General features: G+C 41.4%; 1 protein-coding gene and 6 non-coding genes across 7 annotated transcripts; all 7 read right to left on the reverse strand.

The window, feature by feature from the left end:
* Nucleotides 1-16,168: 16,168 nt before the first annotated feature.
* On the reverse strand, nt 16,169-35,183 carry LOC127492178 (small nuclear ribonucleoprotein-associated protein B). The gene is given in 5 exon segments (XM_051851023.2): nt 16,169-16,559; nt 16,561-17,171; nt 17,174-29,164; nt 32,882-32,951; nt 34,721-35,183. Coding segments are annotated over 3 exon segments (966 nt in total). The 5' UTR covers nt 17,373-29,164; nt 32,882-32,951; nt 34,721-35,183; the 3' UTR covers nt 16,169-16,403.
* Nucleotides 31,268-31,326, reverse strand: MIR92A-1 (microRNA mir-92a-1). Its single transcript, NR_162495.1, has one exon. It is a non-coding gene; the product is annotated as a microRNA mir-92a-1 (primary transcript).
* On the reverse strand, nt 31,383-31,443 carry MIR19B-1 (microRNA mir-19b-1). The gene has a single exon (NR_162465.1). It is a non-coding gene; the product is annotated as a microRNA mir-19b-1 (primary transcript).
* On the reverse strand, nt 31,518-31,576 carry MIR20A (microRNA mir-20a). Its single transcript, NR_162467.1, has one exon. It is a non-coding gene; the product is annotated as a microRNA mir-20a (primary transcript).
* MIR19A (microRNA mir-19a) lies at nt 31,707-31,764 on the reverse strand. Its single transcript, NR_162464.1, has one exon. It is a non-coding gene; the product is annotated as a microRNA mir-19a (primary transcript).
* Nucleotides 31,848-31,912, reverse strand: MIR18A (microRNA mir-18a). The gene has a single exon (NR_162462.1). It is a non-coding gene; the product is annotated as a microRNA mir-18a (primary transcript).
* Nucleotides 31,992-32,050, reverse strand: MIR17 (microRNA mir-17). Its single transcript, NR_162461.1, has one exon. It is a non-coding gene; the product is annotated as a microRNA mir-17 (primary transcript).
* Nucleotides 35,184-72,089: the final 36,906 nt, after the last annotated feature.

The raw sequence follows: 72,089 nt of genomic DNA on the forward strand, positions 1-72,089 counted from the left end.
GTTGGAAAAAGAAGTAGAAGATCTAAGACTTGAACAAAACGGTGATATAGGATATCCTCCCAAGTAGGGACTTAACTGTCTCATCAAATGTCGACTCCATCAAGCGTTCCTTTATGTCACACTTCAAACTTCTCTTTCTGGAAGCTTCTCCTGGCAAAGAGCCAGGTGGAGAGGGGCATAGTAGGGAGAAAATGGAACATCACCTTCTGTTCTCCACTCCTACCCTTTTCTCTTCAGAGATTTTTTAGCAGACCATCTCTCTCCCACAGAGCCCTGACTGAGGTGGGCAGATGAATCTCTGTTCCAGATGGTCTTCTGCCATTCTGTCCATAACTTGGGCCTACATGTGTTCATCTTCATTCTTTTTTTGGCTGAGGTTTCCTGGTCCTTATTGCACAAAATTTATGCTGTTCTATACATGTCCCACCTTTGGCCCGCTGTGTGTATTTGTTACTGTAACATCTCCTGGCCTCTCCAATAAAAACTGATAAGAAAACTCTTCTTTTAAAAATATTTTTATTAATTTGTTTGTGAAAGAGAGGAGAACTTCCATTGACTAGTTCACCCACAATATCCAGGGCGGGGGCAGGCTGGAAATTAGGAGCTGGTAACTCCATCCTGGTGTCCCACGTGAGTGGCAGGAGCCCAAGCACTCGGGACAACACCCACTACCTTCATAGATGCATTAGCAGGAATCATAAGTGTAGTAGGAGGACTAGCGCTGTGGCGCAGTGGGTTAACGCCCTGGGCTGAAGCACCAGCATCCCATATGGGCGCGGGTTCTAGGTCCGGCTGCTCCTCTTTCAATCCAGCTCTCTGCTATGGCCTGGGAAAGCAGTGGAAGATGGCTCAAGTCCTTGGGCCCCTGCACCCATGTGGGAGACCCAGAAGAAGCTCCTGGCTCCTGGCTTCAGATTGGCACAGCTCCGGCCATTGCAGCCAATTGGGGAGTGAACCATTGGATAGAGACCTCTCTCTCTCTCTCTCTCTTTCTGCCTCTCCTCTCTCTGTGTAACTCTGACTTTCAAATAAATAAATAAATAAATCTTAAAAAAAAAAAAAAAGCATAGTAGGCGGGACTCAAACCAGCACTCCAACACAGGACTTGAACATCCCAAGTAACATCTTAACTGCTATGCTAAACACCATTTTATATTCTTTAAGCAACAGGTCTTTAGGGCCATTTCCACTCTAGTTCTGCATATATAAGCTTCACAGATACAGAACATTTTAACTACTTTTTCTCTGCTCCATTCTCAGCACATGGAATCAAGTGGCATGGAATAGGCATTCCATATGGAATGAGTAAATGTGAAGATAGATTTTGCTGCCCTCTCATTTGGATATTCCTATATGAATTACTGGTAGCTCTGCTGAAACAGAGACAGGAGAGATCAAGTTATGACAATATTTTAGACATACACAAATAATTCCCACATGTGCTCTGCTTAATATAGTGAATACTGTTATACCACTTATAATGTAAAATGTCCTTTCACTTCTCCAAGGGAAAGGAACACAATATGTGTGGGGAGCAGGGCCTGGCCCCCATAACATGGCGCTGAGAGGGAGTAAACAAGTTCCACACAGCGGCTTCGGCTGCTTCATCAATTTGACTAATGAGTTGCAGGAGCTGGCCCAACCTCTGATTGGAAGAAAACAGCGTGCTCAGCACGTGGGCAGCGGAGCACGGATTGGTGGGAGAGGACTATAAAGGCGAGATAGAAGCCGCGCGGAGGAATTCGCTTATGTGCTGCGAGGCACCGCAGACATCTCACACCACGCACCAAAAGAATAACAAGAATGCGGACACACACCAAGTGGAATGTGGTTAGAATGCGGTTAGCACAGGAGCAAACTTGAGCACACAACGCAGAGTCATTTGCTTAAACAACAGCGTCCGGTCCGATGTCGTTTTCCCGTGAGCCCGCGGAGGAGCGACAATATGCAATCCAGCTGCTATGTGAAAATATGTCCAGGATCTCCTGATGTGTATGTGATTTTTCTGGCAAATGTTGACTGTAAGTTTCATCACCCTATATTTTGGTTGTCTACTGTTGAGTCATTCCAAAACTCAGTGGCTCTAACCAATGAGTTTGATTCCATTAATAGATCTGCAATTTGGGCAGGACTTGATGGAGATGTGTCATCACTGATCCTCTGGACCAGCTTGGAAGCTGATGGCTGGCATGATCTAAAGGCTTAAGTACTCATATTTGGCTGACTCTCAGTAGCACATCTGCTGGGGTGGTGACCAGAACACAGGCACATGGCTTCTTTATTTTAAAAATATATTTACTTATTTATGTATTTGTGAAATAGGAGAGAAAAGGGGTGGGGGAGAGCGAGAGAGAGAAACTCCCATCTGTTGATTCACCGCAAATGCTCGTTTTGGCTGGAACCAAAGCCAGGAGCCAGGAACTAAATCCAGGTCTCTCACTGTCGCTCCCCCTCTTCGTGGAGGAGCGACACTAAACCCTGCCTAGGCTTCATATCCGAGTCTCGGCACCATTATGTCGCTCCCCCTCTTCGTGGAGGAACGACACAGGACCCTGCGCTGTTCTTTCGTCTGCTCGGCCCTCCCCGGGTTTGCTGCTGGTTCTTCCCAGGTTGGCTACTATCCCTTCCACCTCCGTGGAAGGGCGGTTCCCCCTGGCCACATTCCCCACTTCCGCAGGGGAGCGGCACACCGCCGGCCGGCTCTCTGGGGGCTGCACAGGTGTTCCCCTTAGATATTCCCCTTAGATGTTCCTGGTGCATGCCGCCTCTCTCCTCCTTTATAGTCCTCCTCCGCCAATCCTAACTCGGCTGCCCACACTCCGAGTACGCTGCTCTCCTCCAATCAGGAGCGGCTCTTGCAGCTTGTCAAGTTGGTGAGAGGCAGCTGGGTAGAAGCTGTTTTCTTCTCTCCCAGCGCCATATTGTGGGAGAGCAGATGCATAGAATAAGTCTTAATTCCAGTAACTTAGTCTAGTCCGGATTGCTCCCCACACTCACATGGTTGGTAAGAGCACTAGTGCTTGACCCGTCACCACTGCATTTCAGGGTGCACATTAGCAGAGCAAGATATCAAACCCAGCTATTCTTATGTGGGACATGGGCATCTTAACTGGCTCACTAACCATTAGGCAAACTGCCCATCCCTGGCACAGGAACTATTAATATAGGTACTTAGTTTCCTAAGAGTGTGATAGCTTGGTTCCAAGGATAGGTGCCCCAGACAGAAGCTATGTCTATTTTATGATGACCTCAAAAGTCACACAGCATTATTTTTTTCCAAGGTTACTGGCTGCCCAGGTTCAAAGAGAGAAAGCATAGACCCCCACACCTACTGATGGACAAGTGTCAATGTAGCACCTTAAGAACATAAAGGAAGGCACATATGTCACTCTGATCACCACTAGGAAACACTCTTGGATGTACTGAAATGCTAAATATGCCCTGGCAGAGACAGCCAGAATTACTCTACAGCTGAAAAAAGTGAGTGTGAGACAGCAAACTGTGGTTGCAAGCCTACGCACCACATCCCTTGGCCAGGAACATCAGGGTTCACATTTCACATGGTTGTTCTTCAGGTTGCCCGTCTGACAGCTGTACTGCCCACAGTTTTGTGTGATAGGTGCTCAGAGAATAACTCTCCATCTTTGACAATTCTCTTTTTATTGGTGGTGGTTCCAAACTCTGGGAATTGAGTAATCATAATGAAGAGTTAACCATTAGAGTACTGCCAAAATCCAAGTTGCTGGTCAATTACCGTTCTCTTACTCCCATCATTTAGAATGCTGGTTGATGGCTTGTTTATCTCAGCAATGTTCATTGCCTTTGTCCTCTTCCTAAACTTTTTCTTAGGCTCCCGTGTCTCTTGCCTTTTATTGGAAGGAAGAAGCCGGGGTTCTGCTTCCTCTGCCATGGGTAACATCTCTGGCCAGCGGCTGCATTTCCTTCATGACTCCAACCCCTGAGTTTTGGGAACACTTCATCCTCCTTTTGTTTCCCAAGGGTAGGGAGATGGCAACCCCCTGCTGTTTACGAATCTCTGGTTTGACAGCCCATCCTATTTGACTTCTCCAATCCTGTCATCTGGGTCTGCTATTAGATGTTTTCTGTTGCAAATATTTGTGTGTGCATGAATTGTATTTAGGCCACTGCTTTTTCTGACACCTGTGCTGCAATTTTGTGTATTTGTAGCCAACTTTACAAATTTTTTAAATTCAAATTAAGTTTATGACATGTCCTCTCTCCGTCTAAAACGTGATTCCTCTCATGTTAAAGTAATATAATAATTTACTAAATTAGCTTATTTACTTTCAGAGAAGGCAGAGACTTATTGAACACTTATTCAGAATATGTACTTGATACATCATAAAATCACTCCAACTCAGTGAAGTTGGTCTATCACATAGCTTTTATTTTCTTTAATAAAATTATTTTTATTTACTTTTATTTGAAATAATAAAATTATTTTCTTTTTATTGTTTTCATTTTTATTCGAAATTCAGAGAGAAAAAGAGAGATCTCCCATCTACTTGTTCACTCCCAAATGTCCAGGACTGGACCAGGCTGAAGCCAGAAGACTTGAACTCCATCCAGGTCTCCCAAGTGAATGTCAGGGACCCAAGCACTTGAGCCATCATCTGATGTCTCTTAGGGTGCACATTAAAGGGAAGCTGGGATTGGGAATGGAGCAGGACTCAAAGCCAGGCTCTCCAATATGAGAGGCAGGCATCTTAAGCACAAGTTAACGACTGCCAAATGCCTACCTCGCATTGCTTTTATAGTAAAGAAAATGGAGACTCAAACTAATTAAGTCTTTTTTCCAGGGACTTTCTCTTTATTATTCTTTCTACTATACTACAAGGTACCATTGCCTATTTTTATTTTCACTAAATTGTCTTCATCCTAATGTGATATTTAGTTATAATTTTTTTTAATGAGGCCCTTCAAATTCCTTATTTGTGCTCTTGATAACTATCTTTCATTTATACTTTGATAAAACAAAGCTTTGGTTTGGAATTAGTTACATTTAGCAATCCAAATAATGTTCAGAAAAGAAGGAGGAGATAAGGCATTTCAGAATAGGTGGGCCTAAAGAAATCACAATAATTACATTTTTTTACTAACTGCATGCTAATACAAAAGAACCTAAGAAATAAATTTAATTCATGGAAAGAATACTACAAATCAAAAATCACTATTAGCTCTGAAAGGAGCCTGCCAATTGCTTAGAAGTAGCCTGACGTTGTTAGAAAACAGTCATGTTAAGCTCGTGTAATGTCCTCACTGTTACAACCATATAGTCAACTCCTCTAGTGTCAAGGTGCTTCACTATAAGGAGGTAGTTTAGTAAACCCACAGTTGCACTGGGAAACATAAATACCATTGACTCTTAGTTATTATCACCTTGAAACATTTTTAGATGTTTCAAATCACACATCTTTTATGTATATTTTATTACACATAAACTAATATTGTGATAATTTTTTTCTGAGTTTCTTTTGGGGAGGAAATACAGGGGGAAAAGGCTTCAGTGTGAAGATAGAAGCCAAGGAAATCTACACTTGAACTTAGCCAAAAGCAAGAAGCGAAAGAAGCCAAGGAAATCTGAAAAGATGAAAGTGAAACTGCCAAGTCTCTATTGTAGGGTCTAAAAAGTTCCTTAATGTTCCCTGATTCTGGTGTTCATACCCATCATAATCCTCAGGACTGTGAACTCGATGTGTTTTACATCTGTGCATAGGTTATGTTACATGACACCATTAACTTTTTTTTAAAGATTTATTTATTTATTTGAAAGTCAGAGTTACAGAGAGAGAGGAGAGGAGAGGGATGGAGGGAGGGAGGGAGGGAAGGAGAGAGAGAGATAGAAAGTCTTCCATCTGCAGGTTCACTCCTCAATTGAGCATAACGTTCAGAGTTGCACCGATCTGAAGCCAGGAGCCAGGAGCTTCTTCCGGGTCTCCCTAATGGGTGCAGGCGCCCAAGGACTTGAGCCATCTTCTACTGCTTTCTCAGGCCATAGCAGAGAACTGGATTAGAAGTGGAGCAGCCAGGACTAGAACCGGAGTCCATATGGGATGCTGGCGCTGCAGGCCGAGGCTTTAACCCGCTGTAGCACAGCGCTGGCCCCAGGGTACACAGTTCTGAGTCACACTTCTGCATGCAGGGTGTTCTGAGTTTTGTGTGTTTTGTGCTACAGCTTTGGAAGCTGGAAGTGATGGGAAAGAGATGTACCAATTATCACCATTCATGACAAATACACTTTTGCAACAATGAAATTGTAAGCATAGTAGATTTTAAATTTGTTTACACCCTGAATATTAGGTCTATATCAATCAATATTCAAAGTGCAGAATGTGGGCCATGTGAGATAATTTTATAGATAGCACAACTAAGAATATTTTTACTGAAGTAGGTGGTTATTTATTTGCGTGAGTATTAATGTATCTGTTTTTACTTAGGAAAAATAACATTATGTGTTGAGCATAACATTTATGGCAAATAAAATCATGATACTGGTTTTTTAAAAAAAATGAAACATATTTTTGTAAAAATTGAATAAAATATAATGATTAGGTAAAAACATTTTAGATTTTATGTAAATATGGCAAAAACTAAATGGGTTTTAAAGTGATTAAATTTTGGGAAACAATGCTTTATTTCTAAATTTTAAGGTCTGCTTAATTCCCAGTTCTAATATTAATGATATTCCTTTACTTTTCCAAAATATACTTCCAAAAGGCATTGTTAAGATCAGAAATTATATTCATTTAGTTAAGAATTAGAAGGTATTTGTGTTTAATTACTTGAATATCTTTAATTACTTGATTCACAAACTTCATCCTATTTACATCTATACTTCACTGAGTCTTCTGATAGATGTTTAAGAATCAACCATTAAAAAAATTTTTTTTAACTTTTATTTAATGAATATAAATTTCCAAAGTACAGCTTATGGATTACAATGGCTTCCCCCCCCCCATAACGTCCCTCCCACCCGCAACCCTTCCATTTCCCACTCCCTCTCCCCTTCCATTCACATCAAGATTCATTTTCAATTCTCTTTATATACAGAAGATCAGTTTAGCATACATTAAGTAAAGATTTCAACAGTTTGCTCCCACACAGAAACATAAAGTGAAAAATACTGTTTGAGTACTAGTTATAGCATTAAATCTCAATGTACAGCACACTAAGGACAAAGATCCTACATGAGGAGTAAGTGCACAGTGACTCCTGTTGTTGACTTAACAAATTGACACTCTTGTTTATGGCCTCAGTAATCACCCTAGGCTCTTGTCATGAGCTGCCAGGGCTATGGAAGCCCCCTGAGTTCACCGACTCTGATCATATTTAGACGAGGCCATGGTCAAAGTAGAAGTTCTCTCCTCCCTTCAGAGAAAGGTACCTCCTTCTTTGATGACCCATTCTTTCCACTGGGATCTCACTCGTGGAGATCTTTCATTTAGGTTTTTTTTTTCCCCCCCAGAGTGTCTTGGCTTTCCATGCCTGAAATACTGTCATGGGCATTTCAGCTGGATCCGCATGCCTTAAGGGCTGATCATGAGGCCAGAGTGCTGTTAGGACATTTGCCATTCTATGGGTCTGCTGTGTATCTCACTTCCCATGTTGGATCATTCTCTCCCTTTTTGATTCTATCAGTTAGCATTTGCAGACACTAGTGTTGTTTATGTGATCCCTTTGGCTCTTAGTTCTATCATTATGATCAATTGTGAACAGAAATTGATCACTTGGACTAGTGAGATGGCATTGGTACATGCCACCTCGATGGGATTGAATTTGAATCCCCTGGTATGTTTCTAACTCTACCGTTTGAGGTAAGTCAGCTTGAGCATGTCCAGAATGGCACATCTCTTCCCTCTCTTATTCCCATTCTTATATTTAACAGCAGTCACTTTTCAGTTAAGTTTCAGCACTTAAGAAGAATTGTGTATTGATTACAGTATTCAACCAAAAGAATTAAGTAGAACAAACAAAAAAAATACTAAGAGGGATAACATATTAAGCTGCTCATCAACAGTCAGGGTGAGGGCTGATCAAGTCACCGTTTCTCATAGTGTTCATTTCACTTTAACAGGTTTCCTTTTTGGTGCTCAGTTAGTTGTCACCTATCAAGGAGAACAAGTGGTATTTGTCCCTTTGGGATTGGCTTATTTCACTCAGCATAATGTTTTCCAAATTCCTAACAGGGATCACTTTTCAGTTAAAATTTAAACACCTAAGAATAATTGTGTGTTAATTACAGAGTTCAACCAATGGTACTAGGACAAAAAAATACTAAAATGGGCCGGCGCTGTGGCTCAATAGGCTAATCCTCCGCCTTGCGGCGCCGGCACACCAGGTTCTAGTCCCGGTCGGGGCTCCGGATTCTGTCCCGGTTGCCCCTCTTCCAGGCCAGCTCTCTGCTATGGCCAGGGAGTGCAGTGGAGGATGGCCCAGGTGCTTGGGCCCTGCACCCCATGGGAGACCAGGAAAAGCACCTGGCTCCTGCCATCGGATCAGCGCGGTGCGCCGGCCGCAGCGCGCCGGCCGCGGCGGCCATTGGAGGGTGAACCAACGGCAAAGGAAGACCTTTCTCTCTGTCTCTCTCACTGTCCACTCTGCCTGTCAAAAAAAAAAAAAATACTAAAATGGATAAAGTATTACATTGTACATCAACCGTCAGGACAAGAGCTGATCAAGTCACTGTTTCTCATAGTGTCCATTTCACTTCAACAAGTTTCCCCTTTGGTGCTCAGTTAGTTGTCGCCAATCAGGGAGAACATATGATATTTGTCCCTTTGGGACTGGCTTAATTCACTCAGCATGATGTTTTCCAAATTCCTCCATCTTGTTGCAAATGACTGGGTTTCATTGTTTTTGACTGCTGTATAGTATTCTATAGAGTACATGTCCCATAATTTCTTTATCCAGTCTACTGTTGATGGGCATTTGGGTTGGTTCCAGGTCTTAGCTATTGTGAATTGAGCTGCAGTAAACATTAATGTGCAGACTGCTTTTTTGTTTGCCAATTTAATTTCCTTTGGGTAAATTCCAAGGAGTGGGATGGCTGGGTTGAATGGTAGGGTTATATTCAGGTTTCTGAGGAATCTCCAGACTGACTTCCACAGTGGCTTAACCAACTTGCATTCCCACCAACAGTGGGTTAGTGTCCCTTTTTCCCCACATCCTCTCCAGCATCTGTTGTTGGTAGATTTCTGAATGTGAGCCATTCTAACTGGGGTGAGGTGGAACCTCATTGTGGTTTTGATTTGCATTTCCCTGATTGCTAGTGATCTCAACCATTAAAAAATTTATTGACAACCATTCCTTCAGGGTTTTTTGTTTGTTTTGTTTAAGATTTATTTATTTATTTGAAAGTTAGAGTTACACAGAGAGAGAGGAGAGGCAGAAAGAGAGAGAAAGAGAGAGAGAGAGCAAGCTTCCATCTGCTGGTTTACTCCCCAAATGGCCGCAATAGCTGGAGCTGTGCTGATCCGAAGCCAGGAGCCAGGAGCTTCTTCTGGGTCTCCCACGTGGGTGCAGAGGCCCAAGGAGTTGAGCCATCTTCTACTGCTTTCCCAGGCCATAGCAGAGAGCTGGATTGGAAGTGGAGCAGCCAGGTCTTGAACCAGCATTTCAGGCCAGGGCATTAACCCACTGTGTCACAGTGCTGGCCCCAAGACTTTCAGTTTTAAAACAAGTATATTTTGGGGTTGGTACTGTGGCATAGTAGGCAAAGCCACTGTCTGTGGCACTGGCATACCATATGGTGCCAGTTTGTGTCCAGCTGCTCCTCTTCCAATCCAGCTCTCTGCTATGGCCTGGAAAAGCAGTAGAAGATGGCCCAAGTCCTTGGGCACCTGCACACATGTGGGAGACCCAGAAGAAGCTCCTGGTCTCAGATCAGCCCAGCTCCGGTACTGCAGTTATTCAGGGATAAAACCAACAGATGGAAGAGATGGAAGTCCTCTCTCTCTCAAATAAATAAACAAAATCTTTTTTAAAAAGTATATTTTAATTTAGCCATAAAAATAATTAACAGTCACCTTTACAATGACAGCTTTTATGTGCGTGTCTTAAAGTTCTCCATATATACATTTTTATGTATAGAAAGTTTTAATGTTTATAAATATTAAAGAATTTTCATATGCCATGTTTAGTTGCTATATATTACATAATAACTAAACCAGTACCTGATACTTTGTTCAATATTTGTGATTTCATAACATAAAATACTAATGCTTTGTAAATCACCCTTTGTGATCAATATGCAACATTACCAAATCACTTACTACTTTTGAAGATGAGCAAAAAATGCACTTCATTATGAAATATTTTGCACACCTCCAAATTATATTAGAATTCCATTCTACCCTTAGGGCCTCGGTATTATCTGGATCCTCCCCAGATCAGCAGCAATGAAAACAGATAATATTTTTTAGTGTGCTCTGCCTCACTTAGTGTTAGTTACTACAACTATTGCCTCTATCTATATCTAACTGTGTGATTGACACCAAAAGCAATCTTAGGTAGGAGAAGCAGACTCTTCCTATTTAGGTGCACCCTGGACTGCATTATAATTACATATTCAAGGGAACTTATGCTGAACACAATTTTACATTTACATTATGGGCTCTGCCTGCAGGCAGTGGCAGTAAAGAGTAATGAGATAAATCCAAAGATTTCTGCAAACAGTTTTTTTCCGAAAAAAAAGGAGGGGAAGTAGACTCAAGAGAAAGAAATACTGTCAAAGTTGCATTTGGAATGAAAATAATTATTTAATTTGAAAGGAATGTAGGAAACAAGACTATTAGTTAGGAAACAGGTTAAGGAAATGTAACAAAAAGACCAAGAATACACCAGCTCAAAAAGAATAAAAAGAAATTTATTATTCTTTCACACATCCATCCAGAGGTGGGCAGGCAACCCAGGGCAAGTGAGACTGTTATGAGCACATTCAGGAACCCAGGCTTTCCAGGTGGGGCTCTTCAGGGCTCCTCGAGTTTCCTCTTGACAACATGTTCAAAACTGGCTCACCAGCACTGTGTCTTCATTCAAAACTAAGGAAAAGAGAGAAGGAAGGGGGTAACATACTCCTAATTGTGTGAGAAGCAAGCTTGGGATAGCACATGTATCACTTGCCTTTACATCCCATTGTCAAGAACTTATTTACAAAGGAAACTGAAAACAAAACAAAAACAAAAAGTAGTCTGTGGCTAGGCAGGCTGTCAGCAAAAACTCAAAAACTTTTATTACTGAAATGAAAATATGGAAAGAATATTGAGGAACAATTGGAAGTCTCTTCCTTTGGTCCTTAGCCCTCCAAATATCCATATGAACCAATACTTCTCTACAAAGAACACAGGCCCTCCCCCAGGCATTGAACTAAACTTAATCTAGTTACTGATCCCAGTTCAAAACCTGAGCTCTCTGAGAATTTCTTTCTCTCTGCCTAATCTAAAAGTGGCTTTTCAAGTACTAGATATTTATTATCTAATAGATAAGTTTCTTGTAGTCCTGTGCTTCTCAATGCAAAATGGTGGATTGGGATAAAGAACTACTGTAAAAACTAGCATTCTGAAAACAAGGAATAGGAAACGTATCAATCCTGTGACAGTCTGCTTGGCAGGAATTCAGCAGGCTTCTTTCTGAGGCATTGAAGTAAATTCCTTGGTTAGGCTCTGCTGCTGCTCTCTGGAAGAAACTTCTCTGTGGGGGCCACCGCTGTGGCGCAGTGGGTTAACGCCCTGGCCTGAAGCGCAAGCATCCCTTATGGGCGCCGCTTCGAGACCCGGCTCCTCCGCTTCCTATCCAGCTCTCTGCTGTGGTCTGGGAAAGCAGTGGCTTCTGCACCCATGTGGGAGTCCTGGAAGAAACGGATCGGTGCAGTTCTGGCCGTTGTGGCCAGTTGGGGTGTGAACCATCAGATGGAAGACCCCCCCCCCACCCTCTGTGTAACTCTTTCAAATAGATAAATAAATCTTAAAAAAAAAAAACAACCTTTGTCTACTGCTCTCTGATCCCCATAGATACATGCCTCCCTTGGGATAGTCACGATTTTTTTCCATCATCCATTGTCTAATACAGTGTCATCTCATATGAGTATGGGCCTAATCAGGAGAGGAATGCTACAGCAATCTGCACAAGGAAAGTTAAATATAAAAACATTACTAAATATAACATGGGTTTGTGATATCAAAGAGTTGGCTAATAAAAGTTAAAGAGAATCCTAAATATATAGACATAACAGATATAAGGAAAGCTATTGTCCCTGGGGCTACACTAGATACCCAAGGAAGAAGCCCCCATGGACTGAGATCGAGACTCATTGGTAAGAGTTGACATGATAAGTCACCTCAGGGTTGAGTCAGTGGAATTCACCAGAAGTACACTCTCAAGAGTGTGGGGCTAGTTGTTCATGGGGTAGTGTCTTGCTATAAGCACTCCACTATGAAACTGCCCAAGGAAGCTATTGCCTCTGGACGGCTGCTGACAGTTACACCCCATAGGAGCTGGGAAATGGAGAACCCATACATGCTACAGGAATCTGCCAGGTGAATACCCCAGAACCAGGAAAGAAAACTCCTTTTTTTTACTCTCTCTCTCTTTGGTACCTTCTATTGAGGAAGCTTAACATTGTGCCAGCTGATGGGAAAAATGTTGAAAGGTCAAGCTATTTCTGTAGTGCAGGCAATGGAGGATAAATTCAGAGTTGAGAAGCATAACTTGATAACTGGCACACCTCTGGAGTAAGTTGTAAGAGACTATAGACTTTTGCAATGTGTTTTCTGCCAGTATGGCTTCCAGCTGGGGATTGTTGGAGACAGGCACTATGTTTGTGATGTCTTTGGGTAACAATTTCCCCCCAAAATTAGTAGATCCTTTTCTACTTGTTTCCATTCACATCTCTACTGAAGCAGCCTAAATCAAAGAATATGTCTTGTTTAAGTCCTAAGGCTTTTATAATCTTACGATTGTTATGTTCGGTCCTTAATTTAGTAGTGGCTACCTTGAAACCAACTAAGGAAAACTAAATGGAAATGGAAGCTCTTAAAACAATTGTAGGACTGGCTCTCACTTTCTGCCTGAAAAAGTTGTGCCAAACCCATGATTTCCCAAATACTACCAAATTGATCAGTTTTTATCCTACAAAATGAGGAAGCACCCTTTAGAACTATATTCTCTTGCACTTCTCTAATGCGGCTCATTCTTATCTGACAACCACTGTCCAGCCTGTCATATCTGCTTTTTTGTCAGCCACTTCCCAGTTGATAAGCCATCACCACATATTTTATGTTTTACTGTAGCAGCACTCTATTTCCTGATAATAATGTCTTCATTAGTTTGGGTGCAGCTTAATCTACCCTAACAACTGTTATTCAAACAGTAGATCAAGTTTGGATGTCTCTCACGTAACAGTGTTGAGGCAGCTCAGGCTGTCTATGGCAGGTGTATTGGTCAGCTCTCACATTCCAAAAGACTAGCCAACCACATGAGAGACAAGAGGATTACACTGACTCAAACTTCAACTCTGAAGGACGTAACAGTTTGTTCTTCCTTACAATGACATCTCCTCCAGATTTGGTCTAATGTCTCTGCCTGTAACTTCTCTTCCACCAGCATTATCATCTGAAATCTAAAAGAATATCTGATTCAGTGTGGTTGAGACCCACCTTAAGGCAAAGAAGTTGTGTGTTTTCTCATGGTTTTAAAGAGAAACCTAATAATTCTAATGATAATAATATAATGATAAATGGAATAGCCTGCTTAAAGCCCAGAAAAGCACGAACTCAGGAAAGCTCCTTGCTGGTTTGGGGCAATTCAGCCTGAAGTATGTTCATAAATTAATGGCCAATATATATAAGATGCTGTGGCTTCCACAGCTAGAATAAATGTTGTTCAGAATATGAAGTGGGGGTCAGTGCTGTGGCATAGTGGTTAAAGCCACCGCCTGCAGTGCCAGCATTCCATATGGGTGCTGATTCAAGTCCTGGCTGCTCCACTTCTGATCCAGCTCTCTGCTATGGCTTGGGAAAGCAGTAGAAGATGGCCCAACTCCTTGGGCCCCTGCACCTGTGTGGGAGACCTGGAAGGCTCCTGGCTTCGAATCAGTTCAGCGCCAGCCATTTCAGCCATCTGGGGAGTGATCAGCAGATGAAAGACCTCTCTTTCTCTTTCAAATAAATAAATAAATCTTAAAAAAAATATGAAGTGAAAGTAGCGTTCACCTGTCAAATCACTACTCTCTGTGATCCATTTGCAGAATTTGTGCTTCTTGCCTTTGAAATTCTGCTACAGTCAAGGTCCTGGTCTGGAATAAAGTGGGATAGGGTGCTTTCATTGGCAAGACGCAGGGATCACACTGAACTTGACACTAAAATTACCATCTGGTAACTTTGCAGGGAACTTTGAGAAAAAAAATGTTTTCTAAGGGAGTTACTGTAATGGTTAGTGGGCGTAATTTATTCAAATCACCATGAGCTAGAGTAGCTATTATAAAGCTAGGTGAGTGTATATACTGAGCACAGGGGATTCACTAAGATGTCTCTTCGTGCCTCTATGCCCATTAATTGTGATGAATAAGCAATTATAGCAACTGTAGACCAAATAGGATGTGACAAGTAAGAGGTTTGTTTCCTAAAGGTTGAAAGCCTGGATGATCCCACCAAGCAAGTCCCTAGGATCATCTGAAATGCTGAGAGACTGGAAGATCCAAAATCTAGAAAAAGATGCTGGAGGAAATGTGAGTATCAATGACAGAGGCAGGATCACCCACAGCAACAGGACCTTAACGCATCTTAGTAACCCTCTTATGCATATATTAAGTGCTTGCTAAGATTGTGGCCAGTCACAACTTGGAAGGGGAATTCTGCGATGGATTAGGACGAATGCAGGACACAAGTGGATCTGAGTGGTGCCAAACGTGTGCTGCGTGTACTCTTTTAAATCTGGATCACACCCTTTACTCCAGCTACTTCTCAGACAATGAGTTCTGCACAACTGTCCAGCTTTCTAGAGGATGCAAACAATGCCTCATCTTGGGTCTATGCTGTCTCTGCCCCATGGAACCTAATAGATACTAATACATATGTGCTGTCTTAAGTGAAGGGTACTTAAAACTCAGCAGCCATTTTAGCTAGTAAGGACTGATGGAGGCCAGCGCCGCGGCTCACTAGGCTAATCCTCCGCCTTGCGGCGCCGGCACACCAGCACACAGGGTTCTAGTCCCGGTCGGGGTGCCGGATTCTGTCCCAGTTGCCCCTCTTCCAGGCCAGCTCTCTGCTGTGGCCAGGGAGTGCAGTGGAGGATGGCCCAAGTGCTTGGGCCCTGCACCCCATGGGAGACCAGGAGAAGTACCTGGCTCCTGCCATTGAATCAGCGCGGTGCGCTGGCCGCAGAGCGCCGTCCGTGGCAGCCATTGGAGGGTGAACCAACGGCAAAGGAAGACCTTTCTCTCTGTCTCTCTCTCACTGTCCACTCTGCCTGTCAAAAAAATAATTAAAAAAAAAAGACTGATGGAAAAAAATTTTTCCCTTTCCATCTGTAGGCAGATGAATTTTGAAATGAATTTCATTAGGGTCTTCAGAAGATTTCATGGGACTAAACACCAAGCAACTTCAGTAGTGGCCAACTGGGTAACTCCCTTCCTGTTTCCCTGCCCTCCCTCTCATTCCTGCATGTGGGATCACTTCTGAAACTACATCCTTGCTTGTAGGCCTTCATCTCATACTATTCTATCACCTGATATCAAGGTGACAGGCGGTTTCCTGAGGATGGGGAAAAAAGGAGTCTTTGCCAAATAATCATACAGGAAATGTAGCCAAAAAAAAAAAAAAAGGAAGATTTTTCTAATAATGTTTCCTCTACTACAAATAAAAATTCCTGGGTCATGGGAATATGCCCAAATATTGCCCCTACCTAATTCTGCCATTCCTCTCACTCAACATACACTATGTTGTTGTTGTTGTTTTCATTTTCTTTGAATTACCCACATCTATATTTTGCCTGTTCATGTCTTTGGGAAAAATTTGTTCATCTTAAGATCCAAAATACTATTTATTTCTCATATTTGGTTCACATTTTCTTTAGTGAAATATTATTTTGGTTCTAGAAATATTTTTTGGTACACCATAGGTACATTGGCTGTTTGAGGCCTATTATTTTGTCCTTTTTTTTTTAAATTGTATGAGTGTTTATTTCAACAAACTGGTTTTGATAGATGAAAATGTTTTATTGCAGTTCAATTTTATAATTCTATTATATGAGGCTGTATATCAGATCAAATGTGTGGTAAAATATTTTATAGGGAAGCAGCTAAGATTAGGGCAATTTTTCCAAGGCAACCCTCTTGGCTCTTAAGCACCCAATATATCAAAGATTTTTTCTAAAAACAAATAGATACATCAGGTGCATTTATGATATTCTCTTAAGAGTTTATTATAAACCAGTTTCATAGGCCACAAGGAAATAAAAGGACAATGTACAGCCTTACAGGACACAGGCAGGGAGCTGAGGAGGGCCAAGATGAGTCTAGGGCCTTGGTGGGCGCATTCCCGGGGGGAGGGGGCCCTGTAAGGGAAACCAGACAATCCGGTGAGACTCCGCGAACAACAGCATAACAAACAAACAGGTCTGTGGTAGCGTGGCCCTGGGGGATCGGGCCCACGCCTCTGTGGATCTACTTCCATAACTCTGTGGCAAGGGTCAAAGGAGGCCTCGCATCCCAGGGGGAGGGGGCATGCCCATTGGAGTTCCTCGTCCAGGGGGAATTCCCATTGGGGGACCCATAGGAGGCCTCATACCAGGAGGTGGGCCCATCATGTCTAGAGGAGGTGCACCTCGGCCCATGGGTGGGGGAGGACCCGCACGGCCAGGTGGGTACTGGGTGGGGGCCCCTGCAATACTAGCTGTGGCAGCTGCTGCAGTGGCTACAACAGTGCCTCTTCCTTGAGGGGTCATCACCTGTTGGGATGGCCCACGGACCGGGCCAGCAAGACCTGCGGGAGCCTGAGGCATGGGAACACCAGCTGGGATTCCTCTGCCAGCGGCCCTGCCAATCCCTGGGCCCCCAGCAGCTCCAGCAAGTGGTACGCGGGCAATGCCAGTATCTTTGGGGGGAGGACCCTCTACCGTCATGGAGACCAGGTTCTCCCCGCGCAGCAGCACCAGGCGAGGACTCGCTTCTCTTCCCTTTCTGCCTGTTTGGAGTTCTTCGGCTTGATCTTCCTGAACTCGTCACAGTCACAGAGGATCAAGTTCATGTGCTTGTCAAAAGCCTTAAAAGTGCCGATGAAGATGCGGCCGTGCTGCAGGCTGCACCTCATCCTGTAGTCGATGTGCTGCAGCATCTTGCTGCTCTTGCCCACCGTCATGCTGGCGGTTCTGACCCCCGCCGATTCCCTTCCACCGAGGCCGAGACGCCAGCCAGCGGCCCGATTCCCCGTCCCATTTAACTTTATTGATATGTTTTATTCATGTAACTTCATAAAACATTTAATGTCTAGCATGTTTCCAACAATATTTTACTCATCTTTTCACCTATTTGGTCTTCCAGGTGGGTAAAATGGTATTCCAAGTCCAACAGTAATTTCCACTGAGTTTTTATTGGAGTAGTGTTAAGGGAATAATGTACTTTGGGAAGACTGGCACAGCATTCTTTTCTCAAAACTCTATTCAGGACTCCATGCAGTATTTATGAATTTTAGAAAAAATTAAATTTTTCTTTCACCCAGTTCTCAAGATTGTTTTCTAGGGGTGATTGTGGAGTAGTGGGTCAAGCTGCAGCCTGCATCGCATTACGGGCAGTGGTTCAAGCTCCAACTGCTGTAACTCTGATCCAGCTCCCTGCTCATGCACTGGGAAAGCAGCAGAGAATGGCCCAATTACTGAGTTTCTACACCCACATGGAAAACCTGAATGAAGCTTCTGGCTCCTCTCTTCAGCTCAGCCCAGTCCTGGCTTTTGTAGCCATTTGGGGAGTGAATCAGTGGATGAAAGATCTCTATGTCTCTCCTGCTCTTTAACTCTGCCTTTCAAGTATATAAATCAATCTTTAAAAAAATTAAAACATTTCTCAGTATTGAATACTTTTGTTACTATTTTGTAGTCTTTTTTATAATTTACATTTGTTAAAATCTAGGAAAACCACTGTTCTTTATGTTTTAATTTTGTGCTAAATTACCTCATCGCAGTCCTTTTATTTTGGAAAAAAAAATTTTTGAGAGGCAGGTGACGAGAGAGAGTGGGGAGAGTCAAGAGATCTTCCATTCACTGGTTCACTCTCCAAATGGCTGAAAAGCCCTGGGCAGGGCCAGGCAGGAGCCAAGAGCCTAGAACTCCATCTGGGTCTCCAACATGGGTGGCAAAGGATGAGTACTTGTGCCATCTTCTATTGTTTTTCCAGGCACATTAACAGGGAGCTGGATTGGAAGAGCAGCCAGTACATGAACCCACACTCCAAAATAGGATACCAGTGTCACAAGCAGCTGCTTAACCCACTGTGCCACCACAAGTTAACAAAGTGATATTCTCAAGTCCTATATGATAGATGGAAGGCTGAATAAATTGCTTATAGGAAAATCAATCAGGCCATACAATATTGTTAAGTATCTGCACATGAAAATTGCCATAATGGTACCTGGTGCAGTTGTGCTAGCAGGGCATATTGCTTTGTCAATTCTTATTTTGCTTCTGCTAAGGAACAAATGTGGGACAGAGGTGGTTCTAATGGATATGCCCTTGCTCTGGGGCAAGGTTCAGAGGGAGAAAAGATATAGTAGTTTGTTTTGTTTAGTAGTATTCACTTTTTTCCTCCATGGGGATAGGCCATGGTCTCTTCTGACTTTATTGTGGGCTCAGAAATTAATGCTGATATTGGCCACAAAGACAGTTTCTTTTTAAATATACATATATGTATATATATATATTTATTTATTTGAAAGAGCTACAGAGAAAAAAGGAGACGAAGAGATACAGGGAGAGAGATTCCATCTGGCTTACTCCCCCAGATAATGGCATTGGTAAGGACTGGGCTAGGCCAAAGCCAGGAGCTAGGGGCTTCATCTGGGTCTCCCACATGGGCAGCAGGGCCCAAACACTTGGATCATCCTCTGATGCTTTTCTCAGGACACCAACAGGGAGCTGGATGGGAAGTGGAGCAATTGCCCATAAGGGATGCCAGCATGTACCACCCCTGCAAGGACTGTTTCTTGTCATCTCCTCCCTCCTATATTAAATGAATCTAGACCAAGCTCCCCACTTTGTCTCTAATGTCTTGTACACATGTAGCTAGAATGAATGTCAACACACAAATTCAGGGCAATAGAAAGGGGGCTTTTTCCCATGCTGGGTCTTTAGACATTAGGCCATCAATGTCACCACATTTCCCTTGTTCGTGAGTGAATTCCCTGTCAACAATGACTCTTTCAGGTGAACATGGATCCTTCTACAAACTTTTCCATTTATTCTCTTGCATATGTGTCTTTGCCTTATCCTGAGGAATAGTTGAAATCTAAAACCCAAGCCAAAAATTCCTGCTTCTCTTCCTTTAATGAGAATGAATAGGAGCTGACAAGGATGAAGGACATGAAGTAAAGGGAATTACCTGAAAAATCCTCACATATTTCAAAATACATTACTACATACATCTTCTGTTCCTTAGGCATGGGTTCATGAGATCAAAACATCTTCAAAACACCTTTCTGAAATTCTCAGATTAACTTGGCTTCAAGATGGAGTAAACCATGCAAATTCCAGGCAGTTTGCAGTTAAATGATTAGTAAATATGAGATACTGGTATGATGATTGTCTAGTAAGCAAGCAGTTGAGTCCAGGAGGTAGAAGGTTAATCAATCTGTTAAAAAATAATTTGCCTTTCATCATGTTTTAAAATCTACAATTATTTTAAATAATTACATTTACCTCTAGCTTTCCATATGAATGTACAATATCCAAATTAAGCCAAAAATGTGTTGATTCCCTTGTTAGATTCAAAAATACTTAAGGTTTTAATTACTAGATAAAACCCTTCATCATGTATGTATCATTGATGATGGATGGATGGATGGATGGATGGATGAAAGAAAGAAAGAGAGAGAGAGAGAAAAGAAAAGAAAAAAAAAGAAAGAGAGAGAGAGAAAAGGGAGGGAAAGAGGGCAAGGGACAGAGGCGAGAGAAGGAAAGCAAGCAAACCTGCAGGATTACTGTAACTTCAACAATTCCTCAAATAAACAAACATTCCTAAAGATCTAGGAAGAAAAAGTCTGCTATCATTAAGTAAATTTTCTGAAAATCACTTTATTCATTTTATTCTGCATGGTCAACTACAGTGATCAAATTTGCCAGACAATTGCCTAACTCCACTGCAGTTTACCTTTGTAAACAAAGTGCTTGGGTCAACATAAGAGTCAAGCAGTTTCAAAAGAGGAACATTTTGAAAGCATTTTGTTTGCTAATACAAATATACCTTATGGTTAACTATTTAGTAGAGATTGATTTCCTCAAAGTTGGCCCAATTATTTGATGAGTTTAAGACAGAACAGCGTCAGCAGCTCTTGGACTCTTACAACATGGTTAATGTGTAAAAACCAATCACTAATCTCAAAATTGTCTTCAGCATCTTAGCGGCATGTGCTCTGTGCTTGCTAGCATTGTATTTCAAAAATGGGTAAAGGTCATGGCTAAGCCAGTCTCGGTTGTTTAAAATAATGTCATTATATAACATGCTTATTTAATTGCAGCAATGTAACCTTACTGTATTATCAAACTATGACCTTAACATTTTCCTGGTAGATTTCTATAAAGGTTCATCAGTGCTTCCTTATTCTAGGTCCTATCATTATCCACAACTGGATATGTGTAAGAAACCTGTAATTTAAAGCTGAATTACATGACTGCTAAATGTATTGCTGTCCCTTAATTTTTTTATAAACCAAATGAATACAAAGTAATAACCCTATACAAAAAATGAAAATTACTTTTGAATGCATCCTTTTGGAGACAGAGCTATAATTAAAATATTACAGTAGGTTTCAACATCAGCAGGATTGAATAAGTCTTTAAAATGAATAAAATGTGTGTTCAGGTCATCTTTGATACTCCATCTATAGTACAGAGATGTCTCAAACACTATAAGAAAAAAACCAAGGGTTTCTTCTCCAACAGCAGTATCAATGAACAATGAGAAAAGGCTTCACTTTTTACTAAACTGCACATTCCATGTTTGGCTGGAAAAAAAAGTTAAATATTAGATTCCTCATATAAAGTAAGGATCACCATACCACAACCAAATTGTCAAAAAAAAAAAGCCACCTTAATTACTGTACTTATGTATGCTAAATTAGATGGAGTAACAAGTCTGCCCTTCTAATTACCTGTGTGTTATAATGTGGACCAAATGCACACAGTACTTATTGTATTAGTCATTTCCCCCCTCTGAACTCCAGTAGCACTTTATTCTCTGAGCCTTTCACTTAGTGTCAGTTACCACTTCATTTTACTAATTCTAATTTTACCCATGCGAGACTTATTTCAAAATCACCTGCAATCTGACGACACATAGCCTTCAGTCACTAAGCAGTTTTCTTCTGAAAGACTATGGTGATCTGCTGAAGACAGCAACAGCCAAGAAGTACAAAAAACAGACAGTGATCCTGAGGTCATGGGCCTGACTTCCAAAGTAGGAAACCTCATTGTTACTTAGGTTTGATATCTGTCCTGAACCCGTTTACCACACGATGACCACAGGAAAGACCCCTAGAACTGACCAGATTTCACAGCTTTTGAACCCCTCTCTGCATCTGACATTCCACATAACCCTTGCAACATCACACACAGACGTGCAGACAGCTTTTACTTTGTACCCACCATCCCCTAGCTCCTGCCATATACTTTTTCTATCCTCTCAAAATAAACATAATATTCAGTCTCTACCTCTGGACAAAATTTTAGCATCAGAAAATGAAATATTTATGAAGGAAAGAAGTATCTATTACAATAAATCAATCAATACACTGACTGGAAAATATGTTTAAGAAAAATCTCTAATTCATTTAACAAGTACTTATCATATACCTGTTTTGCAGCCATCTGGGGAAACACAAAGATCTGTTTTTTGTTCCCAAGGAACTGAGGTTTAATATAAGACTTTACTGAAGGAGCACAGAGCACGAATGTAAGGGCCAGGACCTACCTTTGACCATGGGCAAACCATCAGTTACCTACATTTCTAATGGCTAAAAATAACCAAGGTTTGCATGTTATGAAACTTAAATATAACTGGGTTAAAACATGAACTACTTAAAAATACTTTTTGTGTTCAATTTCAATCAAAAGGTTCTTCTGTTCTCTTCCTTTTGTTTTCTGCTTCGTGGGCTGTTAGTTTTCTTTAAAGATTTGAAAATTAAGTATACTGTTTTATTCTACTAGTGGCTGCTTTAAAATAGAAATAAAACATTCAAACCATTCCTACACTCTAATTAACAAAGAAAAAATTGCTTGTTGACTTTTTGTCTCCAAAGCATCATTTCCCACTTCGGATTAAGTTTGAAGATTTAAACACTGATGATTTCTTAATTCTGGTATCTTAATTTCTAAAAGCAATTATTTAATATTTACATGTTTCATTAACAAATATTTCCAAGATGGCTTCTCTATTCTGGAAGGGTTTTTTTTGTTGTTGTTGTTGTTCTTAAGATTTACTTTATTTATTTGAAAGAGTTAAGAGAGAGAGGTAGAGAGGTAGAGAGAGAAAGGTCAGTCTTCCATCCACGTTTACTCCCCCAGATGACCACAACAGCCAGAGCTGAGCTGATCTGAAGCCAGGAGCCTCTTTCAGGTCTCCCACACAGGCGTAGGGGCACAAAGAGTTGGGCCATCTTCCACTGCTTTCTCAGGCCACAGAAGAGAGCTGGATCTGAAGAGCAGCAGCCAGAACATGAATCGGCACTCATATGGGTGCCACAGGTGGAGACTTAGCCCACTGGTTTCTTTTCTTCACAAATTACCCAACCTCATGTGCTCTGTTAGAGCAATAGAAAACAGTCTAAGGGCCAGCACTGTCTCTGCCTATCACGCCAACATCTCAAATGGGTGCCATTTCGTGTCCTGGCTGCTCCTCTTCCAATCCAGCTCTCTGCTTATAGCCTGGGAAAGCAGTATAAGATGGCCCAAGTGCTTGGGCCCCTGCATCTGCGCAGGAGACCCAGATGAAGTTCCTGGCTCCAGATTGGCCCAGCTCCAGTACTGCAGTCATCTAGGGAGCAAACCAGCGAATAGAAGACAATTTTCTGTCTCTCCCTCTGTAACTTTACCTCTCAAATAAATAAATCTTTTAAAAAACAAAACAGTCCAAGATAAAATTCTAAATAGGCAGGCCTGTGACTACAACCATGTCTAAACCAACATAATTCCATGAAAAAGTCTAGGAGATATGTGGCAGAATAACTTCTAAAATATTGCAACTCCTAATCTCCAGAATCTGCAAATGTCATTTACATGACAAAGCGGAACAATGGTGCAGAAGGAATTGTTAATCAGATGACCTTAGATGGGCTCAAAATAATCATTACAAGGGTATTTAAAAGTGGAAGAGGAGACAGAGTAATGTCATATAAGAAACTGATGCCTGGCCAGCGCTGCGGCTCACTAGGCTAATCCTCCACCTTGCGGCGCCGGCACACCAGGTTCTAGTCCCGGTCGGGGCGCCGGATTCTGTCCCAGTTGCCCCTCTTCCAGGCCAGCTCTCTGTTGTGGCCAGGGAAGTGCAGTGGAGGATGGCCCAAGTACTTGGGCCCTGCACCCCATGGGAGACCAGAAGTACCTGGCTCCTGCCATTGGATCAGCGCGGTGCGCTGGCCGCAGCGCACTGGCCGTGACAGCCACTGGAGGGTGAACCAACGGCAAAGGAAGCCCATTGTTGATGCCCATTGTTGGATCTGTAGATGAAGGGAATGAGCCAAGGAATGCAGCCTTCATTAGCTGGACAAGAAACTTGTATCCCAGGGAACCTCCAGAAACACAGTCCTGACATCTTTAAGGAGAGAGACATACTCATTAAATTATACCAATTTGTCACAACAGATACCTAAAAAATTCAAACATGTAACAAAATCGTTAAACTGTAGTAAATGCTTTGAAAGAAACAAATGGCAGATCACAACTGAATAGAGCAGGGTAAGCAACGTTTAGGTCCAGACTTAGAAGCAGCAGCTGAAAACAGGTCTGCACATTTCGGGTAAAGAGTTCTGTAAGCCTGGTAAAGCATGCTTGTCTTCTGGCCTGGAAATTGTACCCTCCTACCTCCTACCTCCACCCTCATAGGACTCTACTTTTTCTGTTTAAAGCCAGCTGAGATGTGCACCTGCACACACAACCCTTCCTCCACCCCTCAGTTATCTTCCAGCAACCCACACTACCTAAGGGACCTCTGTGCTTTGTGGAGGGTGGGTTGGAGAGCCGACCCTGTCACTCTCACATGTGGCACATGAGATTCAGGGCTAAACATGATCTTGTCCCTTAAATTAGTTCAGGTGGGTCCAAAACCTAAGTCTGCTCAGAGTGAAGCTGAAACTTCATTTTAGAGGTTGCGGGAATGAAGGCTTATTTTGTAGCTGGATGTGAACAGTGATAGTTTATGACATCCGCCCTGTTGACCGAGATGTGGAAAGCTGAGTTCACAATTTTAAGAGGAAAGGCACTCAACTTGCCTAAACCACTGACAGAAGTCTGTTCTTACACCCAAACTCTCCTTTTTAAATATTATACTATGAAACTTCTTCCATATCCCCTTAAGCTTTTCAGTCAAGATCCAGAGTAACTCAGAAGAGTAATCTGCCTAGATTCATGGGTCCCGCAAAGTAGACCATGACATGAGTATCCTGTGGAAATCACCTGCCTTAGCAATCTCTGTGTATTTCCTAGAATTGGAGAAGGTATTTCGTTTCCCTTTCTTCAATCTTTACCATCATCCTCACATCACACACACTTCACTGCTGCTTTGTCGGGACACCAAAGCAGACAACTCAAAACTTAATAAAGCCACCATTATTAATGGAGAGTATCCTGTATTTCTGATAGCTTCTCCTGGAAGCAAAGTCTGAAGTTAGAAAGCTGAATAACATTTGGGTTAGCACTACTTTTCTAAATAACAACATACCAGAGAAGGGATGCTAAAACTTTGATAACCAAAAACCAGGGGCTTGAGAAGTAAACAAATAACGGATTAAAAAAAAAAAAAGTATGGGCAAAAGCATTACATCAGGCAACAAAACCATGTTGAGAGCTGTTAATCCGCCACTAAGCATGACCTCTCAGCACTTTTACCTCTTAGTAAGTATGGAGAGGGCTGTCACTTTTCTTCTCCATCAGCTGCTTCCTCCATGAAAATTAGCAGTTTAACACTTACTTCCTAAGGTTCACTATTAACATTTCCACACAAATAAATGGAAGATACATTACTTTTCCTGTGAGATTAAATGCAAAATCTTTTCGGTTTTACGCAAGTCTCCTGCTCACCAGCACAGTGCAGGCGTTTGCCAATAATGCCACCTACAGTAATTACTTCTAAGGTCCCCTACACATTCAGTCATTGCCTGTTTTTCCTTGCATTGACCCATTCTCATTCTAGCAGTAGTACTCACCTGTTGGCCCCTACACAGTTTGCTAGTACCTTCCACATACTAGGTAGTTTTAGGTGCTGAAACACCAACATCAATGTACCACACATCTTCAGATCCCTGACAGATGTTTTTTGGGGGTAAGGGAGACTTAAAAAATGAGAAAATGTGTCGGCCAGTTCAGCAGTTTGGAGAAGAAACTACTTTGACCTGCCATTTGTACAAAGACCAGAAGCAAGCTGGATTAAATAGTGGGCATTCGGAAGGGTTGGGGGTGGGGGGTGTCATGTCTTCCAAGGTTAGACAGCAGGTACAATTCTGTGCAGCAGCAGCTATCCTGGAAAGGCTAAAACCACTTTTCTAACTCCAAATTTAAAGAATTTGCTATTGAAGCCTTAAAGTACAGGTATATAATTCTTTTGCAGACAAAAAGACTTAAGGCTAAACACAGAACCATGAGACTTGATTCCAGGAATTCCTTAAGGTTGAAATTGTTCAGGGGATACAGGAATGTGGTAGTAACAAGCCTAATTCCCATTTATGCTGCTGTTACAGATCTGTACTTTTGAAGTGTTGTGAGGTTAAACCAGAAAGTCTCAGGTATTCAACTGCTGAAGCAGAGACCAATGACTGCACCCTTATTTATTCACAGGAACAAGGGCCAACCCTTGAGGAAATCCGTATGTAGCAGAAAGACATACACACCCCCTGCATTAGGTGAGGTTACCCAAAGTATCACTGGAGAAAAAGGTTAGTTACTGCCTCAATTTGGTGAGATGCTGTGGATTCTGAAGCACAGTTGTAAAGGCACAGCAGGTGTAAAACTGAAGAATCAATGTATATAAAATTATTTTCTCTTGTTTAGGGAGTCTCTTACCTCCATACTAACTATAAAGCATTGCTGTAAGGGTCTCCTGCACTTTTGTCTCAGTTAATATTCTGAAATATCACTCAGCCCAGACTCTAATACTCATGAAAATAGGGAGAAAATTATCTTTGGATAACTACAACTCCCAACTGTGGTTAAGAACCTTACCTTGGCAAATGCCTAGTCCCTAAGTAATTTTAGGAAGTCTTCATTGAACTTAATGCACTGCCTAAGGCCACTTTACAGTACTCCCACTTTCAGAAATTCTTGACCATCCAGAGGTCTTTGCTCATCCAACCTGTTGAATGGTGGTGTTCTATTCCTCATTGTCTCAGCTTAAATCCCTAAGTGGTGCCTTCAGTCCACCTCAATAGCTATTAAATGTGAAAAGTGGTACATACCCATCTTTTAAGCAAAAACGTCACTAAATGTAGGCCTCCTGCTTTCAGTAACTAATCATTAAGAATGTGCATTCTGGGGCCACCTTTGTACAGTGGGTAAAGCCACTGCCCGGAGTGCTAGAATGCCATCTCAGCACCAGTTCAAGTCCCGACTGCTCCACTTTCGATCAGCTCTCTGCTATGGCCTGGGAAAGCAGACTGCCCTTGTGCTTAGAGCCTTCCAACTTCACACCTCAAAGAGGCTCCTGACTGGCCCAGCTCTGGCTGTTGTGGCCATTTAGGGAGTGAAACAGCAGATGTCAGACCTCTATGCCTTTCAAATAAATCAATCTTTTTAAAAATTGTGCATTCAAGAACAGCTATTTAGGCAAGTGGCTAAGACATTTCCATCTCACACTGAAGTTCCTGGGTTCAATACCAGGACCAGGCTCCTGGCTATAGCTTCCCACCAACACATAACCTGAAGGTCATAGTGATGAACTTAAATTCATGCCACCTGTGTAGAAGACCTGGATTCAGTTCCTGGATCCTGCTGGCCCTCAGGGTTATGAGGGAGTGAACCAGCATATGGGAACACTCTCAAATGAATAAAAAAAATTACCAGTCATTAAGGGAAATATTACTTGCTACTCACTGTGGGTTTCTTCTGTACCACATTAAAACTTGCCCTGTTATGCTTGTATTCATCCTGGGATTTAGCAATTTCTTAAATTAGTAAATCTACTTAAAACTGCCAGCATCTGGGAAATTCTTGCTTGTCAAATACCTCATCTTTAAAATATTTACTATTTTTCAACATTTAGAAATTACTTAACTGAGGGTCCCTCAGAATATGCATTCAATGCTGCTAAGCACACACACACCTGTTAAGCAACATTCAACCCCTATCAGTCAATACACACTTGACCATCTACTAAAACCAAGAATTGAACACGTTTATCATACTTATCTCCTCTTAAACTTCAACGTGTTAAGAAAAATTAAAAACACGCATACAGTGCCCCATCAAAAACAAGAGATGCTTCACTGAATTGGTGAAATCTCAATGTTTGGAGTGCTTATGCTCTGTACCTTAAAAGAAGCTAATCTGTACTTGGATTCCCTCACATCAGATTTTAAGTTACTTTAGGGAAGTTGAGAGGTTCTCAAAGGGGAGTGTTCTTCAGTCAAGGATATGCAAGTAGCTGAAAAGGCAGCTCTGAAGGGACAAACATGGGGCAGTGAAGGGAATACCCACCTAACCAGCCAGATGAATTGCACATCAACAGACATTCAATGCGGTGACGTATGCCACAGCCAGACTGTCCTCATATTTAGCCTGAGTGACAGTATTCAGATCCCAAATTACCAAATAAAGGAACCACACTATGGATTTGAGAACTTGCCAGACCCAATACAACAGTGGGTAAAAGAAAATTTCTCACACACAGTATTAACAAAGGATGAATCCAGAATCCACTTATTTACTAGCTTTGCTGTATCCTTACAAATAAAGTTCTTATTTCCTCATCTGTAAAATCAGGATACAAACACATCCTACAGGTAATACAAATTCAACAATGTGGATGAGTAACTTTGGTACTTTACTCCAGTTCTCCACTTAATTAGCAAGAACTTGTAGGCCATTTACTCTAACAAAGCAAGTGAAAAACACCAGAAACACTGCTAAAGTAAAATCTTTAATTTTTTTATTTTAACATTCATTTTGGACAATTCCTTAACAAGCAGTTTTGAAATGCAGTATTTAACATTAACATAACATTCACTAACACAACTCAGTGTGTCCAAACTGTGTCGTCATGCTTTTAAATTTTCTTAAAGAGAAAACTAAGGTCATTGTCGTTTTTGCTGTGGTCTCAAGAGTCATGCAACACATAACATCTTTTCTTAATGATGCTTTAAAATTCAAGAATATGACACACTGAGAGAAAATCACATTAACTCAAGCTTTAAGCAGAATGGAAACTAAACAGAGGATAATCCGAAAAGGCTAGAGTGGGCATGACAATCTTCCAGATAAGACAAAAAAAAACTGAACTTGCATGGAGCTCTCCTCACCTCTTACTGTGCAGCTGAGAGGCTCTTAATTCTCTAACACCAGACATATATAACACAGGCTTGTCAATTACCAACAGAGTAACACTTCATGAAGTGAAACAAACTTTAACATAACACTGAACTGTTCTCCAGGAAGTTCGCAGGTTGCCCTTGTCTGGAATCATCATGCAGGACTCTCCAGACTATGGATAGGGAGAAACTCAAGTCAGCCTTGCTGCGTTTGCCTGTAAAATGAAGACCTCAAAAATTTTCAGTAAAATCAGATGCTGTGGCAAGGAGCTTTACAAAGTGCTTTTTCCTAAATGCAAGCTAAAAACAGAGAATGATACATGCGTAACATGCAAAAATAGCAACAGGTCCACTCACCCCCACCTTCCGCCCCCAGAAAAGGCTATCCATTAAACCAAAAGCAACACAACCCAAGTCTGAAACAACTTCTAGGTCAGAGCACTGTAAGAAAGCTGTTTTTTTTTTTTTTCCCCAAGTCTATTAGAAACGAGGCAATCATCAACTTGTTCACTTATCTGAGTCTCAAAGTTGTTAAATACTTAGGTTGGCCTTTATATTTTCATGGCTTTTGTTAGTTATTATGCCTGAGAAAACCTTAGAAGCAAAACCAAGTTTGCCACATTCTATAAAGCCAGAAATAAATAATAAAAAAAAAAATTCCTATGAAACTATACAACTTCACTAACCAACCCTATTAACAGAACATACACTTTCATTAGCTTATTAGATTTAAATCTCAGTTCAAGTCCCAATTAAGTTCTGAACACAGTGAGTACTACAGAAGTTAAGCACCCAGGAAAAGAAAATTGACCATTTAAGGCTTTGTGACTAAACTTCATTTGACTTACATTTTAGCACACTTTAGAAGTCATCTGGTGGGGTTCAAATCACTGTTTCACTTCTTAAAAATAATGCTAGTGCATTCAAAAGTTTTTAAATAAAATTACATGGCAAGGTAAACATAAACATCTTTTTTACTTTTTATTCACAAGTGCAGGATACTCATGAAGACCACTATAATCCATGGTAATGTTACAAAACTTTTAAAAGGTTCAAGAACCTGCCTAAATAGGTTAATCTTACAAATGATTATGTAATTTTTTTCTCACCCTGAAAATTTACCACTTAATCACTTCCAGAACTCTAAAACTCTTACCTTTCTATTCAGGAGTTAAGCTCTCAAGAAGCTGATATATAAGAGCTGAAAACTTTTCACATTAGACTTCTACTTTAAAAAGATGTTTATCTACAGGTGGTATAGTTGATGAGGTTATCAAAATTTGATTACCTGGCATTTCCCCCCAAAATACAATGAAATTAAGTTTCTCTACACCTCAGAGTGGGTCTGCAAACAACCTTTTCTTTTGAATATGACTAGTCTTAAGGTAATCCACATTTTTCTACATATATCAAGCACAGAGACAATAAACAAATGAAAGAAAAGGCAGAAATGTTGGATGAAAAATTTTAACTGCCACCTCTTAAGTTCTATTTCAGTGATATAAATCACACCAACCTAGAAGCAACTATCACCGTCACAAAAATTCAGTTTTTGAGGGAAGCAGGGAACAAATCCAACTATAGAGAAAAACCAAATTCAAATTTGTAGCCCACCATTACACTCTTGGCATTAAGGACATGTACAAATACAGATTTGTCAGTACAATCAGCAGTGTTTCTTAAAACAAAAAAAAAATTTTCTTTTAAATTCTAGTCTGAGGACCCTGGGTCATTGACAACTTACACCATTAATAACCAAAGAAACATTAACATAGCCAGCTAATGATCACATCCAGAACCCATATTAGAAAAATACTGTTTACTAAACATAGTCTCTTCATCCTAAATTCCATGCTTAAAAAAAAAAACCCTCTTTACACACTGATGTAAATGGAATGGCATTTAACTTAAATGCTTGAATAATGTATTAAGTAACATGATTCATTAACTTTCACATTAGCTAAATCATGAACTAGGTTCAAAGAAAGCAAAATAGCATATCCTAAGTGCACAGATGACCATGCATTTACACTAAGTTTAAGACACAATCATAATGAAATACTTGACAGCCTTAAATCAGCATAAAAGTCGAAATCTGTATTTGTACCTTTTAACATGCAGTCTCAGAAGTGTTCAAGCACAAAAATAAGACAAAATTCGATTTCAAGCAGAAAATAATATGTCTTACAGCAACAAAACTAAAGTTACAAACTTTTTTTTTTAAGTTCCATAGCTCTTGATTATTTAACAGCAGAAGTCGGAATCTTCAGTAATTTTTAGTTTTCAAAATCTTCTGGTCACAATCCCCACCAAACTCAACAGGCCGGGACAAGTGCAATACCATACAGAAACACAGCATTGCAACTGATCCCAACCTGTGTAGAAAGGGGTTTGATTTTCCCTTACTTTTCTACAGACTTTTCACCACCACAGTCAGTTTTGCATGGATTTGCACAGCAGAATATCACACAGCTGGATGCAAACCTGCAAAACTAACCATAGAACAGTGTTCATAACAGGACAGTTTGATTGCGCGACAGCCGAAGTTGGAGTTCTACAGCTAGCAGTACTTTAAGTGCTCATAATGCAGTAGATAACTAAACACTACCTGCACTATAAGCACTTTAGTGCTACAGAAGCTGTCACATCGTACACACCAGGCAGATTCTACATCGACACAACAAAAGTACACAAAATTAGTAAAAAAAAAAAAATTAATAAAATAAAAAATCACTTGAAGGAAATAGCAGGCCACCATCAGTTTTGCATAGATTTGCACAACTACATTCTTCTTGTAGTGCAACTATGCAAAACTAACAGAAGACTGCAAACAAAAACTATTAACACACCTATATACTTGCTTGACTTGAATTATTGGATGAAAACATAACTTCTTATGCCAGAAGGAGCACTTAGGGCAGTAGATGCTAATCTACTTCACTATCTGCACTAGATGCACCTTAGAACAAAAAGCACTCAACATCAGCAGGCCCTGCGCTTTAAAGCCCACCTTGGCTTCCCGAGGCAGCTGTCACCATAATGCTACAAGTGCCTTCACTGCAGTAGATGCACATATCACTACCTGCACTGTAAGCACTTTGACATTATTCTGACTGGTCACAATCTTCAGTTTTACAAGGTGATGTTGTTATTCCTGCTAAATCTGAAATAAATGATTAGAATAACACCTTAGTCTTAACAACTACAAAACACAAAATTTCACATCATCCCTGGCACAGAAGAGAAAATCAGTTTGTTTATCCCACTTAAGACACACTTTAAAGCTCCAAAAATAGACTCTTACAGAAAGCAAATCACAAGCAACCACCATTCTAGCACAGTAAGGTAACATGGTGGCTCTTCCTTTTATCTGGCCCTTTATAAATGCATACTTAAAAAAAATCGAAAGCAGGCTGCACATAAATGAGAACATTAACAGGGCAACTTCACTCATGTGTACCTTTTAGAGGAAGGCAATCTTCACATCCACGTGGCAAAACATTTTCCTTTTCTTCTGGCTTCCAATTAGCAAATACGTGATAAAACGATTAATAAAATGACTGTTTGGACTATGTTTCAAATTTATCACTTAGTTCTGGAACTTAAATACCCTGTTCAAATATTTTTAAATCTTAAAAAATTCATCACCCCAGATCAAATCTACTGAATCATCCAATTCATAGAGATTCTAAAAATCTATCCGTTTGTCTCTAAAGCTGCGTGTTAGATTTGCACTGTACTTTTATTAACTTAAAAGTCAGATGGCCAACACTCGAGTTAATTTTCTAGAAAAGGTAAATTGGACAAAGTACAAAAAGCCTGTATCACTCCATAGAAGCCCCATCATATCGCATTCATTCAGCTGGAGGATAAAAGTCCAGAGAAAACTTGTTTTTAAGAGAACTTAAAAAAGAAAATTAGAACACACTTACCCACTCAGGAAAACTTCTCAGCAAGTATCCTTAGAAAGCTTCGGATGCAGTGTTAGGTCCACGTGGATAACTGGGGTGGGGGCGGGGGGTGGGGGGGGACAAGGAAAAAAAAGATAAAACATTGGCTCAAAATTATCACCTATTTAAAATCACCCTTTCCTAACCCAATACCAAATAATTTCACGTGCAAAAAACTGTAGGAAACAGAGCGAGGCAACACAAGCAGGATTTAAAAGACCAACAACAATGTATGGGTGAAAAGGTGGATGAGAATAAAGTTAGAAAATCTCAAGATTATCAGATTCACGTCTCAAACTCCTGAAATACTTGACCTTGATCAGCAGCAATCATTAACTACCGCACAGCTCCGAGGAAAAACGCAGTCCAGGGACTATTCTTCCCCACCCCTCCCCCCATCAAGACCTCGTGGCTGCAAGCCGGGATAAAAGAGTTGTTTCCTCAACTGCTGTGGTCCTGACGGCACGCAGCTCAATTTTTTTCTTTTGGTGATATCACAGTCAACGAACCTGCCTTCTCCGGTTCCTCTCCCTACTGCCCTGGCTCGGGAACAGAAAACGGGGAAGCCAGCCCCGAGACTGCAAAGTGCCCGCCACGCTCATGGAGCCCGGGCCGGCAGCACATGTCGCACAAGGGGGCGCGCGGCCCTGCGCTTCCCCGCGCGGCCGCCAGGGGGTGATGCGTCCGAATCGGGCCCCGCCGGACGCGGCAACCCCCCCCCCCCCCCCACCCCGTTTCCCGGCGGCAGCCGCGCGGCGACCGGCGGCGCCGAGGCCCGAGTGCGGCGTGGACGCGGGCGCGCCGCCCCTCCTTTGTGTCCCCCGCCCCCCCCCAGCCCGGCCCAGAGGGGCGGGGGCTCCGCGGCTGCGGTGCCCGTCGCACGCGGCCCGAGGCCTAAGCCGGGAACAATCGGCGGCGGCGCGCAGTCGCCGCCATGTCCCCCGCCCTCACCCCCGCGCAGCCCGCCCCGTAGGAACATGGCGGCGGGGACGCCGCTCCCGCCGAGCCGGGCCGTCCCTCCCGCGCCGCACTCCCACGGAGCGGGCGGGCGCAGAAGGCTCCACGCCACAGCCGAGGCGAGCTCCGGCGGCCGCCGCCGGGGGGGTCCACGGCCCGGGAAGTTGGGAACCGCGCCTGGGGGCAGCCCACGCGGGGTAACAAAGCCCACGCGGAGCGGGGGTGGCACCCAGGCCGCGCGGCCCCGAGCTCCCGCGCCGCCGCCCCCCCCACTCCGCGCGCCCGCCCTCGCGCTCCTAAAGTTTGGGGGACCGCGGGCTCCCGCCCACGCCACGCCGCCCGCCGGCGCGCAGGTACCTCGTGGGCGCGCCCCCTCCCGGCCCGCGGCCTGCCCCATGTGCCCGCTGCCGCCGCTTTGTTCTAGAGGCGCTTTAACTCTCGCCCCCGGGAGAAACTTTCCCTGCCTGGGGACCCCGCGCCCCCGCGCCTGCACCCGGGCCCCGGGGCCGGGGGCGCGGGCCTCGCACGTTCTCTCCCCGAGGGGCCATTGTGTGCGCCGCGCGCCCACCCGCCCTCTGGGGCCGGCCCCGCCGGGGTCCGCGCGGGTCCCGGGCGCGGCCGCCGCCGCCGCGCGCACGCCGCCCCCTCCCGCTCTCCCCGGCCCGGCCCGGCCCCTCCACCGAGCCAGCGTGCGAGCGAGGGGCGGCGAGTGGCGGCCGCTCCCCGTGGGGCCGGCCAACGGCCCGAGACCCGCCTCGGCCCCCGGCCACGCCGCCGCCACGCCGCCCCGGCCGCCCCGCCCGCCGGCCCCGGGCCGCACACAACAGGTTTCTCTCAGTCGGCGGAGGGGTGGGCACGACTCACCGGGAGGAGTAGCCGCCACCATCTTCGCCCTGCCCGCCGCGGGCTCTCGCTCCCGCCTCCCCACCCGCCTCCGCTTTACTACGACCGGAGGCCACAGGGCCGGGGGTGCGGCCCGCCCCGCGGAGGGGGCTTCGCGGAGGGGCGCGAGCCGCGGCGGCGCGGCGGGGGTCGTCCCCACCCCCTCGGCCTCGCCCGAGGGCGCGAAGTGGCGCGAAGGCGCGGGCCGGGCGGCAGCGGCGGCACCTCGAAGGACCATGTGGGTGAATGAAGGGCGGCGGCTCCCGCCTCAACGTAAATACGGACAAGCCCCACTCCCTCATTAGCATAAAAAACAAAGTACTTCCGACCTCCCCGCCCGCCCGCCAATCACCGCAGGCCCCGCCCACGGCGGCTCGCTCTTGGCGGCCGGGAGAGCGGGAGCCGGGAGCCGCCGGCGGCGCCGCCGCGCAGCCTTCCCCGGGCCGCGCTCCGCCGCGTCCCGCCCACTGGCGCCCGCCTCGCGGAGCGGCCTCGCCGGGGCCGCTCGCGCCACGCCTCCGGCACGCCCTCCGCTCGCAGGCGGAGCGCGCGTGCAGACCCCCGCGCGCCGCACACCCTCCTGCGAGCGCACGCTGCCTGGGAGCGCGGGGCGCTGCCCCGGGACTCGACGTCCACGCCGCGTGGCTGGGGTGGGGTCTCGGCGCGGGGCCGGGGGGGGGCCCTCAGGGCGCCGCGACTTCCTCTCACCTCGAGTCGCGAGCACCCGGTGCCAAAGGTCGTCGTCGACCCGGGAAGAAAGGCATCACCCCCGAGCGCGCCAGGACCGCGCGGAGTTGGAGGGTGTGTGTGTGTGCGCGTGTGCGCGCCCGGACGCACGCTGGCCGCGGCGGGACCTGCTGCTCCCCGCCGGTACCGGGAACTCTCGGGCTCTCTGCCCTGCAGGAGAGTGGCGGTCGGAAAGAACCCGAGGAGCGGGAGCCCGCTCGCGAGCACGTCCTCTCCTCGCGTTGCGGTTCAGGAAATCCCAGGGTTCTCAGAAACACGGCGAGGATTCATAAAGGCGGACGACAGATAACAGTCATTTAAAATCGGTTTCAGATAATCCAGGAAGCGGCTGTTGGAAAGCACGCCCGCCGCCCGTTTCGTGATTTTACGAGTCAGCTGTAAAAGCCACGACTGGGAGACGTCCGTGATGTTAAGGCTTTTGCCTGGGACTTCCTGACACTCTTGCCGTTAGCCATCTCTCTGACCCGCTGCCAGCACGCTTTGTTTCAACGCACACGTCAAGCCGGGCATAGGGAGAGTCAGGGAGGAGAGTCTGGCTTCTGCTGCACTTTGCCACTCAGGACCTGGGTGTTGGACTCTTCTTGCCTCGCAGATCAAACTAAGATGGCCAGATTGGAGGGTTTACACCATTTCACCTTTCCCCAGTACAGTCATTCATGAGTCTCTCAAAGGGGGGAAGCTGACCGCTCACTGCAATAAAAGTGTAATTTGCATTACTTTTGGTCAGCATTGACCAATATGTCAATTCCTTTTTCTTCAAAACCGTATCATCTGCTTTAAATTAGAATGATTGAGTTGAGACAGTCTTCTGAGTAAGAGTGAGCTTCACACTGTCTGAATCATGGGAAATCCCACCTATATACAGGTTTCTTAGCAGGAGAGAGTTATCTATCTCATAGTTTCCTTCTAATTAAAATGAGCATGGAAATACCTCGGGTTTTATAAAAGCTATGTTTAGATCTCCAGCAACATCTCTGCCAGTCTGACACACAAGCAACTGTTTTCTATGCCTATGGTATAGGGGATTTAATTTTTAATGTGTATATTTATATACATTTGACCATAATCAGAATTTTGGAAGATGTAAATTCACTTAAACCTACTGACTTGGAAATCCCAGAAAAAGTTTCAGAATTAGTGGGTTGCATTTTATTTTTAAGGGGTTCACTCAGCCTTCCTTTCAGAGTTAATAAATTATCTTAAGTACAATTAGAATGTTTGAAAACGTTTCAGTCCCAGTGAATTTGAACCTTAGCCTTTAAATGTTTGTGTGTGTGTGTGTGCGTGTATATATATATATAAAATTGGAATTAGTAGTAATTAGGAACTCAAGTACAAGGGCCACAGTTAGGTGTACTTTATACCAGAGGAAAAGTTATCTTGCTATGACTTTGAAGCTCACAAAAATATCCGAAGTCTAACTAATGTCTTCTACAACCAAGGAATGCAAGAATAAAGCTATCTGAAATGCCTAAGTAGACACACAGCCTTCTGAAGTCAGCTACAGCAGTACCATTTTACACAATCCAGAACATTTCAGACGAAATGAAAGGCTCAGCACTACATCAAAACAGTTTCCTATAACTGTTAACGTGCTACATTGCAACAAATAGATAAACACCTGTACTTTTCCCTTTTCACCCTTAGGTTTGAGAGTCTTAGACACAAATGTTATGGATTGAGAACATCTAAAGGGTTCTTGACCTTATTACTAACATTTTCTGTTCTACCTTTTACTGTGTAAATATGACAGTATTAAATGTGTTGTATTTTTGCAGAAAATTTTCAAAAAAATCAGTTAAAATGTTCTTCTTTAGCAGAATTATTGGATTTTAAGAAATTAATAAGTTGATAATCACATTCACATTATAGATATGACACATTAGGAATGACACAAGAATCTAAATCAGTGTTATTTAAACTATAATAATTCAATGGTAGTCTATAATGTTTTTAACTTAGATGCCTATGTTTTGTCACAGCATTTGTGTTTTATGGGAAAAAAGAAACAAATTTAAAACCATTCTGAATTTATAAAGTTAAGCGACTATACACCAAAAACATCTTGGATTCTTTTTTCTTATAATGTAGAAAACCGTGACCAGTGATGCAATTTGGGGTATTTCTAGAATACATATTTGTGAATAACTGAAAATGCAGAGTCTACTCATACCGTATTATCTTTTCAAGATTTAAAAAAATATTCAGTACAATTTAACAATCATGCGTTAAAGTGCTGCTATTCTTGCTCTGATCAAAGTTAAAACAGAGTCCACACTTATGAAAAGTTCCAGAACTACAGAAGAAGAATGATTACCATGAATTTTTCACAAAGAAGCTCAAAGTTCTACGTCTTCAAGCTAATATTTGTTCCTTCCAGTTCTGATCAAATGATTTCTCTGATGGCAGATTATTTTGCTTCCTTGATTAAGAATTAATTAAGAATATTGTATATATTATTTGAAAATTGTATATAATGTGAATCTGAATTATTTGCTACAAATGGCATTCTGTGATGCTATTAATGACCATAAATGTATAGTGAAAACAAGGACCATGTTGATTTAATCTTATAGTTCTATGACTTTGGAATTAAGAAATTAGAAATAATAGAGGAAAGATGAATAATGTGTGGTTTGGAATAGAGAAGCAATTTGTAGAAAATTTTTTTCTGCATATTTAAAATTGTCATCTTGGAACTTTTAACTCAATGGGGGTAAATAGTGATTATTTAAATAGCAAAACCAGTCATCTCAAATCCAATTTATTGCAATGAACAGATGATTTCTACCCTTAAGTTCGGTATTCATTGATGTCTGTCAATAAAATTGTATGGCTTTTACAAAACAAATGCATTTTTAATTAAACATCTAAAGGCAATGTATTGTTATAGTACATTATTGAAAGTATTTCACTAGTTTTTCTGTTGTTTTTATTAGACAAATACAGCATCAAAATTAAAAGTAGTTAGCTTGACATTTCTTGTTCTTAATTCAGGGTTTCTCTATCTGGCTGTACTTTACAATCTCCTAGGGAGTCTTTAAAGCATGCAAATTTCTGGCACTTCCTTATAGATATTCTAATTTAGTTGATCAGAAGTGGGACCAAAATTGTTTTTTAAAAAATTCCCAGGCCATGTTTCTGTGAAATCAGTACTGCCAACCTCAGGTACTTAGTTCTTAACTGAATATATAAAAAATGTTTGACTGACCAACACCATTAACTGATTAATTGTGATAGGAACCTGTTCATATATTCATCCACATTGCCCAACACACAGAGAAAAACAACAAGAAACTGACCTAGGATAGTCCAAACCCTTTGTCAAGAAGTATAAACGTTAAAAAAAAAAAAAAAGGCAACTCTCAGAAGCAGTTTCAAAAAACTTGTCAACTGTAGCAATCTTGGTTTATAATCCGGATTGGAAACTTCAGAGTGTAGTTGTATCCTTTTGCAGTTCCTTAACTACAAAATTGATTTACATTTGGAAAGTCATTCCTTCCAGGGATTGTGTTGCTTTTGAAAAATATTCTCTGTAGTGCACATGCAGATAGAAATTTAATTTTGTTCTTAATAACTTAGCTATGAGAAAGGAATATGTAGCTACGAGCTGGGTCATTTTTGAAATGTTTCAAAGACAATAAGAAGATGCCAGAATAGGCAAAACTATAAAACACAACTTTTAATTAATTTCACTCAATTTCCTAAAAGCTTCTTAGGGTTTCTTTATATTCTTGCTTTCAAATACAGAATTTATCTTTAATTCATATCAGAGGAAACAACTTGATTAGCCTATCTACATTCCTTCTGGTAGCTAATAATTCTAGAAATAAGTTATTAATTATGTAATTTTATCTTTGGGATTGTTCATAATAACACAGATTTCACAGTTGTCATGTAATTTTACAAAACTGCATTTCAGTGTCAAGCCTAATACTTTCTATGTGTATCAAGGCGATGACAAATTATTTTATTTTATGTAAATTGTGATTGGTTATCATCTTAATTTGCCTTTCTGAAGTGGTATTTTAAAAGTTGGTTAACAGCGTGTTCACATGGTAGGTTTGTGATGGTTCCATTTCTAAAAGTGAATGAATGAATAAACTAATTGAATTTTTAAAACTCAAAATTATGGATTACAGGAGATTAGATTTCTAATAAAGGGAATATCTTTTTGATAAAGCTTGCAAACCAACACATTCTAGTTTTCTTAACTGCCAATTAATTAGACTTTTTCCCTATGCAGGCAGTAAACCTTCAGTGTGTTCAAAACAAGCAAATGTATTACAAATGTTTGACCAGGTAACACATAACTGAATTGGAACACATGATGCCATTTGTGTGTATGAAATGATCAAAGTGTAAGGGCCAATTCACAACACAGAGAGTGATTGCACTGCCATTGTTCAGAGGAAAGTCAGCACCTACCCCAGCCTCAGAAATCATCTTTGGGAATGTGGATGATTTTCTTTGTTTTCTGAGAGTGTATGCACGTTGGCATTGTCTTGGTAGGAAGATCAGCTATGTCTGACATATTTGTTTATAAGAATTTTCCAAAATTATGTGGGAATGAATTAAAAAGCAAATGATGTTATGCGTAGCCATCCATATTTCAGTATGCCCAGTGTTAACATTTGCTGGCAAAATATTTAGAGTAAATAGTTCTCTACTCTGGTCTGGAGTTCTTGATAGCTCATTTTGGAACTGCAAGTAAAATTAATACAAGGGCGTATTTAAAAGCAAGTCAAGTTAGGAAGGGATGAGGGAAACTAAGTTTGAGTCATAAATGCCCAAGCAGGATATTAAAACGAGGAGGATGCTGGATGAAAAATAGCCTAGGAAGATGGGTGCTGGAGATAGCCTATGTTTTGATCTAAGGAGTAGGGTCAGGGTATAAAAAATAAAAGTCTGCCTGACACATGTCTGATCAGTGTACCTAATGACTTTTGTTCTATGTAAATGATCAGTTTCAAAACAATTGAGCAGCATTAACAACAAGAAGAGGAAAAAATTGGTATAAAACCTCTGAACAGATAAATGAGATACATACATTATTCAAGTGTGGATAAATACCTGCTGGCTTTTGTGTGTTGTCTAAATGACTACACATGAATGGGTTCCCTGCAATTACAGAGTCAAGGACAGATAGACAAATCAGTTACAGGTAACATTTAAGGAAATGCTAATTCCCAACATCATTCTGGAGAGCTGGCTTTTATGATATCAAATATCAAGAAAAGACTAATCTCTCTCACATGAGCCAAGAGAATTCTCTATTTCAATATTAGATGTTTAAGAAATGACTAATATCTTCCATTATCCAGGTGACCTGTCTATTTAATATGCATTGTTTAGATCTTCACTGAACATTAGCTATGGCAACTGTTTATTTCACTATCTAGTATTCAAGAAAGGTTAAGTGCCCAATTTTCACAAAAAAACGCTATTTCAAAGTCTAAATGTATGTTCAGCTAAAATAATTGCCACAGAATATGTGCTCAAAAGTTATCTTCTTAATTGAGTAATGAACAGAATTCCATCTGCAGAATCCTGAGTGCAATCTCCGTTTTGTGAATCCGTCTGTAAAAGCATGTTTAATAAATGAGTCTTGTAATGCTCACTGAAAAAGGAAACAATTTTTTTTGTTTTGTTTTGTTTTGCTTGTACTTATGAAGTAGTACACAGAGATTCGGTAGAAACGACTGGGAGGCTGGAAATCAGAAGAGACCAGGATGAAGAGATGGTGGAAACACCTTTGTTAGAATCTGTTAAGATTAAGGATCTTTTGAGCGATGAAATTAGAAGTGAAGGAGAAACTGAGGGATGAAATTTGTTTAAAAAATTCATTTTATATATTTATGTATTTGAAAGGCAGGGTGAGAGAGAGAACAGAACAGAGAGAATCTCCTTTCCGTTGTTCAGCCCCCTAAATGGCCACAAAAGCCAGGGTGGGGCGAGGCTGAAGCCAGGAGCCAGGAATACCACACAAAGGTCATCATCCACTGCTTTCCCAGGCTCATTAGCAGGGAGCTGGATCAGACACAGAGTGGCCAGGGCCAGTGCTGAGGCGTAGTAGGTAAAGCTGCCTTCTGCAGCGCCGGCATCCCATATGGGTGCAGGTTAGGGTTCCAGCTGCTCCACTTCCAATCCAGCTATCTGCTGTGGCCTGGGAAAGTAGTAGAAGATGACTGAGTTCCTGGACTCCTGCACTCACGTGTGAGACCTGGAAGAAGCTCCTGGCTCCTGATCGGCCCAGTCCCTCTCAGGGAGTGTTGTAACCACCCGCACTCCTGAGTCCATGTGTAAAAGCAGGCAATTAAAGCTATGATTGAGAGACTGACTAGAGGCAGGGAGAGCAGACCTAAAAAAACCCATCAAGGGTCAGCTTCTTCGGAGCCCTCTTCCGCATTGTCTGATTCCAGTGGTAGGGTCCTCTCTAGCTTCTTTGACTCTTATTTTAGCACCTCTTTCATTTGATATATTTCAGCATGCATTAGAACAGTATCAGCAAACCTGGATGTACAGATTTGGAAATTTAAAACATCCCATATATTTTTCATTTTTGTTTTTACTTGCCAAGAATATCCTGTGCTTTTGTGACCTAAAAACTGTCAAGCAAGATAAATGAGAATGTCAAGTCTTCTATGGGATTACTAGTCATTAGAAATTAGTAAACAAGAGGGGCATTGTGGCAGGCAGGTTAAGCCACTACCTGTGATACCAGTATCCCATATGAGTGCTGGTTCAAGTCCCTGCTGCTCTACTTCCAAGTACTTGGGCTCCTACCACTCACGGATTTCTTGTCTCCTGACCCAGCCCTGGTAGTTCCCGAAATCTGGGGAATGAGACAACAGATAAAAGATCTGCCTCTCTCCTTCTCTTTTTGTTACTCTGCTTTTTAAATAAATAGTTTCTTTAAAAAAAAGAAAAGTTAGCAAGGATGTAGCCAAGAAAACAAATAATTTAAAGATTTATTTATTCACCTATTTATTTATTTGAAAGGCAAAGAGACAGAGAGGGAGAGACAAAAAGAGAAAGAGGGAGGGCGCTTCCATCTGTTAGTTTGCTCCCAGATGGCCAGCTAGATCTGGGCCAGACTGAAGACAGGAAACAGAAACTCCATCCTGGTCTCCCACCTAGGTGGAAGGGACCCACGTACTTGATCCATTTCCTGCTGTTTTCCCAGGCATATTAACAGGGAGCTAGATCAGAAGCATTGCAGCTGGGACTCGAACTTATATTCCAATATGGGACACAACACTGCAAGCAGCAGCTTAATGCTGTGTACTACAATGCCGGCCCCCAAAATGAAATCTTAACATTCGCAGTGCCAGCACTGCGGTGTAGCAGGAATAAGCCTTTGCCTGTGGCGCCAGCATTTCCATATGGGTGCTGGTTCACGTCCTGGCTGCTTCTCTTTTGACCAAGCTCTCTGCCTAGCCTGGGAAAGCAGTAAAAGACAGCCCAAGTGCTTGGGCCCCTGCACCCACAGGAAGAAGCTCCTGGCTCCTGCTTTGAATCAGCTCAGCTCCAACCATTGCGGCCATCTGGGGAGTCAACCAGGAGATGAAAGACCTTTCTCTCTGTCTCTCCCTCTCTCTGTCTTTAACTATACCACCCAAATAAATAAATAAATAAAATCTTTAAAAAAAAGCTTAACATTTGCAAAGCATTAAAGTCCCCTTCAGCAAAACTTTAAAATAAATAAAAATATACATGTTTAAAAAAAAACTCACTTTCTTCAGTTCTAACAGATGCAATAAAAAATAAAGTTGACATTATTCTGATTGTTAGAAGAAATAAAATACAAGAATTATTCTCATATTGCCATTTCTGGACAAGAGACACTTACACTCTTGTACAAGTATTGGTGAAGTAATAATTTTCAACCTCTGTTGAAGAGTCAAAAGCACATCAAAACTTTCCCAGGTGACCCACAAAATATCTGACATTTCCAAACCTACTTATTAAAGTAGGAACAACTTTTATGGGTGTTTAAAGAACGGAATTTTGAACCAATGAGGCCCGTGTGAGAGTCTTTTCTCTTTCTTACACTGGCCTGTAATTGTGGACAGTCTTCTATCTCTAATTTCCTCATCTTTAAAATGAGAACATTAATATACCTATCTCATCAGGTGATCTTAGAGTGAAATGAGATAGTATGTATAAATGATTGAGGGTTACATACAGTACATAGACAGTAAATATCAGAAATTATTATTTGTAATAATATAAAGTTAAAATTTATTATGACAAGATTATTTGTCAACTTCTAGGCTCTTTTTATTGTTGAAAAATACTAAATTATATCATTATATATTGAGCCAGAATCTCCAAATATTCCGTTTTTCTAAAAGTAACCTGTAAGTGAAGAAGCATAGAAATTTTGTCATCATGATAGTGTTCGTTTTACTAACAAAGTACTCAAATATTTCTTTTCATCATCTCATGAGTACAGGGTCACACACATGTATGCATACATGCAGCAGGTGCAGGTCTGAGCAGGTTGTGTGTTCATGAAGTAAAAGTAATAACACATTTGAACCAACTTATGCAGTTAGTACAAAGGGGAGGAGAAACTTATTTTCTTCCACAGTCCTTTCTCCTTGGCTTAAGATTTATGAGAATGAAGATTAAACTCTAAAAACCTTTAACTTGATGCATTTGTTCTAAATTTAATTTGATGTTGTCCTTCAGAGCGTGATGGAATAAGTGGTTTTGGTTTTGTTTTCCTTTGGCCAAATCCAATGGTTTAATAACAAATGAACAAAAATGAATGAATGAATTCATTCAGTCAGTCAACAAATAACCCTTGAGTACGAAGCAGAAATGTACAACACAGACAGCTTGTATCCAAGGAGAAATAACCATAGAATGGACATGTGTGCAAGTATTGTATGAGGAAACAGCCAACACAATGCCTTGCAGTGAGAAAGATGCTGCACACAGGGCTTCTTTGTATGTGTCTATACATTTTAAAAATAAATATACAGAACGTGGGTCTTTACTCCTCTGCCTGTATCATTTCAGTAGCAATTAAACAGAAGAAAATAGATTAAGAGAGTTGTCAGCATTTGCCCATGGATGAGTGAAGAGAAAGCAAGAAGAGTGTAGGGGATGCTGATTTATTTCCTTGTTGATTTAAGGTCACAATCTCATCTGCAAATCTCTTAAGGCTCTTTTACCAGGAATTCTCCTAACCCTCACCGTCACCCTCACAATTGCAGCCAAGAGCTACTTTCCCTTACTTTGTAGAATTCGTTTAAAACTGCAGTTCTCCTGAAACTTTTCATGGCTCTACTTTTTTAACGCTTATCTTAAAATATTCAACTTAATTTACTTTCTTATTATGTCTATTGTTTATTTTCTGCCTCTCTGCTTATGAAGTTTATAAGACCATTAGTCCTCAAGAAATCAGATAGTTTGCCTCTTTCCTTTAGATCTTTCACAACATAAACAGTCTGGTTCTTTGATACATCTTTTTCTCGTGGTCTCAACTTTGTCTCACGCAGTCAAGAATCACCCCAAACACCCTTTACACCAGCCCTGCACCCTCTTCCTTCTAAAGACACAAGGGAGGAAAAAAACAAAGAACAAAAAATTAACTATTATTTAAGTTAAATCTTTCCAAAGTTAATTCATTTTTTAGTGGTGTGTGTTTGTGCATGAGATAAAAAAAATTCTGCTGTAATTTCTAAAAGATTTTATTTTATTATTTGAAAGGCAGAGTTACAGAAAGAGAGAGAGAGAGAGAGGTCTTCCATCCTCTGGTTCACTCCCCACATGGCTGCAGGTTTCAGGAGCTTCTTCCGAGTCTCCCACGTGGGTGCAGGGCACTTTGGGCAGTCCGCCACTGCTTCCCAGGTGCATTAGCAGGGAGTTGGATTGGAAGTGGAGTAGCAGGGACTTGATCTGGTGCCCATATGGGAGCCAACACTGTAAGCAGTGGCTTAGCCTGCTGTACCAAACACTGGCCCTAATTTCTAAGATTCTTACAGCATCCTGGGGATATTGCTTTATTGCTACTCCTAGTAGATACAGAAAAATGGAATCACTCAGTTAACTGTTGTGGTTTTATATGGTGTTGTTCCCATTGTCTGTGAGTCTCTGATTTTCTAAGGATTGATTTCTTTATGTAATGTAACAATAAGAGACAAGAACAACCTTTATGGGATGGAAGGATTTGGATCAAGTGAGCTTTATATCTTCTTGTATTGGTAGAGGCCCTAATTATCTATTTTTAGAAATGCACCACTTTTACCAACTAGAGCCTTTAAATGTCTTCTAAAATTAGCTGTGTATAATCAACTATTTTTGCAAATCTCGCATACAAATGGTTAGTAAGTAGACCATCAACCACAGTGTCAATACACTTTAAAAGATGCCTTAGAAGATGTCCATTTTATAATTTCCCTTGGTGGTTTACACTGAAGGAAACATATAATCTTCAAGTCATCAAAACTGTAGAGAGTAAGACAGTTCAGAAGCAAACTTTAGTAGGTGCCAGCTATTAAGACTACCCTTAATTCCATGCATGGAAAACATTCCACAAAACTATTCTCTACCAAAGAAACTGGGAGAATTAATAACCTCATGATTTTATTTTTAAAAACATTTATTTATTTATTCCAGAGGCAGAGAGAGAGAGAAATAGAGAGCTCCTATTTTCTGTTTCATTCCCCAGATGCCTGCAATGATCATCACAGGGCTGAGACAGGGGCCAGAGACAGAATTGCTCCAGGTTTCCCATGTGGATAGCAGAAACCCAACTGTCTTAACTGTCAGCACCTGCCTTCTGCCTCCTTGGGTCTACACCGGCAGGAAGCTGGACTTGAGAACTGGACCTGGGAATCAAACTCAGGTACTCTGATATGGGACACAGGTGTCTCAAATAACAGGAAAAATGTCGCCGCCTCATTTTATTGTGATCTAGAAATTCTGTGTGTGTGTATACAGATATGTGCATATTTTTGGCATGCTTGTTAAATTATAAGGACAAGTGATGGATATTTTAAAATTAAACCATGTTTGCACAGGTAACTGAGGCAATTCTAAAAATAGTTTTTAAAATATTTTATTTATCACCTTTAATTTTCATTTTGTTTATTAAATAGTCAGAGAGAGGGGAAGAGAGAGAGACAAAATCTCTCATCTGTTGGTTCACTCCCTAAATGCCCACAACGGCCAGAATTGAGTCAGATTGAAGCCAGGAGCCAGGAACCCAATACAAGTCTCCCACGTAGATGGGAAGCACCCAACTGCTTGAGCCGTCACTTTTTGCTTCTCAGGTGCATATTAGTAAGCAGCTATAATCAGGGGCAGAGCCACCACTTGAATCCAGGCGTGCGAGCAGCCCAGGTAGCATCTTAACTGCTGTGACAGACACCTTCCCCCTAAAAATAATTGAACACTTGAAGAGAGATTTTGAAAATAATCCATTCTATAAAGACCGTGACAATATACTTGTAAAAGTAATATTGTCTCAGAATTTTTAGAGTTATGTTTCCCCATATTTTAAGAGTGTAGCTCATATAACTTGAAACCGAAGGAAGGAAAGAGATAGCTGCAGAAATGCTTGAGAATTGTTGAACCTAAAGGATGAGATCTTTCTACTCTCTATTCACCTAGACTGTATCTCCAACATTGCAAAGATTTTACTGTACCTGCTATGAACAGAACCTAGAACTGCAGGTTCCTCATGTCTGATATATGGAGTTTGGGTAAAGGGTGGAGAAAGCAAGGATTTTGAACAAACTTTTTGGGGGAAAAATGGTGTCAGTAGCTGTGGGTTACAGTTGTCTAGAAATCTGTTAATAAAGGAGTGATGCTAGATATTCTGGTAAGAATAACCTCTTTGGAGGGCCTAAAATGAGATCAGTACTCCTCTAGAAATTAAATATAGAATGCTCCTTTTCCATTGAAAATTATTAGGTAAGAAGTATGATAAAAATAAACATACACACAGGTGTAGGTACAAATAAAGGCGTGCACACACACACACAGGAGAGAATTTCAAAATGTTCATGCAAAATCCATATTCTGAAAAAAGTATGCATGGATTTAAAAATATTTGCATGAAAATAATCTTATGTTCTAATTGCATTTCCATGAACTTTTTGAAATATCATTGTCCACCGCCACCCGCACCCATGCATGCAGGCACACACAGATCAACTTTCTAGGTCAAAACAAAATAAAGGTATTTTTGCATTCTAGATGCAGCTTATGAATTCACCATGCTGCTTTGTTAAAGATAGTTTTATGTATGTCTTTGTGACAGGAATTAAGAATTAGTCTTAGTGATTGAATGATTAAGCAGCTTCCACAGTATCAAATTTTAAAGAGGGCTAAAATGTAGTCACTGGAAATTTTCTCTTAATTCATAAGTCTTCCATAACACCTGTTAAAATACTGATTATTAATCACAATGTTTTTGGTGATGGATTAAATCAATAAGATGCTAACTAAAATTAGTCGTGTAACATAGAAACTCATGAACATATATTATATATTCACATTAATAGCTACATTAAAATATTTATGCTAACTTACCTTTTAAACTATCTTAACCTAGAAAAAACAGAATCTGAAAGGCTGAAACAGGAAATGGGTAAGTTTTTGTATTGGAGAACTTTGAGTGAGAATGAAGATAAAGAATTGTGGGCATACAAGTTACAGCCAGTGCACATGATGCAAGCATCCTATATGGGCACTGTTCCACTTCTGATCCAACTCCCTGATAATGACCTGGGAAAAGCAACACAAGAAGGCCCAATTGTTTGGTCCATTCCACCCACATGGGAGACCCTGATCCAGCTCCTGGCTCCTGGCTTCAGTCTGGTCCACCCCTGGCTATTGAGGCCAACTGGGGAGTGGAATAGCAAATGGAACATCTCTCTGTCTCCTTCTCTCTCTGTGTAACCCTGACTTTCAAATAAATAAATAAATCTTAAAAAAAAAAAGAATTAAGGACATTTGACCACCTAGAAAGAGGTATAGAATATTTATGATAGGATCGAAAGAAGTAGTAAGACAAAAAGGTGATAAATGTATTGAGTTTCAGAAAGAGGATTTATGGAGGGAAAAACCAAGGCAATAAACTTTGTCTACAATTGGGGTAGAAGGAGAAGGCCATGCCAAGATGGCTGCTGGCAATGACAATGGAGCCTGCCTGGCAACAGGCTGTGATTGGATAGCTTTGGAAACCACATGACAATGGAGCCTGCCTGGCAACAGGCTGTGATTGGTTAGGGAATAAACCACCCCTTGACCGGATTGGCTGCTGCTATATAAGCTGCTGTAGCAACTGAAATAAATGAGTCTGCTGGTGGCTCGCCTTTGGCCCGCTTTCACCCGACTCCCGGGGTCTGTGTGCTGACTCTGCGCCTCTAGCCCCCACCGCACTCCTCCTCTCAGAACGAATCCACAGCAACATACGATCATGTTAAAAATTTCAGTAAAGAACAGGATAGATCTAATATTGCTGCTCCAGACCTGTCTTTTCTCAAGCCAAATATTTCAGATAAAACTGTTTTCCAAAATTTGATTTAAAAATATTTACTTATATTTTTCAGAAGGAGGGAGAGAGAGAGAGAAAGAGCACAAAAGAGCATTCCCAACCATTGGTTCACTCCACAAATGCGCAGAAAAGCCAGAGGTTGGAACCCAATCCAGGTCTCCCATGAGGTGCAGGAATGCACATACTTGAACCATAACTTGTTACTTACAATGGTGCATATTAGCAGGAAGCTGGAATTGACTTTCCCCAGATTTTATGGCTTGTAAAGAATATCATTAATACAACCTCTTCTGTGTCATAATAATGACAGTGGTAGGGGCTGGTGTTGTGGCATAGCAGGTTAAGGACTCAGAATACCAGCATCCTGTATTGGAAGGCCCATTTGAGTCCCAGATGTTCCACTTTCTATCCTGCTTCCTGCTAATATGCCTGGGAAAGCAGCAGAAGAAGGTCCAGGTGCTTTGGCCTCTGCCATCCACGTGGGGCACCAGGACAGAGTTCCTGGCTCTTTGCTTTGTCCTGGTGCAGACCTGGCTATTGCAGCCATTAGCCAGTGGATGGAAGATTTTCCCTCTCTCTCTCTCTCTCTCTCTCTCTCTCTTACTGTACTTTTAAAATAAATATTTAGGTGCTGTGGCTCAATTAGCTAATCCTCCGCCTGCGGTGCTGGCACACCGGGTTCTAGTCCTGGTCGGGGCTCTGGATTCTGTCCCGGGTGCTCCTCTTCCAGTCCAGCTCTCTGCTGTGGCCCGGGAGTGCAGTGGAGGATGGCCCAAGTCCTTGGGCCCTGCACCCACATGGGAGACCAGGAGAAGCACCTGGCTCCTGGCTTCAGATCAGCACAGTGGGCCAGCCGCAGTGCACCGGCTGCAGCAAGCCAATGGAGGGTGAACCAATGGCAAAGGAAGACCTTTCTCTCTCTCTCTCTCTCTCTCACTGTCCACTCTGCCTGTCAAAAAAATATTTAAAACTATTATTGATAATGCTAGAATGTCATTATTTTAGTTTTTGCTATTAAAAATGAAATGCTGGTGCCAGCGCTGTGGCATAGTGGGTAAAGCTGCCGCCTGCAGTGCTGGCATCCCATATGGGTGCCGGTTCCTGTCCCAGCTGCTCCACTTCTGATCCAGCTCTCTGCTATTGCCTGGGAAAGCAGTAGAAGAGGGCCCAAAGAAGAAAACAAACCTGTACCCACGTGGGAAGACCCAAAGGAGGCTCCTGGCACCTGGCTTCGGATCGACACACCTCTGGCTGTTGCGGCCAATTGAGGAGTGAACCAGAGGATGGAAAACTTTCTCTCTCTCTTTCTACCTCTCTTCTCTCTGTGTAACTCTGACTTTTAAATAAACAAATAAATCTTTAAAAAACAATGAAATTCCTAAGGTTGGTTATTTACGAGGAAAAGGTTCATTTTGTTCCCAAGTTTGGCCCAAGGTTGAGGGCTCACCTCTGATGATGGACTTCTTGTTAGCAAAGTCCCAGGGCAGTACAGGGCATCAGATATTAAGAAACAGGGAGTGTATGTATGTGTGTTTCTTCAGTCTCGGGTCTCTCTTGTTATGTAACCATATATATTCAACCATGGGGACTCCACCAGAATAATCTTATTTAATCCGGATCATCCCTTGAACATGCCACCTCTGAACTCCAGAGGTAGAATAAATTTCCACCCTCTTAATACCTCAAAATAGGGGCTGGGGTATGATACAGTGGGTTAAGCTGCCGCCTGCAACACCAGCATACCATATGTGCGCTGGTTTGTGTTCCAGCTACTCTACTTCTGATCCAGCTCTCTGCTAATGCACTTGGGAAAGCAGTGGAAGATGGCCCAAGTGCTTAGGTCCCTGCACCCATGGGGGAGACCCGGACAAATCTCCTGGCTTCCTGGCCTCGATCAGGCCCAGCTCTGGCCATCTGGGGAGTGAACCAATGGATGGAAGATTCTCTCTGTCTGTCTGTCTGTCTGTCTCTCTGTAACTCTGCCTTTCAAATAAAATATATAAATCTTTAAAAAAACACTTTTTTGGGGCCGGCGATGTGGCATAGTAGGTTAAGGCTCTACTTGCGGCATTGTCATCCCCTTTGGGCACCAGTTCAAGTCCTGGTTGCTCCTCTTCTGATACAGCTCTTTGCTATGGCCTGGGAAAGCAGTAGAAGATGGCCCAAGTACTTGGGTCCCTGCACCCACGTGGGAGACCTGGAAGAATCTCCTGGCTCCTGGCTTTGGATCAGCCCAGCTCTGGCCATTATGGCCATTTGTGGAGTGAACCATTGGATGGAAGACCTCTTTCTCTTTCTCTCCTTCTCTCTGTCTGTAACTATACTCTTAAATAAATAAATAAAATCTTTTTTTTTTCAAAAAAAACCCCTCTCAAAATAGGGATTATATTTCAAAACATGAACCCTTAGGGACACATTCAGAAACCATAACCACACCAAAGCTGCTAGTACATATTCAGGCTTAGCTTTTCTATTAGTTAATCACATTGTATGAGAATAGATAAACATACACTTTCTTATATTCGTTAGAGTAATCAAAGTTCTCTCTTTCCTCTGCAAAACCTACAGATTGAAGGCCACAGACTACTTTCTAGAACTAATAAGTTTGCTTCCAGTATGCACCGTGATTCTACTCCTACCAGCAGAATTGAGTTCTTGCCAAATGTCAGTTGTGTTTGTTTCTAAACCAGTTTATTCTAGTTGTTATTGTAATTATGTAATTGCATTAAAGGTTACATAAACCAATGAAGTAAGAGTTGTAAGAAAAAAATTGTCGTTTCTAGGAATACTAAGCTGAATGCTTTAGAGAGGCTCCCTACAAATAGTACAAGTTTTTAAAAAGATTTATTTATTTATTTGAAAGGCAGAGTTACAGAAACAGAGGGAGAGACAGAGACAGAAATTTTCTACCCACTGATTCACTTCCCAAATGGCCACAACTGCTGGGCCTGGGCTGGTCTGAAGCCAGGAACTGCTTCCAAGTCTTCCATGTAGGTGGCAGGGGTCTGAGTACTTGGGTCATCTTCCAATGCTTTCCCGGGGCATTAGCAGGGAGCTGGATCAGAAGTGGAACAGCTGACGCAGGAACCAGTGCCCATATTGGATGCTGGTGCTGCAGGCGGTGACTTAACCAGCTACACCACAGCACTGGCCCCAACAATACGATTTTTAAAAAGTGCTGTTAAATTAGGTGTAGGTGAAAAAAAAAACTGTAAAATATTATGAAGAAAACAAACTAAAAATCTTCAAAGATTTTCATATTATTTTGCTAATGTTTTATGTTCCTTTATTTCTTACAGAAGCCAATATTAGAACTCTCAGGAGACGCATTAGGAATGGGTTGTATGTGTGAGGGAAATGATCTAACTAATAACATTCTTATCAGTAAAATTATGCTTGAAGAACAAGCCTTAGTCGTCCATCAAAGAGATTATAATTTAAATGCACATATAGATGCTTTACGATTAAGTATTTAAAGCATATTATGTTGACACAATTAGAACACAAGTTAGCCATTTCACATTTGTATATATATTATTATACACTGTTGGCATTGAATTTATTTTCATGTCACAATTTTTATGAAGCATAATTCTAAGTATACAATATAAGGCATGATTACCAAGGCATTTACTAAGCTTGTTGATAATATTCCAGTGGTGTCCAGGAAGTTTAATTAACTTGAGTCTGTGAAATAGTAGACTGATTCCTTATACCACTCCCAAAAATGTAAGTCAGTTAGTGAGATTTGTTACCCCTCAAATCGAAGATGAGAATGTTCAGGAGGGGTGGGACTGTCTGTGTTTTAACTTAATTGTGGACAACACGGTCTACAGTAGTGTCTTTCATACTGATCTCTGAACAGATGCTGCAATGTTCACTAACCCATGATAAAGAAAGGAAAATAAAGACAATGTAATCAGATGAAGTTTTCCTTTTTATTTTCTCCTGATTGGTACTTATACCAGTCAGGACAAAAGAGAAGAGTGGAGGAACTATCAGCTTGCTTGAAATTGTACATGATCTATTTTATCTATCTTATTAGTACTGATTTTTTTTTTGGAACAAAAACATGAATGTATAGGCTCATGGGGACCATTCAAACAGGCGAGCACTTTTATTTATTTCTTGGTAAAGTTTGATTAACCATTGTCCTATAGTCTACAAAAACAGAATGCAAGGAGCTTAACAGATTTGGTTGCTCATAGAGGAGGGAGAATGATCGGGCTTATGTTTGAAGAAAGGGGCGATCTTCTTTTTCCTTTTTCTTTTCTTTTCTTTTTTTTTTTTTACAGGCAGAGTGGACAGTGAGAGAGAGAGACAGAGAGAAAGGTATTCCTTTGCTGTTGGTTCACCCTCCAATGGCCGCTGCGGCCGGTGCACCGCGCTGATCCGATGGCAGGAGCCAGGTGCTTATCCTGGTCTCCCATGGGGTGCAGGGCCCAAGCACTTGGGCCATCCTCCACTGCACTCCCTGGCCACAGCAGAGAGCTGGCCTGGAAGAGGGGCAACCGGGACAGAATCCGGAGCCCCAACCGGGACTAGAACCCGGTGTGCCGGTGCCGCAAGGTGGAGGATTAGCCTAGTGAGCCGTGGCACCGGCTTTTTTCTTTCTTTTTTTTTTTTTTGAAAGATTTATTTATTTATTTGAAAAGCAGAGTTACAGAGGGAGAGAGAGAGAGAGAAGAGAGAGAACTTCCATCCGCTGGTTCACTCCCAAAGTGGCCACAACAGCCAGGGCTGAGCCAGGCCAAAGCCAGAAGCCAGGAGCCAGGAGCTTCTTCTAGGCCCTCCACATAGGTGCAGGGGCCCAAGCACTAAGGCCATCTTTGCTGCTTTCCCAGGAGCATTAGCAGAGGGCTGGACTGGAAGTGAAGCAGCTGAGAGTCGTACTGGCACCCATATGGGATGTCAGTGCTGCAGGCTGCGGTTTTAACTTGTTGAGTCACAGCACTGTCCTCAAGAAAGGGGTGGCCTTAGTTACTATCAATAAACATTTAGGTCTTTAATTCACTCCCAACTATGTTGACCAGGGTACAAGTGAGGAGGAGGGAGGGAATCAAACCCTAATTGTGTGTTCAGAAGGCGCTTTGGAGATGAGGAGGCAGCTCCCTGGAGCCCCTGTTGATGATGATTGTATGTGCCATTCATATGTATAGTAAGTATACCCCAACCTAACACTATCGATGATTCCCACTCTGAGATGACAATCTTGATGGAAACCTATGGAAAAACCAAACTGGATCAAGGGTAAACTAATAACTGATGGGGGCTTTCTTGTGGGTCAATAGATTGCCTATCATTTTCCTGGGGATAAGAGAACTAATATTAATATCCAAACAAAACAAAAATTATCTTGGTAATTATGTCCAAGATACTTAAGCATTTAATTTATTATTATATAGGCTTCTTAGAGAAATAACTTTTTTTAAATGCTGGCCTTGTAGGTGGCCATTTTATCTGTTTTTTTTTTAAATGATTTATTTATTTATTTGAAAGGCAGAGTTACAGAGTGGCAGAGGCAGAAAGGGAGAGGGAGAGAGAGAGAGAGAGAGAGAGAGAGAGAAATAGGTCTTCCATCCACTGGCTCATTCCCCAAATGGTTGAAAAGGCCAGAGCTGGGCCAATCTGAAACCAGGAGCTTCTTCTGAGTCTCCCATGCAGGTGCAAGGGCCCAAGGTCTTGGGCCATCGTCTACACCTTTCCCAGGCCATAGCAGAGAGCTGGATGGGAAGTGGAGCAGCTAGGACCCAAACCCACACCCATATGGGATGTTGGCACTGTCACAGCACCGCTCCACACCTTATTTTTTTTTTAAGAGGTTAAATAACTTTTAAAGAATCATCCTTTTTTTCCCATGAAGGTATTTTTTCTTTTTTTAAACTTTTATTTAATAAATATAAATTTCCAAAGTACAGCTTACGGATTACAATGGCTTTTCCTCCCCATAACTTCCCTCCCACTTACAACCCTCCCATCTCCCGCTCCCTCTCCCATTCCATTCGCATCAAGATTCATTTTCAATTCTCTTTATATATTAAGTATATATTAAGTAAAGATTTTAACAGTTTGCACCCACACAGAAACACAAAGTGAAAAATACTGTTTCAGTACTAGTTATAGCATTAATTCACATTGGACAACACATTAAGGACAGAGATCCTACATGGGGAGTAAGTGCATAGTGACTCCTGTTGCTGACTTAACAAATTGACACTCTTGTTTATGGCATCAGTAATCACCCTAGGCTCTTGTCATGAGCTGCCAAGGCTATGGAAGCCTTTTGAGTTCGCCGACTCCGATCTTATTTAAGCAAGGTCATAGTCAAAGTGAAAGTTCTCTCCTCCCCTCAGAGAAAGGTACCTTCTGTTTTGATGGCCAGTTCTTTCCATTGGGATCTCACTCTCAGAGATCTTTCATTTAGGTTTTTTTTTTTTTTTTTGTCAGAGAGTCTTGGCTTTCCCTGCCTAAAATACTCTCATGTGCTTTTTAGCCAGATCCGAATGCCTTAAGGGCTGATTCTGAGGCCAGAGTGCTATTTAGGACATCCGCCATTCTGAGTCTGCTGTGTATCCCGCTTCCCATGTTGGATCGTTCTCTCCTTCTTAATTCTATCAGTTAGTATTAGCAGACACTAGTGTTGTTTATGTGATCTCTTTGACTCTTAATCCTATCATTATGATCAATTGTGAACTGAAATCGATCACTTGGACTAGTGAGATGGCATTGGTACATGCCACCTTGATGGGATTGAATTGGAATCTCCTGGCACTTTTTTTCTAAGTTAGTTCACTTATTCCTCAAAACAATTCTATGGAGTGCTTCCTATTATAGTTTTGGTCCCCATTCTATAGAGGAGGAAACTGAGGCACAGAAAGATGAACTCATTCTCTGAGGTTACACAGTTGGTAAGTGATGGAGTCAAGATTAACACTCAGGCAATCTGGCTAAAGTTCCTGCTGCTGTCTTCTACTCCCCCAAAGGAAGTGATTGCTGTGCGTACTGTCGAGCCCACCAGGCCCACATGTTCTTGACATCACCTCTCCTGCTATCCCATAAGATCACAGTGAGCTCTGAGAGTGCTTAATGAGCAATGCTGTCTCTGACAGGTGTGGAGACTGGTGCTTTCCATGATCTTCTCCTAGGTGATCACCTAATTACAGACTGAGCAGGGGAAGCTAGAGAAAAGCCATTTGGCTATATTCCCTGGAATAGGTATTCTAGTGTAAAAGAAACTACTGGTATCCTTCCTTCCTTTCCCCCCTAGAACATAAAGTGAAGTTAGGGACACAGCTCACTTTTAAAGTCTGAGTATCCACACATTTACCTGCATGTCTGAGAGTTGCTCTTCTGGACTGTGACTGCTCATGGTCTCATGCCAAAGAATAATGTGGAACCCAGTTCTTGTATTAAGGCTGGGATAAGAGAGCTTGCTTACTAGGACTTCTGGATATTCCCAATCCAAATGATTTTATTATGTATAGGTAATGGGTATGTTGCTTAATTCTTCCTACTGTTCATAATTTATAGTTCATTCTCGTGTCCAATTCATTGCATCTACAGAGTGATATAGATACTTTCTTTAATACATTCATATCAAGAAAATACATCTCATGTAACAGCAGTTCTAGTTTTCACAAAGACTTATTAGAGATTACCATAATTGTTTTACAAAGGTGGTTTACCCTCCAATGGCCACCGCGGCCGGCGTGCTGCGGCCGGCGCACTGAGCTGATCTGATGGCAGGAGCCAGGTACTTATCCTGGTCTCCCATGGGGTGCAGGGCCCAAGCACTTGGGCCATCCTCCACTGCACTCCTGGGCCACAGCAGAGAGCTGGCCTGGAAGAGGGACAACCGGGACAGAATCCGGCGCCCTGACCGGGACTAGAACCCGGTGTGCTGGTGCCGCAAGGCGGAGGCTTAGCCTAGTGAGCTGCAGCGCCGGCCCATACTTACTTTTATAAATCAGTTAATGAAGTCAGTATGTACAAAGAAACCACAAAAAGAAAAATTGACTTTATGTGTCCCTACTGTAGGGGTAGGTCATTGTATTAACAGATCTCTCATCAGTTTTCTCTACCGAAAGTAGGAAGTGCTGTTGAAATGTCCCACAGTGGGGCTGGTGCTGTGGCACCGCCATCCATATGGGTGCCAGTTCTAGTCCTGGTTGCTCCTCTACTGATCCAGCTTTTTGCTATGGCATGGGCAAGAAGCAGAAGATGGCCTAAGTCCTTGGACATGTGCTTCCACTTGGGAGACCCACAGGAAGCTTTTGGCTCCTTTCTTTGGATTGGCTCAGCTCTGACTGTTTTGGCCAATTGGGGAGTGAACCAGTGGATGGAGGACCTCTCTCTCTATCTCTCCCTCTCTCTATCTGTAACTCTGTCTCTCAAATAAATAAATAAATAAAATTAAAAAAAAATTCCCTTACTGTTTAAAAAAAAAGAAATGTTCCAGACACAAGTCTTTCCTTTTCCATACTCTGCCTGTGGGTTATGCTGCCCTGCTCCACCCTATTCTGTGTCCACTGTGGAGATTGGCACAGTGATGGTGCCCTACGAATGACTTCCCTTTAACACATTTTGCCTTGTAATTAGAATCTTCTGCAAGGCAGATTGTAGAAGAAATGTCTGAAAAGAGCCTAATTGTCAAGCATTTTTCTTTTTGTGATACCATATAGGCCTATTTAGATGGTCCCTGTTTAGGATGATTTGAGGTACAATTTTTTTTTAATTTTATGATAGTGCAGAAGTGATACACATTCAGTAGGAACCATGCTTGAAGTTAGAATTTCTATCTTTCCCTGGACTAACCGTATGCAGTCTGATTCACTCTCACAAGTCTGGGCCATAAAGGAATCAACCAATATCTACAGCTAACTATGGAGCTAAACTAGGATGTTTGGTAGATTAGGTATAGTAAGTGAATTTTTTTTTTTTTTTTTTTTTTTAGTTATTTTAGAGTCAAACACACACACACACACACACGCACACATACAGATCTCCCAACCACTAATTCATTCCCCCAAATAATAGTAACGGCTAGGCTAGACAGAGCCCAAGCTGGGAACCAGGAACTAAATCAAGATCTCCCATGTGGGTGGCAAGGACCCAATTACCTGAACCATTACCATTCCTTCCAGGGTCTGCATTATCAGGAAGCTGGAACCAGGAGCAGATCCGGGAAGTGATCCAGGTCCCCTGGTATGGTGTACAGGCATCCTAACTAGTGTCTTAACTGCTTGGCCAAGTGCCTGCACCCTACCTGGGACACTTTCAACTGAGGATAAGTTCATCTCCACATGACTGCTGGAAGTCAAGGAACATCTGCATTGGAAGGAGGGAGAAGCAGTTGGCTGGTGGGCAAGAGTGATGATGTAAGCATGTGTCTGGCTGCTGGCACTCTTGCTTTACACAGTTATCTGTCAAAGTGATTTAGGACAACCCAACCCACAAATACCTGCTGCTGCACCAGAGAGCCATTCTATGCCAAAGTTTACACCGGGCAGGGCAAAAATAAGAAAAGTCTACCAGTGAGCTTTTATGAAAGGCGTAAATCCAATTTAGTGTTTTAGATTTTATTGTGAAATTATGGTCTTTTTTTCTGTGGGATTAAAATACTTCCTGAAAAACAATAATGATGATGTTTGAGGAGGCATTTGGTTTTATTAAACAAATAAAATTAAAACCTTAAAAGCTAAGTAAAAGACTGGATGGTGAAATACAAATGCAATGGGATACTGCATCCCATTGATTTCAAATCTTGATTCACACCCCCATCCAATCTCAATTTTACAAAACACATGTCTCCAGTTATTCCAGCGAACGCTGTGAAATTCTTAAAACTCAATTATTTTAAAATTTGTTCCAAAGGAAAACAGACTTCCATGACACAAACTTTTAAAAGTTCAGAGGAGGTGGGGCCGGTGCTGCGGTGCAGTGGGCTAAGCCTCTGCCTGTGGTGCCGGTTCAAGTCCCGGTTAGGTTCAAGCCTTGGTTTGCTGCCCCTCTTCCAATCCAGCTCTCTGCTTATGGCCTGAGAAAGCACCCACATTGGAGACTCAGAAGAAGTTTCTGGCTCCTCGCTTCGGATTGCCCCAGCTTCAGCCGTTGCTGCCATTTGGGGAGTGAACCAGCGGTTGGAGACCTTTCTCTCTGTCTCTCCATCTCTCTGTGACTCCATCTCTCAAATAAATAAAATCTTAAAAAAAAAAAAAAAAAAGAAAAAAGTTCAGAGGAGGAAATCCCCCCAGCAAACAAGGGTGGTCTGTTGCTCACATCTGATGGCATGCATGTTATGGAGAAGTTTCCATTTTAAATTAGAGTCCACTTGTCTGACTCAGCCTGCTCACAGCACTCTGAGAAAGGCCACAAAAACTCCAGGGCTCGCTGGGCACGGTCCTGCAGGCCTAAGGAAGCCTCTTCCCCTTCTAGGCATAGGGAGCAGTGTTGCATCGCAGCCGTCTCGGGTGGGGAAGGGAAACGAAGTTTTAAGGTACGTTTTAGAAACAGTTTCGTGAGGACCCTCGGAGAAGCAGCCTGTAATGTGCCTTATGAATTCCTGGTGCGTACATCAGGTGGCCGAGAAAAGCCAGAAGGGGAAGACGAGCGAAAGAAGCGGAAAGTGCTTTTACGAAAGCCTGGGTTCAGGTGCGTCAGGAGACAGTCAAAGAATAGTTCAACAAATTAAAGCAGGTAAGTGAGAAAGGTCCAGTGGGGTGGTAGGGGTGAGGGGCTCTGGGGGGGGGTCACAGGATTCAAATAGTGGGCTGGAAATGCATGTTCCCTGCGTGTGGTTTGTGTCAGGACCCAGCACGCTGCGGGGACCCAAGTGGGGTCAACTAGCCCAGTCCTACAGGACGAGCAGGCCCTGGTTTGCAGATTTAGAGGTGAGGCTTGCAGGCCTGGACAGGTAGAAGTCACCGGGTCGCAGATGTGGAACTCGGGCGTCTCTTCGAGCCAAGGGCAGCACTAAAGCTTTGCATTGAGCCCACGGGGCCCAGGACTCGGGGCTTTGGGACCCTCTGGCTGGGAGGCTTATAATAGACTTGCTTTAATTTTTATATGGCTTAGTTTCTTCTTCTTTTTAAAGGATGTACTTATTTGAAAGGCAGAGTGACGTGGAGAGGAAATGACAGAAGACAGCAGTTTGTCTATCCGCTGGTTCATTCCCCAGATGGCTGCAACAGCCAGGGCTGGCCCAGGCAGGCAGAAGCGAGGAGCCCAGAACTCCATTTGGGTCTCCTCCTGGGTTGCTGGAGTCCAAGCACTTGAGCTATCTTCTGCTTTTCCAGGCTAATTATCAGGGAGCTGGGTCAAAAGCAGAGCAGCTGGGGCTCAGAGCCTCACTCTGATAGGCAACACTGGCATTCCAGGCAGCAGTTTAACATGCTGCGCCAGAATGCAGACCCTATATGGCTTTATTTTATAATTTATTCTAATACATTCTTGTAAACTTGTTTTTTTTTAAACTTTTATTTAATGAATATACATTTCCAAAGTACAGCTTATGGATTACAATGGCTTCCCCCCCATAACGTCCCTCCCACCCACAACCCTCCCCTTTCCCACTCCCTCTCCCCTTCCATTCACATCAAGATTCATTTTCGATTCTCTTTATATACAGAAGATCAGTTTAGCATACATTCAGTAAAGATTTCAACATAAACTTGTTTTTGCCTTTTTGTGTTTTTATTATTTTAAAAAGATTTATTTTATTGAAAGATGGAGTTACAGAGAGGGAGAGGCAGAGTCAGAGAAAGTCTTCTGTTCACTGGTTCACTCCTTAAATGGCCGCAACAGCCAGGGCTGGGCTAGACAGGACCCAGGAGCTTCCTCCAGGTCTCCCACATGAGTATAGGGTCTCAAGGTCTTGGGCCATCTTCCACTGCCTTTCTGGGAACATTAGCAGGGAGCTGGATAGGAAGTGGAGTAGCTGGGCCTTGAACCTTTACCCACATGGGATTCTGGTGCTGCAGGTGGCAGTTTAACCTGCTATGCCACCATGCAGGCCTCAACAATAATATTTTCAAAGAGACTTTGTTGCAGAGAAATCAGAGAATTAGTGTGCACAGATGTGGTTTGGTTTGCAGATTGGAAGAGTTCTCTTCCTGCTCTTCCTATTCCTAAGACAGGATGTTTATTCCAAAGTGGGGAGCCAACAGCTCTTCCCCTTCCACTTCCTCTGGGCTTACTGGGGCCCCTTCTTGCCAGATATTCCTTGGTTGGTGCCACGGAGTTACCCCTTCCAGTCTACCTTTGCTTGGTTGGGGTCTGCAGGTCTGTGCAAAAAGAGCATCATAAGTACAGGCTCTACAGAGTATTTGTGCAATTCAAAACCTGTGTTAGCTTTTGGCTTCTGTTTTGGTTTTTAGAGTGTAGTAACGGCCAATGTGGTGTTTTATTCTTATGTACAGTTTTTGACAGGGCGAGGCCATAGGTTTTGATACCAATTTTCTTTCAGTAGCTAATTAAAGTTATTTACTCTTCCTCGAGAACGTATCAGAAACAGTGCCATTCAGGTGTTATATATTTACCTTGTAAGTGGTGGCTACAGGATAGGAATGTTGTGGGGAATTTCGTTCCTGTTAAAATGGTCACAGACTGCAAACTGCCAGGCTTCAGGACAGAATTTCAGTCCTCCATGGGTCTGTTTGAGTTCCACCTAGTCCAGTTCTGATCTAGCTTCCTGCTAAAGCACCTTGGGAAGGCAGCAGGTGCCCTGCCACCCACGTGGGAGGCCAGGATAGAGTTCCTGGCTTCAGCCTGGCCCAGCCCTGCTGCTGAAAGCATTTAGGGGGAATGAACCAGCTGATGGAAGATCTCTGCCTCCTCTCCATCTCTCTCCCTCTCTCTGTTAGTCTTTTTTAGTCTTTTTTTTTTTTTTTTTTTTGACAGGCAGAGTGGACAGTGAGAGAGAGAGAGACAGAGAGAAAGGTCTTCCTTTGCCGTTGGTTCACCCTCCAATGGCCGCCGCGGCTGGCACGCTGTGGCCGGCGCACTGCGCCGATCCGATGGCAGGAGCCAGGTACTTCTGGTCTCCCATGGGGTGCAGGGCCCAAGCACTTGGGCCATCCTCCACTGCACTCCCTGGCCACAGCAGAGAGCTGGCCTGGAAGAGGGGCAACTGGGACAGAATCCGGCGCCCCTCTGGGACTAGAACCCGGTGTGCCGGTGCCGCAAGGCGGAGGATTAGCCTAGTGAGCCGCAGCGCCGGCCTCTGTTAGTCTTTAAAAAAATAAAAATTCCTCAAAGTGAATCCCAATTTAACCTTAGAGGTTAATATGTTCCACACAGGAATCAGTGTTCTGCTGTTACTACCCAGAATGCACATTCTTGCTCACAGCCCTTGGTTGTTGCTGTTGTCTTATTAGTAATAATTCTCACTGCCTATTGATTCTTAGCTCCTGGATTAATAGAATCTCTCCATTTGTTTCCTAAAATAAGCAAACTGATGCCGAAGACACCAACTGCTGAAGTTTGGCGACTTCCTTCCTGCTGGGTAAGGTCTTTCATCCCACTGGTTAGTACCTCAGACAATGTCAATTCCCAAACCTGTTTGTTAGTTACAGTTGCTATTTTAAGGACATTCTTCAATTAAAAGTTACATGAACAGAAATAAGAAAATAGTAATTTCTAGGGAAATGTCATAGAATGTTTTAGAACATGCCATTGAAGGCAAGTGACAGAATTAATTATGTTAGTTGTGGGAGGTTGACTTGAAAGCAGACTTGAGTCTGCTCTCAGCTGAAGTCTCCTTAATTGTAACTTTTAGCTTGCTTAAGTTCTGGTTCTACTTGAAAGAAACTGAACACGGCAATTGTACACAATGCATTACATGATTGCATTAGCAAGAAAGATGTAGACTTCCTAACAATAGGCTCAAATTCAAAGAAAAGGACTTGACTCTATCAGGATTGGTGAATGAAATGTGGGCATCTTTGTTATGTATAAACAATAAGTATTTGAACATAAAACACATGAATGTGGTTTTCCTTTAACAGACAAAACAATGGTGCTAATCCTATAGATAAATGACTTCTACTTTAGATATTTTTTGAGTTGTAGGTTGTCATTTATTTTGTCCACTGCTTTATTTGGAAAGGTGCCTGGCGCATGGTAGGCTGTCAAAAACTTCTTGTTGAAGATGTGTGCATGAATGTATGAATGGGTTCTTGGACTGGAAAAGAAAAAAATGTAAATATGTAAATGTTTAAGTTGTTCTCTGGACTAGTTTGAAGTTTAAGAATTGATTTTATTTATTTATTTTATTTTTTTTTGTGGGAGTGAATGAGAAGAGGAGGAAAAGATCGTATTCTAGAAAGGGCAGAACACAACTGCGGGGCATCTTCTCCAAACCCTGCCCCCGGCCCTGTGCCTCCACCATTCCAACACTTAACCTCTGCGTTTTGTCAGCTCTCAACCTCTTTTCTTGATCAAGACCCAAGGTAATTTTGTTGGAAAATACTGCCCTATGCTCTCATCTGCATTACAATTTATTCCTGACTAATTTAGATGTAGGTCCTTGCACCTTAGAATTAATCTCTCTTTTGGTTTACTCTGAACTTTGACACACACACACACACACACACACACACACTTTTTTGCATGTTTGATAGTTTGTTGGCTGGGAGGAAACAAAAAGTCAGTAGGCGATTTTGAAACTAATCAGAAAATTGCCAGCAGTTCCCTAATCAGTTATGTGTCTAAATTCAATTTCGTTATTCCTTTCTTCGTAATATTATGAAATATGGTGCATATGGAAATGTAAAAAGAGTGCAATTATGAAAAAACAAAGCAAATGAAATGCAGAACTCTTGTGTGCTCACCCCCCAGCCAGTTTGAGAAACTAAATGCTACACACATCTTTGAGGTCACTTGGGCACACAGCTTCAAGCCACCTAACTTTCCCCTCCTACCCAGAAGTAGTTTCTGTGCTGAATTTGGTGTTCATCACTGCCTTGCCTTTCTTTTAATTTTACTGCATTTGAGTATATTCCTAAACAGTGTGTTGTTTAGTTTTCCTGTTTTGGAAATTGAAGTTAATGAAATCATGAATCATATTGTATTCCTTTATTTAATTTTTCATCTATTATTAGTTTTTTATATTATTCTTTGTTGATGGCTGTAACTGTAGTTCATTGATTTTTCCTTCCCATAAAGTGGTACAGTGTATTACTATACCACAATTTACTTGTCCACTGATGTTGGATTTCTGAATTATATAGTTTTTTTTTCTATTGTGAACAGTATTTCTGTGAAGTTGGACACGCCTCCCAATGCACAGGTGGAGGAATTTATCCAGTATTATACACAGGGAAGGTCATTCGGTATGCATATATTAAACTTTTCCAAGTAAAGTCAAATTATTTTTCCACATTGGTTTTAGCAGTTTACACTCCCACCAGCTGTGTATGGATGTTTAAATTCAACTTTTCAAAACAACACCGACATGTGTAGATTTATCTATATCCTGAATAACTGCTGTTGGGAAAAAGAAGCAGTTTGTTGTTGATTTCTTTTAGGTCATACATCCCCCATAGCAAGAGGAGAGCCGGGGAATATATACCCTTCTGTTTATGCTAATCAAAGATATTTTGGTTACGTAAGGCAAAATTAAGTAGAAGACTTGAAATAATTCAGAAAAATTTTGGTGTTCTTCTTAATGAAGTTGAATTTAATTACTTAGTGTGAAGGGTAGATTGCTAGAATATATGCTGTATCATATGTGTGATGACACATCCCAAAGATGTTTTGTCCTCATTTCATAAGAATTGTAAGGGCAGAGTGGAAGACTGATTACAGATCTTGAAAATCTTTTAATTAATTCTGTTATTTTGTTTCATGTTTTAAGATTATTAAAAATTTTCTAACTTAACATATTTTTGAAATAACATTTTCTCTCTTCTGTGAATTGCCTTTGATGCTTTGTGCTTCAGGAAATGAAAATATATGAGAATTTTACATTTTAAACAATAAACAGATTTTACCTTCTTATTATTCCAAAAGTCATAGTGACATATTTATTATTTTAAAAGTATTTTAAGGTATTTAGGACACAGTGATGTGCCAGATGTGAACAAGACACTTAGTCTGGATTTAATTGTCTTGTCTATTGCTTTTAATTTCAAGTTTTCAATATATTTTAGAAATACCACATTTTGATCCAAATTTCCAAACTAACAAAAGTGGGTGATTCTAAGAAATGTAGAACCTATAAAAATTAAAAAAAAATTATGTGACCAAGTTGAAATCAACAAAATATATTTTGTTACAAATATTTCTTGATGTTTATTTCTGCCATAAATACTTAAATGCTACTATTTCCACAATGATAGCCCTTGAAAAAGGATTCGGCAAACAATGAATAATTTTTTTAAAGATTTTATTTATTTATTTGAGAGAGTTACAAACAGAGATCTCCCATCTGCTGGTTCCCTCCCCAATGGCCGCAATGGCTGGAGCTGGGCTCATCGAAAGCCAAGAGCCAGGAGCTTCTTCTGGGCCTCCCATGGATGAGGGCCATCTTCTACTTCTTTCGCAGGCCATAGCAGAGAGATGGATCGCAAGAGAAGCAGCTGAGATTAGAATTGGTGCCAATATGGGATACTGGTGTGGCAGGCAAAGACTTAGCTCACTATGCCACAGCACTGGGCCCTGGCAAATAATAGTTAATTTAAAAGCTTTTATTAATTACTATCTATGGAAAGATTTGACAAATTCAGTCATTTCCTCAAAAATGTTTTATATAAATCTAAAATCCAACATGCATTTATTATTATTTTGCTGCAGAATTTCTAATGGAATGATGCTTGCCATCAAAGAGAAATTCTTTGATTTATACATAACTAGACAAAATGTTAGTTATTCTATGCTTCACTAATATTTTAATGATATTAAAAATATGGTTATGTTTAAGAAATATTTCTGAAGTTACTGCTTCTTAGGATTCAGGCTTTCATTGTGACAGAGAATCAAGACAAATGATCCTATTTAACAATTGCCAAAGGAAAACAATGGATTTACTACTAGTTTGCTTTACTTTTGCATTCTGTTCTTAGTTACAGTATGCATAGCTTGACTATTTTAAGTAACTGAACAGCTGCTAATTAGTGACTTTAATAGTCAAGAAAAGGGTGAAGCATGTTATGCATATAAATTCAACCTAAATGTTTTCTTCTGAATAGGAAAGTTGTTAAAAATTGCATTTTTCTTTAAGATTCAAAGTATAATGACTAGTCTTATATAAATCTCCATGTACTTCCTAACTTCATGATGACTCATAACATGCATACTTTAGCATAATTTTAAATTTACAGGCTTTTATCAGTAGTAAGTATATAAAATGAAAGTAGGAGCCTTGTTACCAATGAAGCACATCTACCGTATTTGTTTTAACTTTTATTTAATGAATATAAATTTCCAAAGTACAGCTTATGGATTACAATGGCTTTTCCCCCCCATAACTTCCCTCCTACCCACAACCAACCCTCCCCTCTCCTGCTTCCTCATCCTTTCCATCCATATCAAGATTCATTTTCAATTATCTTTATATACAGAAGATCACTTTAGCATATATTAAGTAAAGATTTCAACAGATCTAACTTATTTTTTAAGACATTCCATTTCAATGTATGAAAATTAAAATCATAATTTTTTAATATTTAAAAATCTGCTAAAACTCCTCAATAACATTAATGAATACAGATGATAGCTGAGAAGTTTGTTTGATCAGAATAATTAGAACTGATTTATTCAGAATTAATGATGATTCCAAAGTCTAGAGGACTTAAATGATTGACAAAAATGTATTTTATTTCTAAAATATGGTTCGCATTAGCCATAGGATATGGTTCTATTATGAGTACACCAGCATTAAAATTCTAGATATCTTAGAAAATTATATAAAATACAAATATTTTACAGAATGAGTATTTGTTGTGATTTTGTCAGTTGCAAATTATTTTTACCTAAAACCAAAAAAAACTCTGATGTAAAACCTTACATATTTGATTGTGATGAGTAGATATTTTACTGTTTGAATGAAATAAAAATTTACAGTGGTAAAAATTTTGCAAAATTAAAAAAGGAGACATGATCTAATAATAACAAGTATGTTAGTATTTTATTAACTTGAAAACCTATGTTGATCTGCGGGTAGGAGTGGGGCAAAATCCTTCCATGCTAGGAAGGTTTGAGAAGCATCTGCAGACCCTAGAGTAGAGAATGATTTCTTTGCTCTTTTAAAAGATAAGCTTGTAGTCTTCTATTACACTTGCTAAGTTTTTCTTTTTGAATCTCTTATCTTGGTGTGAACAGGAAGAGTGTTTTCTTCTGTTATTCCATTAAATATATAGCCTTTTTTTTTTAACAGCATCTCTGACAGACCCACTTTCGTTTCATCACTTATTACCCAGACCACACAGTCCATGTTGTGGTCTGGCTTTTTCTGCTGTCCCTGTCGTGGCATTTGTGGCTTTACAGTGACATTCCAGGAAATCATTTTTCAAATGTGAAACAGAAAAACAAAACAAATGCTTATTTTTAAAAATCTTTTCAAGAAAATCTCATTCACTTCTTCCCATATTTAGATTCCCAGATCTTTAAAAAGCTAAATTGTTTAAATCCTTTTGAAAACTTATGTTTTGTTTTAGGAAATCTTGTGATTATTATAAATTGCTTCAAGTTGAAGAGTTATCATTTATGCAGATTTGAATGAATAGCTGTGTAGGAGGAAAGAAGGGAGTTGCAGAAAAATATGCTTTTCAGTCCTTCCTCTCCGTCAGAGTTATCACGCTCTTTTGTGTAAAAAGGAGTCTGAAAGCTGTAAACTTGTAACTTATTTCTGCTGCTGTCCACTGGACAATCACAGACTCGAATTATAATGAGTGGTTACCCCTTCTTTCTCAAATTGTTGCCATAGGCGCCGTTGAGGAGCAATTGTTGCTTTCATTATTCCCCCTTATCCTGCCTACCCTCTGGTGGTGGCAGTTAGTAATCGTGGAAGGGCTCCACTGGGAAGAACAGAGAAGAAAAATACCTCACACACCAACTAGAAAATGAGTGCCTGACAATTAAAATTTAGCTCAAATTTACTGCAAATCTCTTCCTGCTCCCTGCCTGCCAAAAGATTTTTTACAAACCAGCAACTCCACTGTTAATGATGATGGTTTCTTTAGAAAATATCTAAGTGACTAGGAATGCCAAGAAATTATCTGTTTTTCGAACAAAATAGTATATGCCTTTTTGTTATTTGGATATTTTATCGGAAACATCTCTTGGCTTTTTTTGGTTATAATTCTCTTATGTTTAGTCCTCAGGCACAATTTAAATACTTGGAGCCATGTATAGTCAGCCGAATTAAAGAGTTAAGTAAGTTTGAAAAGCTGTATGGATTGAGTCTAAGATTAATTACATGACATTAAAAATTATTTAAACAAGGAAAGAACTCAATGAGTCAGGAAAAATAGCAGGCATATTAATACATAGCAAATCTAATTATCATTTGTGAATTGTCATATTTTACCTTTGTATGCTCTATTAATTCTTCCTAGGCTTGATATACATTAAAAAGTGGGAAAAATTTTTAATTGAAAAACGTTGTCCAAAGGTTAAAGGTGTTCACAGCTAGACCTAGCAAGTTTCCATGACATATACCATTTTTGTGTCCTGGCAATTTGAGTTGGGAGTGTATGTGGGTATAGAGGGCAGAGGGAAAGTAATGCTGAAAGAAAATGGGTTTTCTCTAGAACAATTGGAGAGGAAGGAAGTAGCTGCTGTCTCAGTGAACAACAAAGATGTCTAGACATCTGGAATATGCTCGTAAATGTTTGCTGATTCATTTGCAACATGTTTCGAGGTAATGGGACCCTGAGTCAGCTCCAGTCTGATTTCATGGTCAATGCCAGATTAAATTTCCACAATGCCAGTCATGCATTTCTAAGACTTTCAAATTAAATCCTCTGATATCACTGGATTTTGGATTCTGGGTTAGTCTGTTAATGTGACTGGTTCACAGTTTTCTCATTTATAATTTGGCAATAACAGTAATGATTGTGAGGATTGAAGTGTTTTTACTGGTATCTAATCCCAGGGTTTCTTAAAGTTGGCACTTAAGAGATGTTTTTGGTTGCTTATTAGGCAAGCCTCTCAGTTCCAAATTGACCCTTCAGTGCCTGTTCTGTGAGTCCACACTGAATTCAAAGCAAGTTTTCTTTTCATGAGCATGATGTAAACTTAGCCATTTATGGGAGGGACCCAGCAGGAGGAAGGGAGTGACTTTTCCTTGTTCCTGGCTGTTTTCTCCTTTTCTTGCTCCTGCCACAAGGTCAGTCAGTTCTGTGGGTGTGTCAAGACATGCAGTGCTCCTTTGCTTGACTGTGCAACTAGAACATGAAGTTCCTGGAAAACCTTGAGCCCCTGGCCTGGGCCATTGACAGTTTTCCTTGGCCCTCCTGATGTTAGCATTACCTGCTCCACGCCAGGCTTCTCACCTGCATCAACACCTCTGCTCCCTTTGTACACCTTCCTGCTCTCTCTGGCTGCTTGCTTTTCTAGCTTCTTGGGCCACCTCTAATAGAACAAAGCACACACTTCTTGCCATCTAGTGGGTTACAATAGCGCTCTTCTCCATTTAGATCTGAACCTGGTTCTACAGAAGTGGGTCCCCTTCCAAGCTTGTCCTTCCTTGGGTATGTGTTCTCCTTCAACCTTAGGACTTAGACTTCTTCAAACCTCAGAATCCTCCTTACAGGTTTATAGCTAATCTGCAAGCATAACCTTTATTTTAATATACCCTGTCTCAATTATTGTATGATTTTTTTTTCTGCTGATTTGGCCCAAACTTGTACACTGGCCAATAAAGTATTGTATTATCATACAAAGACACCACTATATAATACTAACGTAAATTATAATTCCTACTTCTTATTTTAGCGTATTCCTGGATTAAAAATAAGTCATCACGTTTCCTTGGCTTTATTAGCATCAGAGAAAGAATTCCTTTAAAAAAAGTTTACTTAATTTTCATCTAATCTAAAGCAGTGAAAGACAAAAAGAAACAGAGATCTGATTTATTCTCTAAATTCCTGCCATAGACAGGGTTGGGCCAGGTCAAAGCCAGGAGCCAGGAACTCCATCCGGTTCTCCCATGTGGTTGGCAGGGACCCAAACACTGAGCCATCACTTGCTGCCTCCCAGGTGCTTTATTAGGAAGCTGAAACAGAAGCAGAGCACCAGGGACAACCAGCACTCAACAATGGAATGTGGGTGTTGCAAGTGGCAGCTTCACCTGCTGCACTACAGCACCTGACCCTAGAGAGAATTCTTGCAAAGTCAGTGGGCAGCAGTAATGTAAGCAATATTAGCACTATGGATTTTGTTTGTAGTTTTATACATATTTCTACTTTGCTTGTAATCTGGTTTCTATTAAGGCCAACAATTATAAAACAATCAGTAACATAAATATTACTATCAGCTATTGAGTTCTTAAACATTGGGAAATAGATTAAAAGTACAATTAAATTTGTAAGGTATTCTCCTGTACTACACAGTGTTACAGAGCTGGAAATCTTTTTCTATATTATAAACAGTAATTATTTACAGCTTTGATTGCTTCTGGGTCAAAGTAGCTTTGAATTCTGTTGTACTGGTCAGACTTCCTTGCTTTGAACAAAATTTAACAATTCCTTCTTAAGGAAGACGTATGATGGATCATTGTACAGGTAACAGGAAAATGCTGTTTGTCTTCATATTGTTCAACAAAAAATTATGGGAGGCTATTGTTATGGACTGAACTTCCACACTGTGCCCCAACAGGCTGGCTCAAACCAAAGTAGAGTCAGTCAGTCATGCTAAATACCACATAATCAAACAGTCCAGTTTTTCCTGAAAACAGGAAGATTCCAGTCCATCTGAGTCAGCATAAAAAATAGTTCCTTTTGTTTTAATGCTTACCAAAAAATAAAAAATCTGAGGCAGCTTGGTATTGACCAATCAGCTTTTTCTTTTGTTCTGTTTCCTTGTGCCCACAGGAAAGAGCACAGTGGGAGTTCTCATTCTGTTTTCTGGAATGGAGGCTGCCCTATTCATGAATTGTAAATGAAAGTCAATTGGGTCTATAACTAAATTGTACTAATTTTGTTTTTGATATGTCTAAGATGCCATCAGTTGTAAGAAACAAAATTATTCAGTTATGAAGACAGAAAAAATATTGAAGCTAGTTGCTGCACAGCATAAAATGTAAACAGTACCTGGTTTTGGAGATGATAGAATGTGAAAAGAATATGCCTCTTAGAATTGTTGAACTGTAATAGAACTCTGGGTAGTTCTTAGGAAGAATAGCCTTGGTTTTACTTTTCCGCCATAATTACCAACATTTTGGCTGAAAGGAAGCTATTTTGAGGAAATTTACAATATAATTTTAAGTCACAAAGCTTGTGAAAAATATAATTAAAAGATAAATTTATTGTGGTGTAAAACAATTTTGAAATCAATTTAATTTTTTCATGATACACATTTGAAGTGAACTTCTTGATTATGTCTCATATGCAGGGATAATTAAAGTGATAATCTATGCCGTACTGCATTTATATTGTTAGCATTTATTTTTATTTGTGGTTCTGTCCAATTAATGTATTGTTATGTGTGTTTTGGATCTTCACTGCTTGTCTTCCGTTCCATCACCTTCTTTCAAATCCTTTTTATCATTTATTTTTAACTTTTAGGCAATTTTGTGTTTCTCTTGTTCTATTTCTCTCAAAGCATTATCATTTGTGTTTATTTGAAAATTTATTTTTAGGTATTTGAAAATTTATTTTTAGGTATTTGAAAGGCAGTGTATGGTGGGGAGAGAGAGAGGGAAAGAGAAGGGAAGACAGACATTAAAAGAGATCTTCCATTTGCTGCCTCACACCTCAAATGCCTGCAATAGCCAGGGCTGTGTCAGGCAGAAGACAAGAGTGCAGAGATCAGTCTGGATCTCCTGTGAGTAGGAAGGACCTGAGCACTCAAGTCATCAGCTGCAGCCTCCCAGAGTGTACACTAACAGGAAGCTGGAATTAGAGCAGACCTGGGCACTGAACCCTG

Source organism: Oryctolagus cuniculus, chromosome 9, assembly GCF_964237555.1.
Source record: "Oryctolagus cuniculus chromosome 9, mOryCun1.1, whole genome shotgun sequence".
NCBI lineage: Eukaryota > Metazoa > Chordata > Mammalia > Lagomorpha > Leporidae > Oryctolagus > Oryctolagus cuniculus.